Genomic DNA, 72,089 nt, shown 5'->3' with positions numbered 1-72,089 from the left:
GCGGAGTGAGGACGTACCTTCCGGAAGGGGGGGGGTCTGTCACACTATAACCCTGTTTGCACTTTGTTTGCCTGTCTTGTTCATTGACCTAGTTTCTGTTTCCCCGTGATTGCTTTAGTTAGTTCACCTGTGTCTAGAGAGCTTTTATTGCCAAGTATGCTTGCGCATACAAGGAATTAGTTTTAGTGTCATAAGCTTCCAGTTCACAGAGACAACAACGACACACAGACAATAAAAATAAGATGAGAATAAAAAATACACATATGTAAAAAAAAAAAAAAAAAAAAAGACAAATAAAAACAATTTGAAACATAAATGATTGTGTATACAGTTCTGCATATAACTGTTCATAAATTGGATTGCCTGGGGGAAGAAGCTGTTCTTGTGCCTGGCTGTCCTGGTAATTGGGGCTCTGTAGCACCGGCCAGATGGCAAAGGTTCAAAAAGGGGATGACTTGGATGTGAGGGATCCAGAGTGATTTTCGGAGCCCTTTTCCTCACTCTGGATGTATACAGTTCTTGAAGGGTGGACAGGGGGGCACCGATAATCCGTTCAGTAGTCCGAGTTAATTTAGTCATTAGCTCTTCTTCCCTTCCTTTAGTTCTCTGAGTGGTTGGTTATTGTTGCATGTTACCCTTGTGTGTGCATGTAATAAATGTCTCTTTGGAATTATCTTCTTCTTCGTGCGCTCCTCGTCCTTACTCCACACAGAAGCATGACATTATTATTGATATTTTTTACTGACTTATTATTACATACTGATCCCTCATATTATTTAGACAGTTTAAAAATTAATTTTTCAAGCTACAGGACTGTTTAGGCTAACTGCTACAAGGCAAAATATAGGCTATATGTAATATATATAAAAAAATATAAATGTTACCAGTTACATCACCTAAATGATCACTTCCCTTATACATACTATATCTAAAACCTTGTTAATGTTTTATTTGTTCCATTGTCTGAAAACTTTGAAGATCAGAAAGTGAGTTTTGTCAGTGTTCTGTAAAATAAACATTAATTAGGATATATTTCATATGATATTATGACATTTTATTAAGTTTGAGCTCTCTGGAATACTTGATTCTGATTGGTCATTTGAGAAATTCTGAGAACCTCGTTTTCGTTCCTGTCAACCTTGTAAACAATTAAATGTATAACTTACTTCATATAATGCGACTACATGCCCCGCTATTGGGGATAAATGAACAATATATTTATTAAATTAATAGGCCTAGATTTTATAGCCAAAATTGTAAGAAGCCTACGTGCACACCATGTTGTCTAGATATTCTTTACTGATTACTGAAAATATTGTAATGTAATGATAAGAACCCCAAAATCAACAAGACGATGTATGTTTATTATTAAAGCAGTTTTGCTTCCATATTCCATGTATTGGCTCATCTCATTTCCCAGTGCCAACGTCATTTGAACAGACCAATGAAACGTCTCCTTTCGCAGCTGAAAACAAGTTCCACTAAGAGGCTCGAAGAACACTGGACCCTCGCGAATCTAGTGGGTTAGTCAGCTGAAGCAGCAGACACAACTTTTACCAGGGTTGTGTTTATTTACGCGAGCTGTAAAGTTACACTCCAGAATTCAGCACCGGAGCTGTCCAGCCTCCGCGCCCTCAGCTCGCGCCTCAAAACAACGCTGTTTGCTCGGCTGCGGAATATTTGTTTGACGGTGTTACACACTGACCGCCGCGATTACACACGCATAACCTTCACTGACGAAAGCAAACCTTGAGATGACTGCTGGCGGCGCGTGAGAGGAGCAGAAGAAATCGAGTCCCAAGTATCGGAGCACCATCCCATTTCCTTCAGGTTAGTCTTAGTTCTCTTCTAACTGTAGGTACTAACTAAATCAAGACAGTTGTGATTTTTACGATCCACATTTAGTAAAGCTTGCAGGACGTGCATTGAATACAACATAGGACATGCATTCAAATTGCTGGCCATAAACGCACGCAACTTGCATGGACGTAAATTTCACGAAACGGATCATTCATGCATCAGTTTTGTGTGGGTGTAGAAAATACCCGGTCTGTAACAGCCGATCTAGGTCAGTGCTGTTTTGGCGGTTGTGGATGAGAGCCATGCATTATATTGCATCATTTTCCACTGTGAAATGTAATGAGGCAGGGGTTTGATAGCCAGCTGCCAGACTTTAAGCAGTAACTTTTGTTACACTGACGCTTAATGTTGCACGTGACGTATTTATAATGTTGGATATGCAGTCAAATGTTTCATACGATAACTTGTGCATGGCGAAGTGTACACGCTCCTTTGAGCAGCACTGCAGAGGTAAGTTTTTCTGGATCAATTGCAGTCTCTTTGTGAGACCCTTGTGCATCACTTCTGACGTCACAGTCCAGGAGCTAGCAGGGTCTCATGTAGTCATTGAGGAGAGGAAGTCAGGTTCCTGCGTTCAGAAAAGTCGCACATTTGGGGAAAGTCATGTAGCTGTAGAATTTTACAGAACATCAGTTAGAAACATTTCTATTGATTCTACAGAATTTAAACTGGCAAATTTATTTATTTATTTAGATAATATTTTAATCATTAATATTAATGATAAATAATATTATTTTTATTACTAAAATATTGTAAGTAATACTATTTCAGATTTGAAGAGCATTTCTATGGTATTACTGCCTGCATAATAATAAATAATAATAATTGCATCATCATCAAAAATAACAACAACAACAAACATCATTTTATATTACCAAATGTAACATTGTTTTATAAATACTGTAAGTGATATTATTTCAGATTTAAATAGCAATATAAATATTAACAGTTCTATACTATCAACAACAACAACAACAACAATTATTATTATTAATTATTATTAATTTCCTATGATTATTATTAATTTCCTTAACAAGCTATTTCTACTTGATATAACCCATAAAAATATGAAGAGTTCAGATGCAAAGTGCCGTTTGAAATTTTCTTTTAAAATTAGCATTTTTCTCAGGCTCCTATGTTTATGTTTAGTTATTTCACTTTAATGGCAATGAAAAGAACCTATTTATTGTCATTAAAGTGAAATTACTGAACCTACACATAGGAGTCTGTTAAAACTGCTCATTTGAGATGGAGATTTCAAACGGCACTTAGAGGCTTTTGCATCTGAACTCTTCATATGATTTGATGGTATCAGTTCATGTATTTAAGTTGATTCAGTGATGTTAATATTTTTTTGACTATCTTGGCTGAATATCATTCATAATAATAAATTGTTATATGAATATAAGGCTGATTTAACCAGAGCTTGATGATAGTGAGGATGATAATAATGATTTGTTTTTGTTTTTTTCATAAAAAAACTGCATTATTGATAATGCCAATAATGCTAATGGTAATAATGCTAATGCTAATAATGCTAATGCTAATAATAATAATAATAATAAAAGAGAACATAAATAAAGTAAGCCTGATCTAATCCAAGCAGTACTTCTCAAGTGAACTCCGGTCCAGATCCGGACCCAGAGGGAATTAAATCCAGACCCGCCTCCATTTCTTATTTCAAAAGCACTAATTGTATTTTATACTTTGATAAACTCATGTTAAAATTGTAAATCATTTGTTTAGTTTTTAAAAAAAAGTCTTTTTGGAGATGTTCTGAAATGAAAGCAAAGGCGAGATATTTAAAGTTTTCCTTTATAAAACGGATAGAAGCTGTAGACATATATAGACATATATATGTCTACAGCTATTCGACCGCTCCAGGCACGTAGATGCGGCCGCCATCTTGGAACGGTATTTTTGATGTCATTCACCATACTGTAGGTTCGCTCAGAGCCGTTGAGCCGTTCTGTGCATGATTGTGGCATCTTTCGAATACTCGGTGATTACTATGATGAATGATGTCAAGTTTACCGCTGCAATATGACGGATGGCTTACGTATAGCGGCCCATAGAAACAGTCGCTAATGAGACATCTACGTATATATATCTATGGTTGTAAATTACTCTACAAACATACACCTTTGTTTACATTTGTGTGTTGCTCGGCAACCACTTTGTTGGAACCGCAACGTTTCTGAGGAACTGCATTTGTTTTATTTTGTGAAACCTTACTACGTATACTTGACAACCCTGAACACACCTCTTTTTCTGTTATATAAAATTTCATATATTTCATCATATTCTATTCTTGGCCTTTTCTAGTACCGTATGAGTTTGCTATTCATTATAGTTCAATATTAGTATTGCTTCAGTCAATTTATTTGACATGAACCTCCGCTATTAGCCCTGTCCAACTTCTTCAGGACTCTCCTCCACATTTAGATGCTCGCTTCTCTGCTGTCTGCCCTCCTACCCACAATGCACCATGAGTGTCAGCTCTGGAACCCAGCAGACACTCCAGGTTCCCTCGTCTCTCTCACAGCGCTCATTGTCACCTCCTCTCAGAAGAGTGCCTGGCACAGACTCAGTGGCTGACAGGAACTGAATGCCAACGTGGGGGCTCCTCTCTCTAGAGGCATTTACATTCAAATTCCTCCACATTGCGACGCCTCCATGCCCATAGGCCAGCGTGCGAGAGGAATCTCAACTCCCCGCACTCATAGTTTGGCCAGCGCACTTACTTTGCTTTTGGGCCACTGAGCGTCCAAGGTCAGGCATTATGGGATGCGATGCATATATGCGTTCATAAATGTCCCCAAAGCGCACAAGCCCACATTTCACAGATTATGTGTTTTATCACGTTGTTGCTCATTAGCGTATACAGAGAGCGTTGGTGATTTTATTTTTGAAGTTTGGCTGCTTTTTTTTCCTCGGTGGGTGTTTGTGATTCCAATCACTGGCAGAAGGTGGCCTTAGTGAACTCGTTAGTGTGATTAGTTCCAGGCTTTTGGGGATGGGATATTCACATCAATGGGAAGCATTCCCATGGAAAAAAAGAATGCTTTGTCGCTGTCCTATTCACAGAATGGTTCCCCACAGGAGCACTGCATGAAAGACAGGGTTTGTTGGGATTCAAGTCAGCGACAGCTTGACAGTGCGAAGCCGATTTGTGAAACATGGTATTACAATAATATTAGAGGAAAAAACAAAGGCTTGTGAACATGTAGGTGCAATGCATCTGAAACATTAGGATACAGAAGGATAAAACACATTTTAATATATGAGGGAGAGTGAATATTTTAGGTGAGTAAGTTTGATTATTGCCTCAGTTAAGGGAGAAAAATAATTATGCAAAAAAATGTAATTTAATTGAACACTTAGAAGAAGAAATGGTTACCTTTATATGAAGTAAATGCACTAAAGCATATTCTGCTGAACATCTGTGCAGACAGATGCCTCACACAGAATGATAATTAGACGCCACAGTGTCCCCGGTGTCCTCACATAAATTGCCTATAAACTCCAATCCACAGCTTCACTTTATGAGACACGATTTCACACGGTTCACATATATGTCAACCTGATAATAAAAACAAGCACAGATAATAACCAGCGCTTCTCAGGATGAATGTGATTTAATTATCATAAAGGATCCATCCATCCATCCATCCATCCAAGTAAAACTAACACATTTCTCCTTTGTGAAACATTATATAAAAATATGAAAAGACTATATATATTTTTTTAAATTGTTAATATATAGGTAAACTCAACTATTAATTTACACAAACTATTGACACAAATTTCTGCTTAAGTTCAGGACCATGTGATCGGCAGCACTGAGTCTGTGTCAAAAGCCAAGAAGAGAGACACAGAGACAGTAGAGCCATGTACATGTTTTCGTACATGTCTCCCCTCCGCCCCAACTTCATTTCTTTTTCAAGAGAGTCATCTAAATTTTTCAGGGAAATATAGCTGGCCTGTTAGTGAGCTGTTTTGGTGAGACAGCCGTTGCCCAAAATACACTGCATCCTTTGAGTTCATGCATGGAAAAGATATTCTACTCTGTGAGATTATTTCTGTGAGATTGCTGCCTTGGTGCACCCTTTAGTGCAAATCTCCAAATCTAAACACTCACAGGGACCTCGATTTTCCCCTGAGCAATAAAAATATTCAGCCTTGTGAATAAATTCGTGTCAGTGAATATTGTATTTGCTTGGGTAGGGGTTTTAATAAAGAATAATTTATTTGTTTTCCTTGAGGTGTCTACCTATAAGACTTTTTACTCAGGAGATAATTTTCACATCTTTAACGTTTAAGTCAGTTTAATAAAATCCACTCGGTAAATCACATACCTTGAGAAGCTGATCTGTTACTGAAAAAGCACTTCCTCACGTGTCAGTCATCACAGATCTCCACCTCCATACTCAAATGAGCGATCAACCAGTATGGGTTTTTCAGTGGCTGATTCTCTAATTATTACATTTAGTCCTCAATTCTGACTAAGTGGTTACAGCTTTTGTGCCAAACTCACTACAAAATAGAACATTAGCAAATCTTTCTTTTAAAATTCACAAGTGTGGCTCAGAATACAAATGGTGTTCTTTCTATTTCCAGAGGCAAGATCCTTGCAGAGATTTAAAGTGATAGTTCACCCAAAAATGAAAATTACCTCATGATTTACTCACCCACAAGCCATCCTAGGTGTATATGACTTTTTTCTTTCAGATGAATACAATCGTAGTCATATTAAAAAAGTCCTGTCTGGCTCTTCCAAGCTTTATAATGGCAGTGATTGTTAGTTGAGATTTTGAAGCCCAAATAAACAGCATCCATCTATTAAGAAGGTCATATACACCTATAGGTCAGTGGTTCTCAACCACATTCCTGGAGGACCCCCAACACTGCACATTTTGCATGTCTCCATTGTCTGACACACTCATTTCAAGTCTGTGAGTCTTTACTAATGAGCAGGTGACCTGAATCAGGTTTGTTTGATTAAGGAGACATGCAAAATGTGCAGTGTTGGGGTCCTCCAGGAATGTGGTTGAGAACCACTGACCTATAGGATGGCTTGAGGGAGAGTAAATCATGGGGTAATTTTCATTTTTGGGCAATCGATCCCTTTAAGAAGAGAAAATTGTCTGAATCTGATTGTTTGTTGGAGATTTTGCTCCCAAAACCATTTTATTTTTGGGTGCTCTATCCCTTTAAGAAGAGAAAATAGTCAGAATCACATTTTGCATCCAAAACCATTTTACTTTTGTAATCTGATGTTTTTTTTTGTCATAATACACACATTTACTGATGTCATAATACACACATTTAACACTCACAATTTGTTTCTTTTACTATGGCTATAGGCAACTTTTTTTATAGCATACACAATAGTAAATGGAAGTTACATTGGCATTATAAAGAGAGAGGAGAAACATTTAAAAATACATAATAGATTTTAAAATAATTTATGAACAAAAAAAAAAACAAAAAAGATAAAAAGCCTAGTTCTCAGTCTTGTCAATTATTTTCATTGAGTAATTTCACTGTTCGGCAGTAATTGCTTCCCCTGCGTCTGAAAGCATCGCCCGTCACTCGAATGAAGATGTTGTAATCTGTGCTGAGAGTTGGGATGCAGTGGGATTTCTAGCCAGAAGTCATTTTCATAAGGGTTTCACAAAGGGATTGACTCAGACGTTATTACAGGGGGTGAGATTCTCATCTTTTATTCTCCTCGAGGCGACCTGCGATGACCTCTCGCTCTTTCTCTGCCTCCTGCCTCTGAGGACTCTTCATCCATCACTGTATAGTCACAGTTGTACGTCTGTGTCACAGTTTTAGTTCTAGAATCAGTCTGTTCATGCACGGTCTGATGAATATTGCTAGCTGAAATCACCAGTTCTGTGAACTGATTGTCTGGCTTCTATGCATTTTCCGCCTGTTGGGTTTGCAGGTCTGCCGGGAAACAAAATTGCCTTCACACTTTCCCAGGCTGATGCAAAGAGCTCTTCCAAGGAGGAACGCATGATTTCAGATTCACCTGTGAGCATCACCAAAAATAACCTGTGGTCAGTATTGTTGCATAAGCTGGCAAAGTGGACCAGGCTTCATGCAGTGTAATGAGACTATTTGTACTTGTAACATTGTAACATTTTTGTAATGTCAAACATGGATATTTTGGTAACATTATTTGAACACATAGACCTTTCTAAAACACCCACATATGAAGCTTTGTGAAGTCTGATTCTAGTCAATGGTCTAGTTCAGTTTATTTAAATGAACCAGCTATAAATAAATCAGCTATCAAACATAACTAAAAATAAAGAAATCAATTTCTAAATAAATAAATTAAATATAATTAATTATCAAATAAAACACTTAAAGATGATTACATGAGACAAATAAGATTATTGTATTTCTGTGTTTCATTTAATGCAGTAATTTTACAAGACAACATTTTAATAATTTAAATGCAACTAAAAATGCTGTTTCATTCTGTCATCATAAATTGCAATATTATTTGTGTGACAAGCTTAAATTTTAAAGGATTTAATCCTCTTGGGTTGATTGGATTGTGGAAAGTGGATATTTATGTTAGTATAAAACCTGGTTTCCTCCACGGAATAAAAATAAAAATGTTTCATATTTTTTTATCTCACAATTCTGACTTCTGACTTCTCAGAATTGTGCATACATATATTGAAATTGTGAGTTAACATCTCGTGACTTTTATTTCTCAGAATTGAGAGTTTATATCTTGTAATTGTGAGTAATTTAAGAAGAAAAGTCTGAATTTTGATATATAAACTCACAATAGCAAGAAAAAAGTTTGTTAATTTTTTTTGTTTTTACTCTGTGACGAAATAAAAAGAATTTGCGAAATATGTGAAAACACAGGCCGAGTGCCGTAGGTATTCATAGCGTGCTGATGTACAGCCATATCTCATGTCTACGTCTACTCGTATGATATTGTGTTGATACAACAGTTAGACAGCATGAGTGTGTAAATGCATAAAAAAAAGGTTTTATGAGAGACAGCTTGAATGAGCGATCGTGATTACCTGCATCTGATAGAGCATTCATTCCTTAATCACATATTCAAAATTAGCATGAATGTCCGATAGGCTTGTACTAACCTTTCATACAAGCTTTTTGAAAGAAAAAATAACTTCCTTGCTCAAAACTGCACTTTAGTATTTTTCAATTTAATGTCTTTACTGCTGACTCAAAAAACAGCCTCTCTCATCATCTAATGGTGGAACAATGTAACTAAAATCACCATCACGAACACACAGACAATAATAATATATAATAATATTTAATAAACAAGAACAACAGCCATCATAAAAGTTGCTAGGCAATTCGGTCAAAGGCAGCGTACTGATATACAGTATTGAAGTTACATAAACATGATGAGATTTTTCCAAGTATTTGCTCTGGAGCAATAATAGATTAATGAGACCAAAGACTGCCTGTTAGATTTACCCAAAACTAAATATATCTCATGTTTAACCACTATAGAGACATCAGAGCCAGCGGTAAATTCCAGAAGATCTGGCCGAGGTGAGGTGCTCTCTCCGCGGGTTCATGAGCGGGTGAACTACCACTGACGCTCTAGAGCTTACGTTTCCAAAAATGTCAAAGCAAATTTTCAAATAGACGTTATCTTTATTAACAACCTGCATATCTGAAGTCCAAATAAGTATATTCCTGCCTAAAATCCTCTTAAACTACACTCCCTGTTACAAAACAGTATTATTTTTCAAATGATAGTGGATTTGGGCATCCACCATTACTCTCGCCGTGAGAAATACGGCAACCTCAGCAAGCGGAGCGATACAAAAGGTGAAACGGCTGTTGGCCAATCAGACCAGAAAGAACTGTTGTTTAAATATATATAAGATACACATACATAATTCAATTTTGAAAATTGACTGATTCATTTGTCACTGATCCATTACATGATATTTAATAATACGATATTTAATACATTTATTTTTATAAAACAACATTAAAATGAGTCAAATTCCAGCTATATCACTGTTAGTTTTACTGGTGGTATCTGATGTAAATAAATATGTTAAAATGTTGTTTTATTCTGTCATCCTAATTGGGAATCCTGCCTGTTTTCTGAACGGTTGTAATTTAGCTACTTTAAAATCATTTGTTTTACAAGCTACACTTTTAAAGTAGCTTTCCCAGATAGATTGTAATTTCTTTTTAAGAGAGAAATAATGTTATTATCAGACAGTAATATATGCAGTTTGTTGCCGGCTTTGAGATTGTGCCTAAAAGATACACATTAATTAATTCGGCGACAAGACATTAAACCACACCTCCCTCAGCCAGCTGATGTGACATCTATCAGAACACGCTGAGCTGTAACAGGGTAAAATACATCATACAGCCATGGGCAATTACTGCAAAAATCTCTGTGTCACTCCCAGGCCTTTGATGAGATGGGGCTCAGCACCACCTCCTTGATTTTCCTCATAATTAAAGTTCATTCTCAGACACTGCCTATAGGGACAAAAGCGATATTACAGTGTGGCTTGTTTAGGTGGGTGCACAGAGAGAAAAATGTGATGGGTCAGAGCTTGGGTTGATAGTTAAGAATAAATGGGGGAAGGAAATATCCATTGAAATTCAGAAGCATGCTGTGCTTTGCGTTTAGAAGGCGAGAGAATGCCAACTGAAGCAGTTTCACACCATTACCCTGATTAAAGACTGAATGGATGGAGGAAGCATTCAAGATTATCTGATGTCTGGACGAGCTAAATCACAGTTCATGACCACCTCAAGAATGGAATGGACCGAGCGAAATGCTTCATATTCATTTTTTAGTGCACGTTCAGTTCATGTGTTATAAACAGGTTGGAAAAAGTACTGAATTTGATTATTTTGCAATTCCCTTGCAATCATTGAGTGCAATCAATGACAGTTGAACTGGAATGACAGAAAAAAGGAATTTAAATTATAGTAAAGTATATACATTCTATCTATCTATCTATCTATCTATCTATCTATCTATCTATCTATCTATCTATCTATCTATCTATCTATCTATCTATCTATCTATCTATCTATCTATCTATCTATCTATCTATCTATCTATTGTTCTAGCGTTCCAGCACTCTATCTATCTGTTATTCTATCATTCTTTTGTTTTCTCTCTCTCTCTCTCTCTCTCTCTCTCTCTCTCTCTCTCTCTCTCTCTATGTACATATATATATATATATATATATATTAGTGCTTTCAAAATTAGTGCATTAATGCATGCGATTAATTTTTTTCCAGATTAACGGCATTAAAAATATTTAATGCAGTGAACGCAGGGGCAGAGCTAGCTGTATTATTTCATATTAAAGCACGAATGAAAGATCTGTGTCACATTCAGCAGCGGCAGCTCTTAAAGTAATAGCAGCCAAATAACCTAATAATCCAGCTGCTGTGATGTCTGTTAATCAATAAAAAAGAGGAAATCAATAACTTTTATAGCTTTATGGATTCTTCTATAGGCTATTTAATTTTGAGTTTAGTGTTCTTTTTTTAATGTTCAATTTCTGTATATTTCCTACTTGTTGAAGGACAGTGAAGGGTTTTTGTGAAGATTGTTTTATGTTCACTTAAATTAGAAGGTGTTATTATTTAGTCTATAAGTCTAATAAATGTTAAAAATGATAGCTCTCAGTTATACTGTAATGTTATTATAGTCAGTATTACATAATCAATGGTAAGATGCCAAATATTAAACAAATAGTGATTAATGATATGATATTATAATTAATGTAAAATTTTAAGAAATAAAGGCCATATGTTCTCTAACAACATTTTTATGGTTAATTAATACTGAAAATTATTTTTATTAATAAAAATTACCATTATGGCTATTATATGAATTTATTTGAATGTTCAATTCTGCTTTCTTAAAATCTAATTATTATTCTTTGTTCCTTAGGAATTTATTTAAAAATTCTAAAATGCTTCAGCGATTAAATTGGAATTCAAGTTCTGAACGGCCAACACCCCTGATCATGAATCACAAAATCTTGCAATCGAACAGCTCTGCATTGGGTTTGCTCTCCGTTCACTCTGCAATCACAAGTCACTATATGTTGCCATTAGTTAAGATTGATGGTCTGTGATGGCAGCAGACCAATACGAGACACACCAAGCCTTGCAGTGATCAATCATATCAGAGATCTGTGTGAAGAAAACACTAGCGAAGTGGTTTGCAACACATTTGCTGTAGTTTACAAAATCTGCTTGATCCAGCATGTGGGCGTATTTTGCCAGAGCAATGATTTAGAGACAAAGTCGACAGAACATGTCTTGTTTTCAACCTTAATATTTGTTATGCAACAGGGTGCTAACACCAACGCACAAGCATGAGAACTTTCTCTCTTTGCTATTTTAATATAATGTAGCATTTGAAGCTTAACCTTCTGAAAACAACAGCATTGGCATAGCCTGATATGAATCAATAATGTCTTATTGTAATAATAGCTTTTGTTGTGTTACTATATTGCAGCCATGGGTGTGCTGATGTCCAAGAAACAGCAGGTGGAGAAGGTGCAAAAGTGCAGCGTGGTGGTGACAGCATTTAAAGACGGTCTGAAGGACCGGGCGGCCCCAGTGGCTGTGACCCCAACTGAAGAGGTAATAGCTGAGAACGGGGACGGATCAGCTGATGGATCCCACCAGGCGAACAAGGAGCATACTGAACAAAATGACAAGGACAGCAAACCAGGGTCATTACCAAATCAGCAGGCCTCAGCTCCGTCCAGAGAGGAGCATAAGGCCAATCAGGAGGCTTGGGGGCGGCTCCGTGATGGGAAGGGGGTGGAGCCTGAGGATCTTAAGAAGGCACATCAGCACACTCCTCCTGCGTTCGTGCGGCCAAAGAGAGAGGTCAATGATGACCAACCGGTAGATGTGCCACTTGGGCAAAGAGAGCAGGTAATATGGATGAAATATTTTTTTTTCTTTTTAAATGTTTTTGTAAACATTCCTGCTCATCTGTCTAAGTGGGTTTACTGTAGAAGTATTCTCTATTTATGCACATTATTAAATGTTTTATAAATATATTTTATTTTATTACATCCCCTCAACCCTACATACAGTAAGACAAGCGATTTGTAAAATTTTCTTAAATATATTTATAATGGTAACTGACAGCATAATTTATTGTTATAATTTCTGAATTATTTATTTATTTATTTTATTAAATAGACAATTTTCTAAATGTATTTTGCATTAACCATTTTTTGTCTAGTTTTATAGTTTTTCGGGGGAGTATAGTAACAATTATCATTATTATTTTTTTAATTAAATATTTTATACATTTATTTGATTTTATATGATCCCCTTAACCATACATTGGAAAAGCGGTTTAGATAAATATATAAAATATATTTATAATGGTAATTACCAGCATAACTTATTATTATAATTCTATTTTTATTATTTATATTTGTTTATTTCTTATTAAATAGACAATTTTTTACATTTATTTTGCATTAACCATTTTTTTTTAGTTTTATATTTATTTGAGGGAATAGATATTAACAAGTATCACTTTTTTATTAAATAATATATAAATTAATTTAATTTGATTATATCCCTTTAACCATACATTGGACAAGCGGTTTGGAAAATTATATAAAATATATTTTATAACAATTGACAATCGGCATCAATTATTGTTATAATTCTAATAAATATTTAAATTTATTTACTGTTTTAATTAAATAAAAAATATTTTTAACAAAATTTTTTTTTTTTGGGGGGGGGGGGGGGGGGCGCTAAATAGTTATACCCCAGGCCTCAAAAATTATGGCGCTTTTCCACTGCGTGGTACGACTCGGCTCGGCACGGCTCAGTACGGCACGGCTTGGTTTGCGTTTCCACTGCCATTTAGTACCGCTTTCGAATGGGCGGGATTATTCACATGTCATTATAGTTGCGCCGCCTCCACTGCCGTGACTCCTGAAAACATTTTTGATTCCGCATCGCTCCATCAAGCTCTCGCTGGATCTGCTCCTCGGCTATCAATGAAAAGAACGTCTGTACTTCCTCAACAGATAACGAAACAGCCATTTTTGGTTGTTAAAAGAAAGGTGCGCTCATTCAAAACAGTTGCGTTCGATCCTTCGCTGACTGTGCTTATTTAAATCTAGCAGGTCTGTTGTGTCCTGTGTCGCAAGTTCAATGATGCAGGCAGTGACAATTTTCTCCGGCCAATCAGTGATCAGCAAAGTTTACACATCACGTTTTGGTAACGGTACGGTTAATTTGGAACCTCAACCGAGGTGGTACTAAAAAAAGGACGAGGTACTGTACCCAGTGGAAACCCCCCCAAAAGTGAACTGTACCGACCTGTACCGTGCCGTACCATGCAGTGGAAAAGTGCGATTAGACATTATAGCAACAATCATAGACTCCACACCTCTAGATCAACCTCTCTTAACCTTCATATCTGGTTATTTAAACAAAAATTCCAGGCCTACAACTGCATGAGATTGAATAACTCACCTAAAATACATACAAACTAGTCTGGCTTTCCTTTCATCTGAAAGTATAGAGGGGATCTGTTGGAGGTTATTCTTTCATTCGGAGCTGAATCCCGCTCTGACACACATATGTGAGAAAATGTCAAGACTGTGAGTAAGGGAAGCTGATCCCAGCTCAGCCTAAATGGCAGCTCAGGTTTGTTGACAGTGCGTGGGCAGCGGGTACTGTGCTGGAAAAACCTGGCTGGGTGAGCTGCGCTGGCGCCTGGGATCAGTCTGAAATTAATTGGGGTCACTGAAGCTTGCGGCGATGGGGCCAGGCCTCATAGTGAGCCAGAGAAGAGCCACTCCACACAACTCCACTCAACAGACTACTTTTGTTTACCTGCGGTCTCTCTCTCAGGAGATATAAAAGACATAAGAGCAGGCAGAATGAGATGCAATTTGGCTCGTCTTGGTGAGTTACGTCTATAGATGTATTTGGCGATGTTGAAATAAGGTTCAGGAAAATGAATAAACAAACAGGCAGCACTGACATAAATGAAAAATTTAACAGCTGGTGGATATAATTGTGAGAAAGAAAAAAAGTTTACTTTTGCTGTGGCAAAGGGGAATAAACTTATTTTATCATGCGTCAAGAGTAACCAGCCAAATAAGGGCAAACAGGAACTAAACTGAAACCAACACGTGACTGTTACACTAAAATAAGTGAAATTACCTTGTAATTTATTAAAAATGCTTTTTATATCACAATAAATATTAAGGTTTTTTGAAGAGAATATTCCTTTTTATTATATATATTTGTAATAGGGCTGGGCAAGTTAACACGTTATTGTCGCGTTAATGCATTAATTAATTAACGCCAACAATTATTTTATCGTGCATTAACGCAGTTTTTTAAATTATTATTATTATTTTGAAAGTCCGTTGCTCACTGGCTCTGAATACACATACAGACAAACCATGGGTGATGGGTCACAGGAGGGGTAGGATGTTGATCAGTACTGGCTTGGGATGGGTGTCATTACGTGTCTCAACCAATGAGAGCATTTGGGGTGGGCCTAAGTCTGAAAAGACTAAGACTAAGAAAATTAGTGCATTAATACTTCAATACTGACCCTGGATGAGAAAAAATTCAGCTCAATTAGAAAAAGGCTGAACGTGATGAAGGTGATGAAGTGTGTACAATAAAACAGTATTAGCATGGCTTTGTCAAGTCAAAATAATAAGGCAATTCATATAATAAATATATGCCCATAAAATGCCAATTTTATGGGCAATCAAAATGTCAATGCTATTTTTATCATCCACAGACAGTAGGGGTCCACTACCATTCCAGCAATTAAATACCAATGGCTCGTTATGATGCAGAGCTTGAGTCAGTTTCAGAGGCTCAGTGGCAAGGTGACATCCGTTGGCTCTTCTGATCGCCCAGCTTCTAAATACAGCACCTCTCTCCCCCGCGCTCATATCACAATCCTCACCCTCCTCAGAGACACATGTCACAATCTGAAGAGCAAAGACTGAGTGTGTCTGGTGCCTACGCCAGAATAGTGTGAATTATTCAACTGGAATATCTGACAAGTATTTGATCCCTTGTTTCCTAGTGCCACGATCCTTAAAAAAGGTGTGTAAAGCTCCTATTTAAACGCAAATTAACAAGTTACTTGAAGTTGATTAGTTAGTAGTGGTTCTGGAGCTAAAGCTAATTTTAATGCTTGGTTTCCATGTTCCATGTCCTTCCCCTGCGGGTCTCTTTTGACATTGTAATATTTAGCTGTGATTGTAAGTTTGCGTCACCGACTCTAGAAGAAGTAGCAGCAGTTGTGCTGTAACTGACCATGAGTCATCACAGCTCTCAAACCGTCCCGACTCCTGTGGAGACGCTTGGGTCTGCACCAAAAGTCCTTGAATGATCTAAACTTTGAACTACAGTTTTGTCTCTGCACGTTTCCAAGGTTTTAAAATGTCTGACCCTAAGTTGCATTAATGTGACAGGTTGTCAATAGTTATGCTCAGTCTCAACGGTCTGTCTATATCGGGCGATGCTGGAGAGAGGAAGAGCTGCATGAAATGAGATGAGTTCAAAGTTAAAACTGGCTACAAATTACTTTAGTTACTTTAATATTATTTGTATAATACTGTTACTTTAGTATTATTTATATACTATTATAGTATTCATTAATATTTTGAGTTAGCTTTTATTTTTATATTTTAAGTTTTCATTTTATATTTAGTTTAGTCATTTTGTTATGTGATATTATAATTTAGTTTTAAAAAATATTTCTATTTAATTTTTTATTAATGTTTATATGAGTTTTTGGTTTTAGCGATTTTAGTTTAGTTGCCAAGGCAAAATTTTTTATTTAATTTAATTTAATTTCAGGTAAAAATTTTGATTTTTCCCTTTGAATTATTTGATTTTATTTAATTTATTTTTTTGTATTTATTTTATTTTAGTCATCAATTTGTCTTCCCCTAATTTTCTTTTTTCTAATAATCTAATCTATTTTATTTTATTTTAACAATAAAACAAGTCATCAATTTGACTTGTCCTGTGGAATCATATATTTGAGATATTTGATCGATTTGAATGATTGCTGTTCATTAATGTTTATAAATCATGGTTTATTTTATTTTCTATTTGCTGTAAATTCATTTTAAATGTAGTGCTGCTGCCACTTTAAATTAAATTGTTAATTTATTCACAAACTCTAGTGTTTTTGTATTGTAAAATATGCCTTTGTAAGAATTATATAGTCATATATTTCAAAATATTCCTAAGTAGCTTCAATGTAGCCTACCTTTTGTTAGTAGATTGTGTCTAATGGTCCAAAAGGAAGTGAATGAATGAATGAATGAATACATACAGTCATGGCCAAAAATATCGACATCCTTGGTATATATGATCAAAGAAGGCTGTGAAAATTAATCTGCATTGTTAATGCATTATTAATGTTAAACAAAAATATAACCTTTCATTGGATAATGAGAATTTAAAATGGGGGGAAATATCATTATGAAATAAATGTTTTTCTCAAATACATGTTGGACACAATTATTGGCACCCCTCGAAATTCTTATGAGTAAAATATCTCTGAAGTATATTCCAATTTATATTCACAATTTTGAGCACTCCAGGGTGATTATGAACATGAAATTATCCAGCCATGGCTTCCTGTTTCACAGAAATATAAATAGGAGGGAAAACAAAGCCAAAATTCCCTTAATCATCCATCACAATGAGAAAAACCAAAGAATATGTTTCTGATGTGCAGCAAAAGATAACTGAGCTTCGCAAATTAGTGAAGTGGCTTTAAGAAAAGAGCTAGAGCAGTGAAAATTCCCATTTCCACCATCAGGGCAATAATTAAGAATTTACAATCAGCAAAAAATGTTATGAATCTGCCTGGAAGAGGACGTGTGTCTATATCGTCCTAATGCACGGTGAGAAGGAGAGTTTGAGTGGCTAAAGACTCTTCAAGGATCACAGCTGGAGAATTGCAGAAAATAGTTGAGTCTCGGGGTCAGAAAACCTAAAAAAAAAAAAAGAAGTCAAGCACCTACATCACCACATGTTGTTTGGGAGGGTTTAAGAAAAATTCTCCTAGCTCATCCAAAAACAAACTCCAGCATATTCAGTTATCAGACACGACTGAAACTTCAAATGGGACTGGCTTCTGTGGTCAGATGAAACTAAAAAAATGTGCTTTTTAGCAGCAAACATTCAAGATGGGTTTGGTGAACACGGGGATAAAAAGTACCCCATGTGTACAATGAAATATACTGCTGTATTTTTGATGTTGTGGGCCTATATATCTGCTGGAGGTCCTGGACATCTTGTTTAGACACGTGGCATCATGGATTCTATCAAATACCAACAGATGAAAAATCAATAATTGACTGACTCTGTTAGAAATATTATAATGCGCCATGTTTGGATCTTCCAACCGTACAATAATCCAAACACAAACCTCAAAAACAACACAAAAATGGGTCACTGAGCTCAAAATCAAGCTTCTGCTATGGCCATTCCAGTCTTCTGACCTGAACCCTGTAGAAAATGAGTGAGATGAACTGAAGAGAAGAAGCACCAACATGGAGCTGTGAATCTGAAGGATCTGGAGTGATTCTGGATGAAGGAATGGTCTCTGATCTCTTGTCAGGTGTTTTCTAACCTCACGAGGCATTATTGGAGAAAATTTAGAGCTGATAAACTGGCAAATGGAGGTTTCAAAAAGTATTGAATAAAAGGGTGCCGTTAATTGTGGCCAATGTGTATTAGAGAAAAACATTTATTTCATAATGATATTTCCCCCCATTTTAAAGTTAGATTTTTGTGAATATTTTAAATAAAAGATCAAAAGGATTAACAATGCAGATTAATTTTCACAGCCTTTGATCATATTTACCAAGGGTGCCAATATTTTTGCCTATGACTATACATACATACATACAAACAAACAAACAGGTAGATGTCCATACTGTTTACACAGTTTGATTCTATCACAGTTTAGTATTAATAAAACTTTAAATAAATTTCCCTCCTGGGATCAGTAAAACCTTTTCTTTTGCTGCATTCATCAAAGCAGCATGATGTCCACATATCATGACATGAAAGTAAACCACATGCAGATTCAGCTGCACCACCATTGAAGACTTTAAATGAGCAGGGAATGTCAAGTGAGATTATTTCTATATTTGGTGACCTTTAATGGAAAGCAGCTAATGGAGGGAGGTATAGAAGTTTGATTGTAGAGGTGTTGAGTCACCACACTTCCTGTCACATGTAATTATGCATTTTTAGTGCGCTGTATTGCCTTTTTTCAGTGAATCAATAAGAGTCTCGATGCTAAATTAGGATGATTTATCTGTGTTCGCTCCCACTGTTCTGCGATCAGCCCGTAAACGATGAGATGTGCGAGGTGTGTGAGGTTTGGACGGCAGACGATCTGTTCCCCTGCCGGACGTGCACGCGTGTCTTCCACGATGGCTGTCTGCAGGAGATGGGTTACCTGAGCACTGAAGCCCTGCAGGAAATGAGAGAGACGGCCCACACCACCACTGGCTGGAGCTGCTATTATTGCGTGAGTTGCCTCTTCATGAATACATACACACTCTGTCACATACAGACATATTTAGAAGCACATTTCCAGTCACTGGCTGTGTGTAGTTGTTTCCTAATTATTACAGTAAATGTCTTTCAGTCTGTAGCAAGGATCCGTTCTGCAGGAATTATATATATTTATCTGTGAGGCTGTCTTAAATTAACAGTTTAGTCAGAAATTCCAATGACCTGATTGTCATAGATGTAGTCAGAGTCTCAGAGAAATTCATTAATATATAATGACCTCATATGAGGACACAGGGTCTCAGGGGGCTATTAGTTAGAAAAAATAAAAAGTAAATTTTTCCAGGTAATATTTTACAATTTTAATGTATTCAATATTTTAATATTTTATCTTCTTTTGACTTTACTACAATTACAATATGTATTGTTGCAATACAACTATTGCAATTCGATATTACAATTTATTTTGGTTTTTGTTTGCTTATTAAAGACTACTAGGCAATTGAAAATACTTGATTATAGCCTTAAAAGAGACTGTATATGATGAGTCATATTAACAAAAACAATGTGTCACATCTTTCTGAAGTTTTATTTCAGGAGCATACACATTTAAAATACCTTGAACCATGAAACTTTCAAGTACCAAAACCCTGAACTTGCACATATAGTAGTCAAATGTTCAACAAAATGAGCAGAAAAAATACTTAATCAAAGTGCTATGTTACTTTGCATACCGTTTTAGTCATGTTTTCCCAGCAGTGTGTAAAATCCAAAATGTTTCACACTTGGGATTCAAAATGTGACGGTGCAGAAAGAATTCTGGAAGAGATTTGATCCTCTGCCTCCGTCATGGTTTTGCTTTCTCACACTGGCTTGAAATGTATACGACGTCATCTGACGCAGCGGTACTGCGCATGCAGACCAATCGTTACATGACAACAAAACACAGAGAAAGCTACAGAGAACAGATGGCTCCGCATGCTTAGACAGTAATGCAACTGACATGTTCAAGACTCAGAAAGTTAGTAAGGACATTATTAAAATAGTCAATGTGACATCAGTGGTTCAACCGTAATGTAATGAAGCTACGAGAATACTTTTATTGTGCAAAGAAACAAAAATAACGACTTTATTCAACAATATCTTCTCTTCCGTATTAGCTTTCAATGTGTGTTCACAAGAGTAACATGACGAAAGTGCTTCTAAGACTGACACGGAGGAAATTAAATTGTTGAATAAAGTTGTTTTTTCCCCCCTGCACAAATAGTATTTTTGTAGATTCAAAACATTATGGTTGAACCACTGATGTCACATGGACTATTTTAATGATGTTGTTACTACCTTTCTGGGTCTTGAACGTGTCAGTTGCGTTGCTGTCTATGAAGGGTCAGAAAGCGCTTAGATTTCATCCAAAATATCTTAATTTGTGTTCTGAAGATGAATGGAGGTCTTATGGAATGACTTTGGAATGACATGAAAGTGAGTAATTAATGACAGAATTTTCGTTTTTTTGGTGGGCTAATCCTTTAAGGTGTGGTCACATCGGTGAAATTTCAGCAAAAGATTTGTGGACAAAAAATGTAGTGACGTATGAAGCACAACTTCAGCTTCAATCAGTTTTATGTCGGTTAAGGCGGTGAATTGGTGTGACCAACTTGAACCCGTTGCGAAAAACTACATGGGGAAATGCTTTGGTCATCGTTTCTTAACCATATAGCATCCATGCCAATCCGGCCCAGCGGCTATGGATATTTTTAAATTTTTCACTGTTGGGCTGAAAACAGAGCTTGTAATATGAATATGTCAGTCATTGCCTCTCAGAATTCTGGGCCAAGACATTTGTAATCACGCCATGCTGAACCAAACTCAAATGAAACACTTGGAACCATTCCTTACCGTTCTTAGAACCACTAGAACCACACAGCCTGAGAGTGGAAAAGTGCCTGAGAATTCCTGCTAAAAAGAAAGGACTTTACATATTATGAAAATTCTCCCAATACCCTGCCTATAAATAAATTTCAGAGACACAATGAGACCAAGAACATTTAACTGAATATAGCCAAGTTTTCCTCTTCTTTTAATATCCAGCAAAGTTTTTCCTCTTCTTTTAATATCCAGCAAAAGAATGGTATTAAAATGCATGGTATTTCCTTATCCAGCAAAAGCATGGTCGTAGCCAGGGTTTGAAAATGAGTGAGGTCCAGGGCAGGGTGTTAAAGAACTGTGCTATAATAACCCCTACAAATACAACAGATTGTATACACTATAAACACTTTAAAAGAGACAGACATGTAGATGTTTGTGAAATATGTTTTCTCTGTTTTAGAGAGATGATCATTTTTAAATCATATTTATTGCATCAGAATTTTATTATTCAAGTTAACGGTTCTATTTTTGTTATTATTCAAGTTAGCAGTTCTAAATTCATGTTAAACCACAGCTTCATTGGTTTTTTGCTCTATTTTATGTTTGGTTTTGTGCTAGTTATCGTATTGGTATATTTTGCATGCGATCTATATACTAGTTTTCATCTTGAGACAGCGAGGAATAAAATGTGCGTCGCGTTGATGTGATTGGTTATTTAATTTTGTGACGTAGCAAAAAAAGGGCTGTTTCAAACGGCATTTCTGGTACAGCCTTCGGTAAACTACAGTTTGAAGGGCAAAATACTCAGCAATGGTGTTGATTAATGGATTGGCACATAGTTTGTCAATCAACACCACATAAACAGCATAAAAAGCTTGATTTTCACTACAGGGGAACTTTACTATTTAGGGGTGGATTTTATCAGCTGTTTATCATGCAACAATACATATTACTGTTATAGTTTTTATTAATAACATTGTCTAGTGCTCTCATGAATGTTTTTAGCATGATTTGTGAAACTACTATACTGAATGACATAGCATAGACTTCTTCATGGCTAGTGTTTGTGTTTACCTTGCATTTACAATGTACAATTTCATTTCATTCTATAACCTAAATGCTACTGTTTTCACAGCATGGATAACATTTCCGACAGATAATATAATTATATTTTTTATCCTGTCAGCAATAACCTGTCCATTTGATTACTGTCAGTTTAAGTGCCAACGATACATTGTTGCCAGATATTGCCATTAAAACAAACAAAAAACGATAAATAAATAAAAATAAACCAAAATTATTTAATTTTTTTTGCAATTAAGATAATATAACGATATCGCTGACTCTAAACTGCAATGTCCTACTTTATTAACTTTCTAAAGTGTCAAATTAAATGAAAAAGACAAGTCCAAAAACGCTTATAATAGCTGGATCTGGCTTTGTGCCGTGCCCTCACTCGCAACTCTCTCAAGTCTCGTTCACTCCGCAGAGTCTCACAGCAATCATTTTCATTCCACAGATGCTAAACATTCCTGCAAACCGTCTAAACTGAAATATACATGTCCTGAAGACATTCATATGTTTAACTGCAAAGGAATCATTCAGAGAACAAAATTTATTTTTGAACATGAAAAATTTACTGAGGTCCGGACCTCATAGCTGGCTACGGGCCTGAGCAAAAGTGCTGACAGAGTGATCAGATTTATAGACCACCTGTTGGCTAGCTTATATCCACAGATCCTTACCCCACAGAACTCCTCCCAAAGGTCAGCGTGAAGATGAGCATGTCAAGATGATTGTGTTATGCTGGAGAGTCTGGGCTCTGTTCAAAGTGCTTTTTCTCCCGGCGTCAGAGAAGTCTGGGACAAAAATTACAGAGTGGGCTGTCAAAGCGTACGAGCGTCCTTCAAAGTGAAGTAGAGCGCTTATCTCAGTCATGCAGGCTGCTGATGCTTAATTCATTTGTTGAGAGTTTAAGACATTTTCGAGGCTATACGCACTCCAGATGCACTCGCTGGTTTCCAGCTAGACTCACACCCTCAAATGGGTTGCATCCCATGCTGCATTGCAAACATTAACAGCTGTGGACACATCCCTCGAAACAATATGTGAAGCGCCCGGTTGTTGTCGAAATGTCTGGCGTTTATTTCCTTGGAGGGTTAATTCACAGCTTATGTGTCTGATTTTCTCACTCTGCCCTCGCTACAACCTAATCCCCATGTGTGCGTAAGCATGAGTATGTCGAGCACTAGAGATGTTCAGACTGGGGATAACACTGTAGAATATTGCTTTCAAAGGACACAGATGTTTTGTTTCATGTAATACCATTCAATATCTTCAAGTGTATTTCAGTGCATTGGGACAAACTAAGGTTTAATGGGAAATTATAGCAGCGTGGAGAACTGTAAGCATGAAATTTAGCATCAGTAAGTGTTAGCGAGAAGACCGTGGTGGAAAATTAATTAAGAGACCAGGCGAGGTTGTCAAATTTTGGCACTTGGCGTCAAATGTGGGCTTCACCATTCAATAGAATCAGCACTGTGATTAGCAATGTGACAATTTAGATAATTACAGCCCTTACTCATCCAAAAACAACAATAAAAGAGCTCAAACTGATATGACATGCACCTGGTGTGGAGATACACTCATAAAGATGATGCCATGGATGATGGGGAACGTCAACAATAAAAACTGTGAGCTGAAGCAACATAGATACAGCCAATAGGGATAAGCTGTGTATCTGTACTATTTGTGTGAACATAATTAGGTGATTTTCTCTCTGTCTTGTTCTGACATCTTTCAAGGTTTCTGGTTTGAAAATGTCACCCAGCAGTGAAGCATTGTGCAGAATCTGCGGTGTTGTTTTTTTCTGTCTGGTCTCTAGCTTGTACAACTGTGCTTGTGTTCTTTACGCTGGTTTCATCTTTTGGATTTCCTATGAAATTCGAATCTCTTGGAGTTTCAGCAAACATGAAGGCTTAAAGAGATTCCAACCAAAACAGAAAGTTCTGTCAACATTTAGTTATCCTCATGATGTTCCAAACCCATATGATACAAAATGAGAAGACTAGTACAATTTTAAGACCCAAAACATATTTATATGACAGCTTCTAGCTACACAAGCTTGAACTTGTGAACTTTTGTTTTGTTTTGATATGTGTGCATTCTAATAGAAAAACGTATTTAACTACCACTTGTAGTACACTTGAGTGTACTAGTGAATGAAAGATGGGTTCAAGTGTACTACAAGTGGTAAATAAATACATTTTTTAAATACAAAGATAGCATGTTAAAAGCGCATTTTAGTTCATATTCATGGTGTCTCAAAATAGCACAGTTGAGTACACTTAGATGATCTTAAGTTTTTCTTAAGAAGTACTAAAGGATCATTTTTAGTATATACAAAATTAGCACCCGAAAATAGAGCACTTTAAGTACATTATGGAAGTGCACTTGTTTTTCACCTGGGTTGATTTTATGTCAATATTCAACTAAGAGGGCAAGGTTTTGCTATTTAGCATTGCCAGTTTGCCCCAGCTGGTAGATGCTATAACTGCACCATTTTGTGGGCAAATAGCATGCTTCTCCATCTATGGTCATATAGCCATGTACTGGAATCACTGCAAGCAACTTATGAATCTGAAATGTTTCATTTTCATTTCATGACGTGGGACTGGACGTTGTTGTGGTGCCATCAGCCAATCTGTGTTGACATGATGTAACTTTCCTGCGGCTACATGGTCACATGGTGTTTACTGGCTCCAAGAAAAAGTGCCCATAACCTAGCAAAGATAACAGATTTCAAATCAAATCCTTCCAGGGGATCAGAGAAACTACCACTGAGATGTGGGGGCCAGACATTCGCATCTGTGTACCTGCAGAATATGTTTGTGGCCTCAGAGACTACAATGAATCCCACCTCTCGCTAGGCATTGTTTATAACATCTGTTACTCATTTTGGGGTCTCTGACCGATGTCTGTTGAGAATGGCTGGTGGATAAAACAATGGACATGATATCCACTCTCATTTCGATGATCATCCTCAGAAGGGGAGTGTATCCCACAGTCACCGCTGACAGGAAATGGAGGTACCTCTGAGACATACCCTTCCCATCTGCTGGTGGCTCTAGTGTCATTGTTCAGATGAGTTCTCATCAGGCTGGGGAAAGCCACTCCCAATGCTGCTGGGCTCTGACAGCGTTCGTTTGAAGGCAGAGCTTGAGCCAGGAAAGAAATCTCACTCTGAATTTGAAATGAAAGGACAAGCCATCATTTGACCTGAGAGCTTCTTCCTGCACCTCTTACACCTCAGACTCATTAGGTTTCCTTAAAAGCCGAGTTAGTCAGGTCGTTCATTAGCCTTGGTTCAGATTGTTAGCCTTTTTAGAAAGATAAAGGGGGGAGAGAGAGACTGAAACACCTGCTGCTGGAGATAATTAATGTAACTGTTTTCAAGGCTCAGTCTTAAGGGCCCTGAGGCTTTGTGCAGGATGTTTATCTCATTAAGCCTGTTTTCTTACATCTTTTTATTAGGGTTGTCAGCTTAATGTGTTAATTTAGAAAAATGATAAAGAAATAGACAACATTTTGTTATGACGTTTTTCCATGATTTATTAATCTGGATAATGGTTTTTTTTTATTATTATTATTGGGGGCTTTTCTCTGCAAATGTGATTGGGAATGGGATTATTAATCAGTAAATATTGTGAATAGTGGTCATTGAAAATTTGATCAGTTGATTCTACTTTAATTGAACATTAACATTTTTGAGATTTATTCAATCTGAACAGTTTTTAGTTTAAATCATAAATTTTGATGCTGGATAATAGTGATCTGTGATTTTATTTGTATATGCTGAATATTAAAGTTGATTAATTTGCTAATGGGGGATTATTGTTAAAAATATATATATATTTTTGAAATAAATTAGTTTAAGTCAGACCTGTGTGATAAAGTGACCCTCTCAGAATTGGGGCAGAAGGTATCCAGTGGCATGTTGTTATTTTTTTAAAATGAGACATTATTATATTTAATAGATTTTTTTTAATAATTCCATGGAATATATGTACATTATAATCATTTTCATTACTCATAATAACCTGCAGACCAAATAAGCACAATCATTCAGTCCGAATTCAAAGTCTATTGCTAATTGCGTTTCTTCAATTTAAAATATAGGCCTGCATATAAGTATATCAAGATTGTTATAAAAGTAGCCTATGTAATTCAAAAGTGTTTCTCTTTATCTCTTTAATTTAATATGTCCATCATTAATTAACTAAAATGTACTAAAATTCATAAATATTAGAATCCATTAAAATACTAAATATTTCATTTAGGTTGTACAATCGATGAACGAATGAACAAACAAACAAACAAACAACAAACAAACAAATAAGCCAGCTGGGATAGGTAGATGGCTTCTAACCTTTTCACGATTTTCAGTTTTGTATCATCATCCTGTTCATGCTAAACTCATTTATAAATATCTTACATTTGAGTTAATTCACAATGCATACTTGCTGTTATTTTACTAATATTGAAAATGAATTTCCTGTTGATACGGTTTCAACAGTTAGTCCACAAGCAAGGAAGCAGTATAATCGAATATTCTCTTTAAAGTGAAGTGTCTGTTTTACCAGAACCGAAAGACTCTTCCTCTTCCTCCCTCAGGATAATGTGAACCTGCTGCTTACTGAAGAAGAGATGTACAGTCTGATGGAAACCTTCAAGCAGTGCAAGATCATTCCAGGTGTTTCTCTCAGTCCCATTTTAACAACCTCTTCTGGTTTAAATATGTCTTTGTGCAGTAAATTAAGGAAGCTAATTAAAGGTTTACTAATTTATCACGTCAGTACTGTAATTAGGCCTGACCTGTTTCCATTGATTGATGATGCAGTAAGTCTCCTCTCACCTACCTTCTGCTCAGAGTCGTGCCTGGTGTCAGATGAACTCCTGCAGTACAGGCACTTTGTGACCAAGCAGCTCTTTGAGAGAGACTTAACCGATGAGGAGGAGGAGGAGGTTCTGGCCCAGTTTGCAGCTCTGGATCCAGACAAGAAGGGTCAGATTGAGTGGTCTGACTTCCTCTACCACGAGTCACTTTCAGTGTTGCAGAAGTTCCGAACCGAGGTAATGTGGCACATGGACAAATTTAGTTTGTGTTTTTGAAAAAAGTGCAATGATTACTTATTAAGCCATCTTATGTTTGTCAATGAGGAAAAAGCACACACTAAAAGACTCAAACCGTTGCTGTGTGCACATTTAAAGACTTTACACAACTAATTATGCAACAATTATAAGATCGTTCTCATCCCCATCTGAAGAGATTGAATTAGACATCTTTTGTAACATTATAAATGTCTGTCCTGTCACTTTTGATCAATTGTAGGTGTTCTTGCTGAATAAAAGTAATTTCTTCTTTTTTTTGTTTTGTTTAACCATATGTTAACATCCACATTTATGATTAATATAAATGCACAACCCTTCTATCTATCGAGTAATATAGCTCATTATCCTAACCGGCTGAATGGCAGTTTATGTTTGGTAAATGTTTAATAAAAAAACACAGAAACACTTTCAAAATGCTAAATTATAATGTATATTCAACCATTCAACTAAAATCATTGTGTAAATGATTCTGTTTTTCCTCAATCCAGAATTCACTGGTGAGAATCCTCACAGCGAAGGAGAAGGATCGAGCACGGGCCGTATTTCAGAGTATAGACCAGGACAAAGATGGGATCATTACTGCTGGAGAAGCCAGAAAAGCCCAAACCTCCTGGTTCCACAAGGTTAACAAAGAATCACAGTCCTGCAATGTCAGGTGAGCTGAATATATGAGAGTCATTGAGGCTAATCATATTTTGCGTGCACATTTCTGAATGATTCACTTACATAATCAACAATAAACTTCAGACACTTCAAACGCTTGAAAATCATTTCAGAGACTCGTCCAATTTGCCTGGCCTCTGGGAGCAACAAATCGGATCAAGCTTGGCAGTTTTTATAGCCATGTCAAGCTGCCAATGCCTCCACGAGCTGCTAGCTAATGCTAACCGCCATCACTTTATTAGCATGCATCCCTCATCTCTTCTCATGAATTACGGGCTAACTTTGCATTCAGGAACTCTGCCGAGAGAGTATGAATCATTTAAGCAGTGCATTTGCGGACAGTTTTGACTCTGGGATTAATGCATAACATAAATGAGATGATTTAAGTGGTGGGGTAAGTCATCTGTGGTAGAGAAGAGGAAAGTTTCTCAATGACAGGCTAAAATCAGGGACAGGGACTTTGACAAAGCGGTCTTTGCCAGTCATATCATAATTCAAATCCTCGCTCTGAGAGCCCAAAAGTCAGAATGATGCATTTTTTGCAGTGATTTGTGGGGTAAAATGGAGCCAGGTAACTCGAATGGATCATTTGTCCTTCTGAATCCTTCATTCCTCAAGCACCATCACCCAGAAAGAAATATCACAAATGTGATGGCTTTAATATCTCAAATCTTTCTCCTGGTTAGGTTAAATGGGGACGTTATGTTAAATCGCTTATTTATATTTTTTTATATTTAATTTTAGCATTAACATATGTTTATATTTACCTAAATTCATAATTATATAATTAGAAATATTATCTATATATACTGGTATAGTATGTCAACAATTGCCTTATTTGTGTCTATTTTCCTGATGAATTTAGGAAATTTAGAGATAAAGTTGATACTTCAATTTATAAATTCTCATTTATGTTTCTTTTAAATTCATGAGCTATAACAAACAATTTCTGGGAAATATACCGGTAAATTTAAAAGTAAACACACACACATATATGTAAACATGAATGTGATTAATTGTGATTAATCATTTGACAGCACTAATTATTTTATCTTTACTGTCACATTTTAATGAATTCAATGCAATATAATTTCAATATAATTTTAATGTAATTTCTTTCAAAAAAATCTTACTAACCCCAAACCTTTAAATGGTAATGTATACAGTATATATATATATATATATATATATATTTATGTAACATATTTAGCTTGAATTTTGATTGTCTTATCAACATATTTGTGAATTCAGTACTTGGACAGTCTTTCTTGACATCATCCTCCATGCTATTGTTTTTTTTGTTTTTTTTTTTACCAATCATCCCATCGTTTGCACCACTGCTGAATGTCCATTTGCCCTGCAGACTCATGGGATTGTGTTCCCCTTTGTTCAGTATGGGGTAAGTCACTCGATCTGCATGAGCCTCCCCTGGAAACATCTTACACCGTTCCCTGCCATCATCATCATTAAACTCATTATCACCTCAATTGCTAAATATTCTATAATGGAGGCCAAGGAATCAGTGGCTAAAAATATCAAAGCTAAATTGGGTAATTTTGGACTGTAATGGCCGTTCTCTCAGCCTCTATGGCTGTATTAAATGAGATCTTGCCCTCCCATCATCAAGATCAAAAAGAGGGGCTTTTGTTCCCCTCAGAGAAGCCCTTAAGGATATTTTTCATCAGTTTTAAGGAGCACAGCAGGTTAAATGAGCGGCTGAGTGTGCGGGTGCATGGGGTTGTGGGTGTTTGTGTGTATGTTTGGCGCGTTTATGGCATGACTAAGCTTGCATCCTAATTTACGCTCATTAAAATCAACTGAAGGCTTGAGATCAAAGCAAACAGTCTCGACTCTGAGTGGTCCCAGTTCTGGACAAGATGTTTGGGTCACCGTTTAACGCTCTGGTCATAGTCGCACTCAGTTTTGCTTCACACATCATTGAACTTAATTACAGGAAGTTCTTGTTTCAAATTAATTTATTTCAGTCAATGAAGTTTGTCAGATCATTTCAGTGTACAGAATGGCATGCAATGTTTGTCAGACAACTGTATATCCTGTACAAGGGCCATTCAGAATTGAATTGAGAATGTATTTTGAATTCCAATTCAAGTCCTGAATGCATGTTTCTGCTCATGAGTGAACTAGTTTTGTCTTGCCGGTGCTTGGGTATCGTCTCTCTCAGGGCTCTGAGGTGTCATGAGAACATCGAATTAGAGTTTGAAAACCCACAGACTGTAGAAGTGCCGCCTGCTGTGCTCTGTCCGGTAGTGTGTGTGTCTGTCTGGGAGAGACTGAATGAAACAGTGTGTGTTTCAGCTTGCTTTCTTCATCTGTAGTATCAGCCATGTTGGTCCAATATCTGAGAGCAGTCCTGGCAGTTCCAGCAGCGAGAGAAGCAGAGATAAAGCCTTGGAGAATGACAACAGGTCGGTGTATGTGTGCTTGCAAACTACAGATGTGTTGCACAGCCATACTAAAATGCTCCCATTACAATCAGCTCCTATTATTATGATTTTTAGATGATGGAGAATAATAATTATGTAGAAAAAAACCATACAATAAAGAAGGGATCTGAGCCATGTAGGCACATCCTATTTACCGCCTAACAACACCCTAGCAATCACCAAGAAATTCCCTAGCAACAACCAAGTACACACTCAACAGCAGTATATAAACCACCCAGAAAACCCTAGCAATCACCTGGGACATTCTATAGGCACCACTTAGAAACATCTGAACAACCATCACACCATCAGCTGCTTAGCTAGCAAATAGTAACAGCATAGAAACCACCCAAGACACCAGCAAACACAAAATACAGGTCCTTCTCAAAAAATTAGCATATTGTGATAAAGTTCATTATTTTCTGTAATGTACTGATAAACATTAGACTTTCATATATTTTAGATTCATTACAACACAACTGAAGTAGTTCAAGCCTTTTATTGTTTTAATATTGATGATTTTGGCATACAGCTCATGAAAACCCAAAATTCCTATCTCAAAAAATTTGCATATTTCATCCGACCAATAAAAGAAAAGTGTTTTTAATACAAAAAAAGTCAACCTTCAAATAATTATGTTCAGTTATGCACTCAATACTTGGTCGGGAATCCTTTTGCAGAAATGACTGCTTCAATGCGGCGTGGCATGGAGGCAATCAGCCTGTGGCAGTGCTGAGGTGTTATGGAGGCCCAGGATGCTTCGATAGCGGCCTTAAGCTCATCCAGAGTGTTGGGTCTTGCGTCTCTCAACTTTCTCTTCACAATATCCCACAGATTCTCTATGGGGTTCAGGTCAGGAGAGTTGGCAGGCCAATTGAGCACAGTAATACCATGGTCAGTAAACCATTTACCAGTGGTTTTGGCACTGTGAGCAGGTGCCAGGTCGTGCTGAAAAATGAAATCTTCATCTCCATAAAGCTTTTCAGCAGATGGAAGCATGAAGTGCTCCAAAATCTCCTGATAGCTAGCTGCATTGACCCTGCCCTTGATAAAACACAGTGGACCAACACCAGCATCACTGACTGTGGGTACTTGACACTGGACTTCAGGCATTTTGGCATTTCCCTCTCCCCAGTCTTCCTCCAGACTCTGGCACCTTGATTTCCGAATGACATGCAAAATTTGCTTTCATCCGAAAAAAGTACTTTGGACCACTGAGCAACAGTCCAGTGCTGCTTCTGTAGCCCAGGTCAGGCACTTCTGCCGCTGTTTCTGGTTCAAAAGTGGCTTGACCTGGGGAATGCGGCACCTGTAGCCCATTTCCTGCACACGCCTGTACACGGTGGCTCTGGATGTTTCTACTCCAGACTCAGTCCACTGCTTCCGCAGGTCCCCCAAGGTCTGGAATCGGTCCTTCTCCACAATCTTCCTCAGGGTCCGGTCACCTCTTCTCGTTGTGCTGCGTTTTCTGCCACACTTTTTCCTTCCCACAGACTTCCCACTGAGGTGCCTTGATACAGCACTCTGGGAACAGCCTATTCGTTCAGAAATTTCTTTCTGTGTCTTACCCTCTTGCTTGAGGGTGTCAATGATGGCCTTCTGGACAGCAGTCAGGTCGGCAGTCTTACCCATGATTGCGGTTTTGAGTAATGAACCAGGCTGGGAGTTTTTAAAAGCCTCAGGAATCTTTTGCAGGTGTTTAGAGTTAATTAGTTGATTCAGATGATTAGGTTAATAGCTCGTTTAGAGAACCTTTTCATGATATGCTAATTTTTTGAGATAGGAATTTTGGGTTTTCATGAGCTGTATGCCAAAATCATCAATATTAAAACAATAAAAGGCTTGAACTACTTCAGTTGTGTTGTAATGAATCTAAAATATATGAAAGTCTAATGTTTATCAGTACATTACAGAAAATACTTTAAAACTTTAAAAATACTTTAAAAAATAAAAACTTTATCACAATATGCTAATTTTTTGAAAAGGACCTGTAATGCCTTGTAAATCAACTAGAACTCTGTAGCTATTAACTAGCAATGCCTTAGTATCCACCTAGCATACCATAGGCATCACCTAGAAACAAGGTGATGCCTATGGTATGATTTGAAGTAAGCTGCATTTACGTAATGTCGTAATTATCGTAATTTCGAGACACAGTGACGTTCTACTCAGAACTGTCCTCAGACCCATATACGTTTCTGTGGCAAAACTATCAACATCACATCTTCGTGATTCCCAGAACTCTGGGAATCTTCTGAAAGCTAAAGCTGCATTAACGGCATGTCATAATTACCATAATTTTGAGATAACAACACGTGGCATTCTACGCAGCGACCTAAAGTTGCTTTCACGCCATATCATAATAACTGTAATTACGAGATACCAACTTATAAAAAGCATTCACGTCCTCGTAGAACTCCTAATTACAACTTGTGAACTGGGAGTTTTCTGAGAGCTACGGCTTGTACCACGTGTTCATACTGTTATTATTTTGTTGTTGTTTATATAGGTTAGCAATATTTATCGCCTTTGTGAATAACAAACAAACAAACAAATGGATTGGAATTATTTTTTTACCCGACAATTACTTTTAGATTACTCAAAAGTAATCTAAAAGTAGTCTGATTATATTACATAAATTGTGTAATATAATGGATTACGCTACTAACTACAATTTTTGTCATGAGACGGACTACAATTTCAAAGTAATCTACCCAGCTCTGTCTGAGTCTGAGGAAAGTTCAAGTAGAATGTCACGTATTGTTATCTCCAGTGTTAGGGGTAATGCATTACAAGTTACGTAATACAAGTTACCAGTTATGTAATCAGATTACTTTTTTTAAGTAACTAGTAAAGTAGCACATTACTTTTTAATTTAGAGGGAAATATCTGAGTTACTTTTTCAAATAAGGAACTCTAGTTACTTTGTTTCCTATGTATTGACTGACAGCTCTCATGTTGCCATGTTGAGAGAAACCGGGAGTACATGCAGAGGCGTTGTGTGCACTTTGATGTTACTGTAGTTCTAGACTAAACATGTATTTACTCATCTCACCTGCACAAAACCAGATTCAGTATACCTTAAAATAAACAACAGTCAAATGCAAACTCAGAATATTATACAAACCTGCAATAATTAAAAATGTTAAATAATAAAAATACAATTTATGTATTTAATCCCATTTTATTAACCAATGTCTTTGCTACTGACCTTCAATGATCCAATTCAACCATACTAAGCAAAAATTACACATTTGTGTTTCATTTTTGTTATTGCTGAATAGCGTTGAACTAGCCCTGTCCAGATTTAAAAAGAAATTCAAAAGTAGCGTAACACATTACTTTCCATAAAAAGTAACTATGTAACGTAATTAGTTAATTTTTAAGGGAGTAACACAATATTGTAATGCATTAACTTTAAAAATGACTTTCGCCAACACTGGTTATCTCAAAATTACAGTAATTACGACATAGTGTTAATGCAGCTTGAGCTCTCAGAAGATTCCCAGCTTACAAATTGTAATTACGAGTTCTACAAGGATGTGACATTAATAGTGTTGCCATACAAATGCATAATTCCGAGGCAGTTCCAAGTAAAATGTCACATGTTGTCATTTTGAAATTGGTAATTACGACGTGGCGTAAAACAGTAGCTATAGGTAAATAAATATTTTAATTATTATAATTATTAAGTGTCTTTTGGCTTTCATAAGTTGTGGGTTAATTGAGTTAACTCTATTTTACCGTTACATTTTCCAGACCCGTTACCTGGGAAAACTTCCTGATGGAGAGCGCCATCTACATCCTGGCTGCCAGGCCCAACAGCTCAGCCATGCACATTCGTTTGCCACTCTAACCACGGCCACATAGCCTGAGACTTCCAGAGGGGCTTCCCGGGTCCGGATTCACGAGATAGCAGTGCTGAGGACTAAACCGAGAGTTACGCGAGAGTCAAACGCAAAAGAGTACGCCACCACATGCTAAGACTGTACAAGCCATCGACGGATTCTTCCTCTAACGACACAATCTAATAGCGACACACTGACAAATTCAACGCTACTGAACAATAGCACCTCTGTCACCTCTTCTTGAGCTTTTACGAGCTTGTGTGGTTTCGTTTTTTTGTGACCAAGTAACTGTTTCGATCAGAGAACCTGCTGCACTGTCACACATTAGCAAAATTACAGCACCACAGTGTTTGCATAGTGTTTTTGATGTTAATGTGTTGTATAATTTTTGAGTTGCGGCTCTAGCCGGAAGAGTTGCGATCGATGGATCGATGTGAGAGCAGTGGTTGAATCATTGCTGATCTAATTTCAGTCACCACAAAATATGAATATAATATAGTGGGCAGCAGCGGTGCCACACAGGAATCAAAGTGAGATGCCATGAGATACTATATACAGTCTATACATATATATATATATATATATATATAATATATAAAATATTGTAGGTGTATTTATTCCCATACCTTCAGGGATGGATTATGGACCGGGCCAAGGAGCTTCCAGACTGCCAGGGGCTTAAAGTTGAGACATGGAAAAAAAAAGAAAATTTAAAGTTGTTGACAGACAAATGCTACTGTAATTAAGATACTATAATAAAAAGGTTGGCATCAATTCGAGTTTTCAGTCACTTGGCAAAGTGCATTTGGGAGTCAGAATTACGAGAAACTATAATTCTTTTATTGTATTTATGAGTGAAACATGATATGTAATGAAAAAAATGGGGTGGAATTTAATTTTACCTGTTACTGGATTGTGAAATATGATCTTCTTTTCTAAAACCTAGTGAGCTGCCAACTTAGGCAGTATTTCAAGGCAATATAGGCATGTTACTGAAACAAAATCTGCTCTAAAATGTACAGGGCAGCATATATTAGCAAATCAATAGTGAAAATCTAATTAAAAATATTTTAATTTAATTTTAAAAACGTGATTTTACCCAATATTAGTTTTTTGTATATTTATGACTATTAGATTATTGATTTGTTAGCTAGCAAATGCTAATTCCAAATTCTATTGAAATTAATTGAGTCAAGTCATAATTCTGATACTTTTTAAGATACCTTATTTTGACTAACAATACTCTAAAATCTAATTAAATATTTAATTTAAATTGATTATTTTACCCAATATTTGTGTTTTCTGTGTTTTAAGGTTTTAGAGTGCTGTGTCATTATCTTAGCAACCTGCTAATTCCAAACTCTTATGCTTCTAAGATAGCTATTCATTTTGACTTTCAAGTTTGAACATTTCAATAGTGATATAATAGTGATATCTGAGAAATAATAAAATAGTAACGATCTCTGATCTATTTTGCCCAGATATTTGTTGTATACTTTTAAAACCTGTAAGAGTGTTGTTAGCATAGCATCATGCTAAAGCCAGACTCTGAAATCAATTGAGTAACGTATATTCTGTGTGCTTCATTGAAAAATCACAGTTTCTACAAAAATCAATTCAGATTGGTCACTTTTAAGGTTTCATGTCAGGATTCTGTCTTAAAGGAGCTCACTAGGCTGATATTAAATCTCAATTATGACAAATAATTTTAAGTAGCAATTGTGTAATGTAAAGCCACAATTACAATTGATAAGATCTCATTTTGAATTATTATTTTTAATCCCTGGGGAAAAGGTAACAAAGTGGGGCCTAGTAGGTCCATAATCCTTCCTTGCATACCTTGTGTCATGACCTGTTGTTTTATTTTTGATTGAACGCTTCTTTTAACTTGCTAGTTTCAGAGTTATAACACTTTACTGGGGCTGTAAAAAAATGTAACACCTGTAGAAGTGACATTACTCAGTGTTTAGCTAAAACAGCTGATGCAAACATACAATCTTCCAAAATACTCATTGAAATGCTAATTTAAAGGCAAGAGCCCTCAAAATGTTGATAATCATGTTTAGAACTTACTAAACAAAACTGACTCCGAGATCTTCCTTCCTTGTTTATTCATGTTGAATTTGTTCTTAGATCTGGTGCAGGTAAAAACACTTTCTAATATTTAAAACATTTTTTATTTGTAGACTTAAATCATGCACACTTCTGTAAAATGACACCTGGCTTTACACTCATTATATCAAACTGTATGAGGGTATGAAACATATCCGCTCTTGTTTATATATGGTCATATCCAAAGTATTTGCTTATAGATTTGTGTTGGAATGCTCAAGGCAGTTATTTGAAGGGACTGTGCAATACTCAGAGTTTTGCTGGTAGTACTGGAAATAAATGCATGATGTTAACTTCACTCAAGTCGTGTGGGATCTGAATTATTTACTGAGAATAATTTTATCTATCTATCTATCTATCTATCTATCTATCTATCTATCTATCTATCTATCTGTCTGTCTGTCTGTCTGTCTGTCTGTCTGTCTGTCTGTCTGTCTGTCTGTCTGTCTGTCTGTCTGTCTGTCTGTCTATCTATCTATCTATCTATCTATCTATCTAAACCACTCATAGCACCCTAAACAGCCTCACACCCTAGACTGAACGATTGGGACTCAAATTGCTCATCTAATTTCCCTTCCATCTGTATGCTCTTTACTACAGGGAATTCAAAACACATTCACAATTTCGATCATGTGAAATGCCATTAAAAGCTGTGATGTGCGATGCCGTCCCTCCTGATGTGCAGAGTATTTGTTAGAATGGAACAGCTGGAGATGGTGATGGCCCTAATAGAACTAATAAAAGTTCAGCTCAGAGCAGAAAGAGAAGTTGCTGTAGCAGGTGTGACAGACATGGCCCCTGGCAGGGAGCTGTGAATGCACAGCGCCACTGCCTACGCATGGCCCCATGGGACCTGTCCCGCATCCGACGCTCTCTTGGAAACATCAGACTGCCATTTGGAATGGTATGTTGAAGAACTCCAAATAAACACTTTGAGTTTACTGTGTTTTACGTTTTTTTTTCATTTGCATTACCCTGTATGAAACTTAACGTCTGTCGTGAAGTCAATCTGCTCGAATGGAGCACTGCTGTGTCTGGATATTTCGATTTTTCATATTGAGGATTGTAAACTTAGCACCATGTTGACATCAGTCTGGAATCTGGCACCTGACAGCACCTTTCTTTGATTCTGTGGGAGGTTGTGTCATGAGTGGTGATCCATTGAGGTGAAGACGAATCACTCAGCTGCTCAGACGTTGAGAAGGACAGTCTGGCAGGATGCTGAGCCTAATCACTCTGTAAGGTCGTACTCATGGAATGTCAGTGGGGTGAATTAGATTCAAGAGCGGAAGTCAATTTGTTATTAGTGTAAATCCTAGTAAAGAGAGGAAAGATGTGAGCAGCTGTACACTTGTCATGCTTATTTTCGAAGGATTCTAGTGAAGATATAAATAAAGCATGAACTTTCAACATAACAACATCAACTGCAAAAGACCAAAAGAGTTCATTTAAAGTAAAAAAACAACAGCACATCTGGGTTACAAATCAACATAAAAACATACATTTTGCATATACTTTCTAAGGACGTTTAATTTGTCAATTATGATTATTTTGCCCATATTTTTCATGACTTAAAAAAAAGATACAAAAATACCCCAGTGGAAACATAACAATATAAAATATTATCAGGAAATACAAATACTTACAGTATTTGTACAAAAAAATACTTTTGTGTAGGCCTACTTCATATCAAGATACAAAATACTGTATTTGTATAAATACACTATATATATATAATTTAAAGACAACTCTGTGGTGCTGAATTCACATATATATATATATATATATATGTGAATTCAGCACCACAGAGTTGTCTTTAAATTCGTTCTTTAGACAGAAGCATTCAACACCTATTTCATATTATCGATTTTATCTTAACAGAGTGCATTAAATAATTTACCATCCAAAACAAAAAATCTCATCAATTGCTATCGTATGGAGAAAACAAAGAGAAGTAATCAGTAGGCCTATATACTGAGGTACACCTTGGTTATCATCATAAATAATATATATGTAGGCTACTGCAGATCCAGTAGTGCACGTCTATGGAAGTCAGACATAGAGAGTCTGCATTTTCAATAGCAAAAATCTGCTTTTGCTATCAGGCAACATTAAGAAATAAAGTTGTTGTGCTCATGGAGATTGTCACTGAAGATTAATATGAAACGAAACTCTTGATTTCCTAACTTTGAAGTGGATTTGATTGCTCCCATCTACTTGTTTCCCACTCTTTTCCCCAGGTATTTTTGCTATTTATTTATTAATTTTTTCTTCTGGTGCATGCGTGTATGGATACAAGCAAAACTGTGTGCTGTCTAATAGGATGAACTTGAAGGGGATCACAAATGCAAATTCTGATATTCAAATGTTGCCTTGTCAGATTGTAAGGCAGCAGCTCAACATAAAAGCACAGAGAAAGCTTGCAAAGCAGACGATGTTATACATTCTTGTTTTTGCACTGCGGTGTTCCTTTTTAATGCACTCAAAACACATTTTTATCACTGAATGGGTGAAGTGGGTGGGTGAGAAAGAGGAGAAAGAATGAGTGTGTGTTTGAGGTGGTTGGTCAGTAACACTGGCTATGACAGAGGGAAAACCAGTGGGGGAGTAATTGCACGTTGCATGACACACATAATAAATCTGATGACACACTGTGACTGAGGAAAAGCATTAACAGAGACAAACTCTGATCCATGCAGCCTATGCACGCACACTCTACTTGAAATTATTGTTAATAAATGTACAAACACACAACAGTATCTTTGGGATCTCAAATAATATCAATTAAAAAGAGCACAGGGCCCATTTAATTCCCGAGACCACCATCTCTTCTAAGCTTTTGTTTGGGAAATGTGGCGGTGGAGTGACAGATAAATGCCGCCATCCAGTGGCGGTTAATAGACATTACACATATTCACATCCTCACATGCTTCAAATGCCGTGAAAACAAACATAAATACCATACTCGGAGAACTAAAAGTGATAATTGCTGCACAGTTATGAACTTACCGTTTCATGGGTGTTCTTTTACAGCCTGACATCGCTTTATAATGCTTTCGAAAACCAGCGGTGTCCAATATCAGTGTGTCCCCCTAGCGTTTGTTTTGTGTAAAAGCAGCAGTTTGTCTGCCCCTAGCGGGCGTAGTTGCAGACGCGCATGCGCAGTGGATTTACAGTGGGCGGGGTGGATGCGAGGATGTTGAGTTTGTGGCGATAAGCAGAGTGAATGAAAAAAAAAAAAAAAATAGACGAAATAACTGTGATCTGGGACAAGTGGCGGTCGCGAATTCATACGGCACTGCGCAAAAGGCCATGTAAGTTTTGTCACATTAAGACAACGTACAACCGAAAATAAATGATTTCAAACATGCCAAAATAGTAAGAATCTTGCAGCAGATAAGACTGCTCTCTGCGGCTAACTGAATAGCACTAAGTTAACGTTATACAGTGTGTTGTTGCAGGCTGGCGCGGCAGCATAAGGTTGTTTGCAATTTTATAATAACGGTCCTGCATTGGTGCACAGTCAAAACGATTGCAACATTTTCACATCATAGTGAAGATGTTTATTAAAACTGAGATGACGTCTGATGTCACTAAAAACAACAGATATGCGTTTAATATCAGAACGATCTCCTTGAAGCTGTTATGGATGTCCGCTATCTTTTCTTGTCAGGCGTCCTTTGAAATCTCGTGACCTTGCAGTGGAGTAAGGTTTCTAAAGCCATGTGGAAAAATACAGCTGTGCCTTGAGGTTACTGAGGTCTCAGTCTTTTGCAGTGAAATACGCAGTTAAATTAACGGAGCTTCCAAAATATTATTTTGTTGAGTACCTGTAAAATAGACTTGCATTGAATTTGCATTCATAAGCATACACAAAATGTTTATAAAATACAATCAGGCCTGTCCAAATGTTCTCTTCCCAAATTTACAAACATCGCCTTTGATAAATAACTTTAGCAAAGCAGTGTTGCCAACTAAGCAACTTTATGCTAAATTTAGCAACTTTTCAGACACCTTTAGTGAAAAAATAAATGAACGAGTGACAAATCTAGCACCTTCTTGGACAAACCTTATCTAGTTTTCAGAGACGCATCTAGCAGCAACATTTAGCAAGCAGGCTTTAGCTACTTTTCATTGAAGGTAGTTGGCAACAGTGTTAGCAAGTAGCAAATCATAGTTTTAAAAAGCAATACACCCAGATTTTTTTTTTTTTAACTCTGTCAAACCATTTAATGAGGCCAGACTGATTGGAGTCTGGAGTTGAATTAACTACAAAAGAAAATAAAGAGTGAGTTCAAAATCATCAAGTCAACACAGCTTATGTTATCCACACATTAAGATCACAATGTTTCTTCCACTATTGTGGTGTTTGTTTTGTTTTACAGATCATTTTAAGTTCAGCCAGCTGGCCGCTCACCCTGTGTGACCTCTGGAAAGGCTTGTTAGGAGCACTATGGGGAACACAAGCAGTGAGAGGGCCGGCATAGGCCAGGAAAAGGCCCACAGGAGGGATAGTCGAGGAACCAAGGAAGGAGACCGTCCTAAAATCCTGATGGACAGCCCAGAGGATGCTGATATTTTTCACGGGGAGGGCATCAAAGTGTGTGTTGGCTCACATTGAATGTTCATTTATGAAGAATATGATTGATGGTAATGTGTTCTGTCCTTTATCTTCTATTAGGCGCCGTTAGAAAAAGAGGAGTTCATTGATTGGAGATCAGACCTGGAGACCAGTGGAAAGGTTCCCGCTTTAGATCGACCCACTGTATTTCGGTGGACAGGAGCTGGAAAGGAAGTCTATATTTCTGGCTCTTTTAATAATTGGACCAATAAGATACCTTTGATAAGGAGGTACGTAAGAGTTAACATTAACTGAAACTATTAAAATAATTTTCTTAATTGAAATGTAGTCAAATATAAAAAATTGAAGAAAAACTTGAAAAGAATGAAAATTTGAAATGTTGTTTTGGTAACAGTTGAAGCACTAAAATGACTAACTGCATATGAATCAAAAATCTAAATTACCTAAACTATTACATTTTTAAAATCTAAAAATTAATTACATGATGTGCCAATTAATTAATCATATTAATCGTAAATTAATCACACATCTGTTTGGGTTGAGAAATGAACCCCCAAAGAAAACTTAAAATCATTATTGTGTTAAATGAGAAAAGCATTGGATTCATTAAATATGTTAATAATTTTAATACGTTATTTCCATAAATAATCACACCTAATTAATGTGTTAAACTGACAGCCCTACTAAATAGGAATACAAATAAATTAATATAAAATTACTAAAATTTAACTAAAATTAAAATAAATACTGGTAATATAAAACAGAAGTTAACTCAAAATATTGATAGAAATATTATAGTATATGAGTAATTCTAATATATCACTACTACATAAGTCTTCTGCTGAAATTATTCCGCTGATATCTTTAAGATAAACCTCAAATCCAGTTAATTTAACATTAATTTTTACTTGTCTCTTCAATAGTCAAAACAACTTTGTGGCGATTGTGGACTTGCCTGAGGGTGAGCACCAGTATAAATTCTTTGTGGATGGACAGTGGACTCATGACCCAACAGAGGTGACGGAGACATCAATCATCGCCATCCTCCATTATTACTGTAAAACCATCATAACACTGACCTTTTCTTCTCTTTAGCCGGTGGTGACCAACCAGCTCGGCACGGTCAACAACATCATCCAGGTGAAGAAGACAGACTTTGAGGTGTTCGATGCGCTCATGGTGGATTCACAGAAATGCTCTGACATGTCAGGTGTGAACGCAACCAACCATCTCATCTTTTCTGCAGCCATTTATAAGCCATTTTCATAAGCTGAAAATTATTTGTTACCTAACTTATGATTACGCAGAAGTGGTTTTAACAGTCAGTTATGGGTTGTTGTGACATGTTGTTTTGATTGATTATAGACCTGTCCAGCTCTCCTCCTGGGCCGTACCACCAGGACGCTTATCTACCCAAACAGGAGGAGAAGTTCAAATCTCCACCCATTCTGCCCCCTCATCTTCTACAGGTCATCCTCAATAAGGACACAGGCATCTCAGTGAGTATCTACTGAAGACATTGCATTCGGCTATAAATGTGACGGGTTTGATTATCATTTTATGAAATTATTTGATTCCATATGGCACCCTATGATTTCCCTAATGCAGAAAATGCAGATGGAATTGTGGAATTCAGTTATAAAGATGGAACGTCACAAAATTTATATATCAAAAGTAAGTCTGTAGAATTAATAAAAAAATTCAAAGCATTATATTTGGACTAGTGTCTGAGATTATAAAAAGTCTGCCATCTCACAATATGAGGAAATTCCACATGAATTTTATCTCAAGAACTGAAATTCCAATAAAATTAAATTTTGGAGAAAAAAAAAATCTAGTTGTATTTCATAGGGCCCTAGAAATATCAGAGGATGCTTGAAAAAAACGAATAAATAAACACTATTGTACTTTACTTTAGAATCTATACAACATTAAAATCTATACTGTTATGAACTCTGCTTTGCTCTAAAATGTGTGACCCTGGACCACAAAACCAGTCATAAGGGTAAATTTTATTGAAATTGAGATTGATGCATCATCTGAAAGCTGAATAAAACTTTCCATTGATGTATGGTTTGTTAGGATAGGACAATATTTGGCTGAGATACAACTATTTGAAAATCTGGAGTCTGAGAGTGCAGAAAAAAAAAATCTAAATATTGAGAAAATCACCTTTAAAGTTGTCTAAATGAAGTTGTTAGCAATGCATATTACTAATCAAAAATTAAGTTTTGATATATTTACGGTAGAAAATTTACAGATATCGTCATAAAACATGATCTTTACTTAATATCCTAATGATTTTTGGCGTTAAAGAAAAATCGATAATTTTGACCCATACTATGTATTGTTGGCTATTGCTACAAATATACCCGTGGTTTTGTGGTCCAGGGTCACATATATCATCTATTACATGTTACAATAACAATAGCTGATATTGTAATCTATTGTTATATATTGCTCTAGTTAATAATATTATAGAGTAAAACTTTCTTGCAAGGAATAGTGATGCCTGATCTGTGAATGAGTCATTCTTTTGAGTGTTTTCCTTTTTTTTCCTTTTTTTTTTTTTTTTGAATTGGTCAAGTGAATTGGTCAGTTGGTTTCTAATTGATCACGATCAAATGCTACTGAATTGATTTGAATTTTAATAATTGAAAAAGTCATGGAATATTTCTATGAAAAATCATAAAGTTTAACTTGCCACAAATAAAAATCCCTTAGTAAACTATCATTTTAAATGAGTATAAATGAAAATATATAAAATAAAGAGACACTCAGAATTTGAGCTTTGATCTACATCGAATAATTATTTTATTTTTTACATTTTATTACACTCTTGTTTCCTCACAGTGTGATCCAGCTTTGCTCCCTGAACCCAATCACGTCATGCTTAATCACCTGTACGCTCTGTCCATTAAGGTAAGAAACCAACTTTGAGCTCTGTGAGATGAACCGCTATTGATTTCAAGTCTGTTCTGATGACTGTATCTCCTTTGGCTCTCTGACAGGATGGCGTTATGGTCCTGAGTGCCACACATCGGTACAAGAAGAAATATGTCACAACCCTGCTGTACAAGCCAATCTGAGAAACATGGTCATTTCAACACTCAACAACACGACCTCTGTCTAGTTTGGCTGTTTTATATAGTGTGTGTTACTGTAAATAGAAATGTACAGAGGTGCACTTTAGAAGTAAATCCCACCTTAATGGGTAATCCCAACTCTTCAGTGGGACTGGGTCAAATGGACTAAATCAAAACCAGTGCAGAGGTGTGTTCTTCAATAGTGTAAATAAAGCGTGAAATGTTCAGTAGTTTGTTTAATTTTGTGTTTAAATAATGTGTGTAGATAAATATTAATATATTTTAGAAAGCATAATGACATTTCAGCTATTTATTGGTCAGAAAAAGGCCAGTTGTTTGGGGCCAAATATAAAAAGGGTACACTGCGTTTTACTTGAGAAACTAATTCCACTTTTTTAATTTTGTGAAAAAAGTAGAGCTTTTAAATCCATTGTTTTTATTATTTAAATGTGTTATCTTCTGCATTTTTATTAGAACAGCGCTAACTACATATTGCAAATGTCTTAATCTCTATTATGCTCTTTGAAATTAAATATCACTTTGAATAAATGATTCACCAAATTTTAGTTTTGTGTTTAGTTTTGTTCCTTATTCTGGGTAAGTAGCATATTAAAAATATCCGGGCCTTCAAAAAAATTGGAAAAACATCTTGATATTTTGAAATCATCAGGATATTATGTGTAAGTAGACCATTATATCATCCTGGATTATTTAAATAGTGGCATATAATGGGTATAATGAATCTGTCATTGTTTAAACCATATGAGCATTTCTTTTGACTTAATGAATTTCAACTGAATCATATGTGAAAGATGGGACAGAAAGATAAAACATTAAAGTATTTGCACACTTCTGAACTACACCTGGAGAAACAGACATGTATTCACTAAAAATGACCTTAAAATCAGTTAACTAAAATTTATTTCTGTTCAGAAAAGTGAAGTTCTGATAAAGCATCAGTTGTTCCCAGATGCCATTATATTTTATATCTAATACTGAAATGAATGCATTTTAACTGGTCGAGGTGTGTGAAATACCTCTGGGCGGCTGTATATAATCTCTGTCCATGACGATTTTGACGATTTCTAAATTTTTTGTTGTATAAATTATATATAGTTCTAAATTATATGTTGTATTTTGTGTTTTTTTTTAAAACAGTGTGCTAATGGACTAATAAGCAAGCTAACAGTTTATCATGTTTCTTCAAAGATGTGGTCAAGTTTATCACAATGTTATGAAATTCATAAATGATTGTCCATCCAAGACCATCCATACAACATGTCCTGCAAGCCAAGAAAGAATGTGCAGTAGGTAACATGTCTTGGCCTACTTACAGCAGTACGTTGCTAGATTGCAGATAATGTTAAAACAATTTATGTTATTACTCAGTAGTTGCTCATGTAATTACATAGTCATAGGCTTAAGAAAATGACAACCGTAAAGTGTTCTGGAACATTAGCACAGGAGATGGATATAAAATACTCATACTTAGTTATGCAGTACAGACAGGTCTGTCTACAATATAGGTGTATCAAAAATGAAAATTACGGCTTAAAAAGCGTGCTAATGGTTTTATGATCAGTGGTGCCAATGCAAAACATCCAATCAGGTCACGTGAATGTTGCATTGTTCATTCTAAGTTATGTTTGGTATCTTTAACTGTTGTGTGGTTTAAAAAAATAATAACAATAATAAGAATGACATTTTGTCAATAAATAGAATCATAATCCTAAAAAAAACAATGCATGACTTCTATGCAAGAAATAAAAAATAAATATGGTTTCATTTACATTCCATACACGTTTGATGCATTTATTAATCTTAATTTAAACATCTACGTCAACATTATTAAAATCATAATTGACCTGATCTAACACGAACTAGCAATTAACAATTGTGTTTTTATTAACTTTTGTTAACAAAGATGAATAAATATTTAGCAAATGTAATGCTATGCTAACTAATTTTGTTACCAAAGATGTATTACAATAAATTAATACAAAATATATTAAGCAATTTAAATCTAAAAAAGGTTGTGTATGTTGCAAAATATATATTATAATATTTATCTAAAATATATATATATATTTAGCTTCAAGCATACGAGCATAGCAGTTTATCAAAAGGTTGTACAAATAAGGAGAAATCCTGTTAAATTTTGTCAGATGTATCCAAACCTTTGACTGGTAGTGTGTCATTAATGCCTTTTGATTCATTGATTCATATGCTGTTATGTATTTCTTTAGCAAGCAATCAATACTTTGTGCTCATGGTTTAAAAATGCATTTCTCGCTGGATTTGTTGTTTCACTTTTATTATCTGATGAATCTTTTTTGTTTTTTTTTGTGGATATTTCAAATATTGTTCAAAATGTTGTTTCTTGCCACTACACAGGATTAATACACAACATTTTCGTCCCGTCACCTGCTTGAACAGCACATAAAATGACCTGATTAAATATGTCCTTGCCCCTCTATTTTCGGAGAACCTAAGACAAAGGACAAACTATAGCCCTAATTATTCAATAAAGAATGATTGAGGTTTAATGGCTCATCTGGACACATTGTAACAAATTATAATCCATTTATACACAATGACACAAAGGCATGCAGTTATTCAGGCTCTGTAGAGAAGAAAGAACTACAAACGTCAAAGATCAGCAGGAATGTTTGGATTCCTGAACATTCAAACTTTCTTGCAATGCTGTATTGCAGGTCAATTTTACAGAAAAAAAGTGTTTGCCAGGGACATATTGTACTTGTAGACATTTATGAGTCCTTTATAATTGGTATAGTTTGAGGTCTCACTTGAGGATTTTTTCTATTTTCCCGAGTTAAACAGGTTAGCAGGTCAGCGGATGAACTTGGAAACTTGGTACAATTCGTGTTTAGATTTTTCTTGCTGCCTTAGAAAGACATTTCTTCAGATATATTTATATTACTTTTGTGTGTGTGTGTGTGTGTGCGTGTGCGTGTGTGTGAACAAGGTTAACAAGCTCTCACTTTTCAGGTTAAATATTCTCATTTAAAAGTTCACCACTAGAAGACGCTATAATCAACTTTATCCATATGTTTTAAGGAAGGTTATAATCTGATGCAATATTTAGGCCTACATTGAAGAAAATAATGCACTGTATGTAGTTATTTCATTTAATCAAAGTTATGATTAATGCAAGCAAACATTCAATTAAAGGTCTGATTTAATTGTTTATACTTGCAAAAACAAGTATAATGACAATATATGCTTTTAAATGAAACAAAATTCAAAACTACACTAGATTATGTGTACATTTAAATTGTGAGGAAGACAGCAACAGACTGATTACTGATTGATATTTAAAATAGACCTGAGGCTGTTTTTGTAATTGAGTGAAGATTGTTGAGATTTTGGAGGGAAGTATTTGAGTTCATACATCATGTTGACAGTAAGATATCATGAACCTTTGTTTGGAGTTATTCTCCCATAAGACATCCGCTTACAAAAGCAACAGGAATTCTTCTGTCCAGAGGGGAAAATATCTCCAAACAGCTGACAGACTGTGGTATATTTTAGTTATATACCTAATATATTACTGCAAGATGTTGCAAAAATATTAGGTTCAACAATCAAATATGTATACTTTAACCTCAAAAACAGTTTGAAATGATGTACTCTGTTAGTATTTTCTGCTTTATTGACATTATAAACTTGGTTTGAGTATGCAAGCTTGCATACTAGCATCAACCCGATTTTAGCATGCATTAGCATACTGTCCAGAAGTAAATGTCCTGACCTTAAAAAGAATTTGAATTTATGAATAACCTTTCTAACTGCGTCAGTGGCATTCCAAATCAGGGTGAATGTATGAGTTTGTAATATAAAAGGTGGAGAAGAGGCCGTTCTCTGACAACAGACAGAAAATAGAATTGATACCATCCCATAACAAAAGGAGAAGGTGAGGCAAATATTTCAGAGAGGAAAAATGCATATCAACCGTCTCTGACTCATGTGACTCTCCTTCAGTTTGGCCACGGGCAAGTATGACAAAGTCCTTGCTTTTTAAAAGTAATATGTATTGATCAATTTAATTCATCCTTGCAGAATAAAAGTATTACTGAAAACATATTTTCAAAAATGTTTTATAAATAATTTTTAATGTAATTTTGATCTCTATATAAAATAAATGTATACACTGCACATATGTGACCCTTATCCACAAAACCAGTTATAAGGGTCAATTTTTCAAAATTGAGATTTATACATCATCTTAAAGTTGAATAAATAATCTTTCCATTGATGTATGGTTTGTTAGGATCGGACAATATTTGGCTGAGATACAACTATTTGGAAATCTGGAAACTGAGGCTGCAAAAGAATCTAAATATTGAGAAAATCAAATGAAGTTCTTAGCAATGCATATTAATAATCAACAAATTAAGTTTATTTGCAGTAATTTACAAAATATCTTCATGGAACATGATCTTTACTTAATGTCCTAATTTTAACCCATACAATGTATTTTTTGGGTATTGCTACAAATATACCCGTGCTACTTAAGACTGGTTTTGTGGTCCAGGTTCACATATGCTGTATATATATTTAAATACATTTTTAAAAGTTCTAATACATTATAATTACAATATATGTAGAAATCATATTGCTTTTTTATTCATATCTACCACCAATTTTTCACACACACACACACACACACACACACACACGCACGCACGCACGCACGCACGCACGCACGCACGCACGCACTCACACACACACACACACACACACACACACACACACGTGTATATTGTGTATTGTGTAATAATATTAAATAAAAATGTATAAATAAAAATATAAATGTTATTGCACTGAGTATGTGTAGATACACACATACATATACTTAAATATTTAAAAAATATATAAATTATAATTACTACAATGTATAGTAATTATTAATGTGTAGTAATTATAATATAAAAAGTAAATATAATATAAAAATAGTAAATATAAAAAGTTAATGTAAAAATATAAAACTTAAAATAGTAATTGTGTGTGTGTGTGTGTGTGTATTCAGTGGGGAAAAAATAATTTGATCCCCTGCTGAATTTGTACGTTTGCCCACTGACAAAGAAATGATCAGTCAGTTAATGGTAGGTTTATTTGAACAGCGAGAGACAAAATAACAAAAAAAAAAAAAAAATGCATTTCAGAAAAGTTATAAATTGATTTGCATTTTAATTAGTCAAATAAACATTTGACCCGTTCACAAAACATGACTTAGTACTTGGTGGCAAAAGCCTTGTTGGCATTCACAGAGGTCAAATGTTTCTTGTAGTTGGCCACCAGGTTTGCACACATCTCAGGAGGGATTTTGTCCCACTCCTCTTTGCAGATCCTCTCCAAGTCATTAAGGTTTTGAGGCTAATGTTTAGCAACACGAACCTTCGGTTACACTTTATTTCGATAGTCCACTTTAGACATTCTACTAACTATAAGTAACTTTGTAACTACATGTCAACTACATGTCAACTAATTCTCATTAATTTGCAACTACATATCTACTAACTCTCAGAGTAGACTGTTAGGGTAGGTTTAGGGTTAGTAGAATAAATTGACATATACTTGCAAAGTTTCTAATACTCAGTATATTGTATGTTGTGGACCTATCAAAATAAAGCGTTTGAAGTTATTAAGCAGACAGTCTACTAATACTCTAATGACTGCTAGTTGACGTAGTTGAAAAGTTACTTACTGTTAGTAGAATGTCTAAAGTGGACTATCGAAATAAAGTGTTACCGAACCTTCAGCTCCCTCCACAGATTTTCTATGGGATTAAGGTCTGGAGACTGGCTAGGCCACTCTAGGACCTTAATGTTCTTCTTCTTGAGCCACTCCTTTGTTGCCTTGGCTGTGTGTTTTGGGTCATTGGCATGCTGGAATTCCCATCCACGACCCATTTAGCAGAAAAACACCCCAAAGCATAATGTTTCCACCTCCATGTTTGACGCTGGGGATGGTGTTCTTGGGGTCATAGGCAGCAATCCTCCTCCTCCAAACACGGCGAGTTGAGTTGATGCCAAAGAGTTCGATTTTGGTCTCATCTGACCACAACACTTTCACCCAGTTCTCCTCTGAATCACTGGCAAACTTCAGACAGGCCTGTACATGTGCTTTCTTGAGCAGGGGATCTTGCGGGAGCTGCAGGATTTCAGAGAGTGAAACTCTCTTCCCGTTAAGAGAGTGTTCCTAATCTCAGCTCCTTACCTGTATAAAAGACACCTGGGAGGCAGAAATATTGTTGATTGATAGGGGATCAAATATTTATTTGACTCATTAAAATACAAATCAATTTATAACTTTTTTGAAATGTGTTTTTCTGGATTTTTTGTTGTAATTCTCTCTCTCACTGTTCTTTGTCAGTGCACGTACAAAATCACCAGAGGATCAAATCATTTTTTTCCTCACTATATGTGTATATATATATATATATATATATATATATATATATATATATATGTGTGTGTGTGTGTGTGTGTTGTGTGTGTATGCTAAAAAATATACGTTTAGATATTTTCACAATTTTTTATTTTAGAATTATTTTATGCCATCCTTTTAATTTATAAATTAATAATTTAATTTGTTATTCATATGGAGACTGAAAGTTTACAAAAATTCAAATAAATTATATATTTGTTAATTTGTGTGAGATTACAGGGTGTGTTTAAGTAACGCATTGACAATTCTTGGCATGCATTGACAACTGCATGCTTGCTTGGTTCAGTCACTGGCGTTTCAATAATTCCTCAACTTCTAGGTCTTTAAACATGACACATTTTATGTTATAAGGTCATATAATACAGTACCTCCTGCGTTAAAGAACATGTGTAGCCTACAGGACATACTAACAAAAACAGCTTGCTTTCACTGTTCCTTTTCCCGGCCCCTCTCCTTTCCTGTTTGCGCCTGTGACAACAAAGCCCCCGATTCCCCTGTGCTATCAACTTACTGCACCAAAAACGTGAGAGTGTCTCTTCTTTTCGTAGAAATTCTTAAAGCACAGAGAAGCCTCATTCAGGCAATCACGTGTGCCAAGAACAAAAGATCTGGCACTCGGCCAGAAACCTTTGGGGTATTCAACTAAACCTAGGGAACATTGACATCCCAGCATGTACCCATGAACACACCTGAGGATCATCAGCAATATTTCCTCTCTCTAGAACACATAACGTAATAATACACATAAATCACTTCAGATGACAAGGGAGAGAAACAGTATGTATGACACACTCTCACACAAGGACATTCCAGTCTGTTGCTTCATTCACTAGACAAAGTAAATCACCAAAACTTGTGGTTAAATCAGAGTTTAGGGAGGTGGAGGAATGAGAGAGACATACCTGCTGTACCCTGAGACTGAATAAATAAAATTATTGTTTTACAAAAGACACTGAATGTAATGGATGAATGAGAAATTTGTATGTGCCCATGTCTTACAGATGGTAAGCACATATTTCCCATTCTTACAGTTCATCTGTTTGCTTACAGTACAGTGCTTACAGTACTGTACTGTACAAGTGCCACCACACAGTAGTCCCTGCTGAGGGAAGACATGACGCATCTCACATTTCATCAGGTCTGATGATGGCTGATGCCCGTCAAAGCAGATGAGATGTTTGTAGGTAGGAATGCTCTCTGTTCCCAGTCATGAGGCCAGCTGCTGCACAGATATCATCATGTGAATCATATCATTCTCAGAGATATACAATGAGTGGATGAGGTTATAGCGAGTGATAACAGATAGGGTTTGGTTTCCCGCCAAAATCCACATCTTTGTTCAGTGATGAGCAGTCTTATTAAAGTTATTTAATGTCTCTTGCCAAGGCTGCATTGATTTGATAAACAATACAGAAGAAAACAGTAATACTGTGAAATATTATTACTATTTCAAATAACTAATTTCTATTTGCATGTGTTTTAAAATGCAATTTATTCCTTTGATGTAAAACGTAATTTTGAGCATCATTACTCTTCAATCTTCCAGTCTTCAGTGTCACATGATCCTTCAAAAATCATTCTATGTATGCTGATTTGATGTTCAATAAACATGTGTTATTATCATAGCTGAAAACAGATGTGCTGCTTAATATGTTTTTGTGGAAACTGTGATACAAATTTTTCAGAATAGAATAGAACAGTATTTATTTAGAATTGAACACATCCTTTAAAAAAAACAATAAAAAAAAATCAAATGGTATTGTATGTCCAATGAGATTATTATTATTATTATTTAAATTAATACTTTTTTTCTTTGAAAATCACATTAGAAATTTTATTTTACATTACTGAAAACTGAAACTTACTAACTCTATTTTGCAATTATTTTGAATGTTTTATAATCTTTATAGTTCCTGACCCAGTTTTCAATCTTAAAATATCGAAATCTATTATAAATATATATATATATATATATAATTATTATTATTATTATTATTATTTTTAATTATGACAATATAAACAATGAGTGAAATAAGCTGGATCAATTTCTGTATTTCTTTTTTGTGTAAAATTGATTTATATTATCGTTTACACAGATTTTGCACATATTGTTTATGTCTGCTTTTTTTTTCCCACACCAGTTTGTCAAAAATGAGTGTACTTGTTTGCCAAGGAGACACCATTATTAAAGAGCTTGAAACAAGAAGACATGAAAAAAATGATAAGAATATACAAATATTTTTAATTGAGAGTTATTTACAATCAAGCTGTACAGTAATTTAATTAAATTACACAAATTAATTGTGAAAATATTAATCAGTTGTATGTATTTAGGATCTGGAAAATGCTACATCCTTAAAAAAGTAATTTCTAATTCAGAATCAAAATCAGAATCAAAATCACACCGTCAGAATCAAACCCAATATGTTAACCAAATATAAACCAATTATGTAGTTGTGGAAATTGTAATAACATTCTTCCGTAAACTATCAGACATTGTTTGTGGACAAATTAAAGGTGCCATAGAATGAAAAACTGTCTTTACCCTGGCATATTTAAATAATAACAGTTCTGTACATGGAAATGACATACAGTGAGCCTCAAACACCATAGTTTTCTCCTTCATATGTAAATCTCGTGATTAAAAAAGTCCACTGAAAAACAGGCGAATCAGAACATAACACCGACTGTGACACAACAGTCGGGATCACTACGCCCCCAACATTTGCATAAACCCGCCCTTGTTCTAAGCCGGCCGAACCATCAGAAGCTCTGCAGGTATTGTAAATAAACAAGCGCGGACAACAGCGAAAATAACAAAATACATTTTATGTTCCAGGCCGTGCAGGGGGTGTGAAGTGCAGGGATGGGTTGGTGTCTGTATTCAGAAAGGCACAGAAAGCAAATAACGCGAGCCACTAAAGGGACATGGTTAGCTCCTTGCTAGCGGTAGCCTGTTACAGTACATAAGATTTCACTCTCAGTAAGGAGAGATGAGGATGATGGCGAATGACTTACAGATCCTGAGCACCACTGACAAGCATCTGATCTTGTGAAATGTGTGGTAAGTACTGTTGCTCCATAATGTAAACATAGTTTGTGTGATCGCGTCTCTTGAAAGTGAAACTATAACGCGATCGATGGATCGTTCAAAAGCAGTTTCAATGCCTCGCATATTAATAACGGCTCCCTGATGCCCGCGTTTTATATACAGTATAATTACCCGACAATATAACTGCGAGAGAAAGTATTTAAATATATATTTTCCTCCCTGTGCTTCCTTCTTGCTGATGAGCCGTACTGTGAAACAGCCAATCAGAGCAGAGCTCATTATTATTCATTATTATTCCAAATAAGCCAATAACAGACCGTTTCATTCTAGGGAGAAATCCTAGGGTTGTAAATGGACATGTAAAATCGTTTCTGGAGATTTTTTGCCCTTACTTAAGCCACATACCTTCTGTGTAGATATCAGAGAACAATTTAAAATACTGTATCAATGCATTCTATGGCACCTTTAAACTAGTGAGATTGTAAGGTGCATCCATAAAAATTCAAAATAGGTTGGTTATTGGCATCCATGGTTCCATGAAGAAACTTTAACATTCATGTAACCTTCCCATTGCACAAACAATGCTTTGTAATTTAAAAAGGTTCTTTTTCAAGAAAAAATGGTTCTTGTAACTCACTGAAAGCTTCTTTAAGGAACCAAAAAGGGTTCTTCTCTGAAACTCCCTTTAGGAAGCTTTATTTGTGCCCATAGCTGAAGACACCCATATAAAGACTTGCACATGAGTTCGGGAGCAGAATGAGGAGGCTGTGGATGCAGGTGGCTTGGAAGGAGAACAGGTTTGTTTCTGACATCATTACAAACATAAACTGGAACAGCAACAACCAATGAACATGACAAGGGAGAGGGACAAACTCCCTCAGATACAAAGACATTCCAGTGTGTTGGCCTCACTGCACAGCTGAACCAATCAGAGTACTTCGTCATGAAAGCACTGCTGGAATCGTGGGAGGCTTTCCATGCCTTGTACTCACTGTAACTCGATTCACGTCATCCAGGCACGAAATCTTTACTCCAATGACTACGGTATCTATTTACGCAATATAGCTTTAGTCCGGGTGGGATGTCCTCACAATAATTGCACTGTCCCTGTTCTTGAGTGTGTACTCATGTGAAAGCCATTTTCAGCTTCTCAGTTTCTACTGATGTAGATGGTCCATATTGTTACAGCAGATACTTACTTCTATAGGGAAAATGAAGTGAATTTGATCAGCTTTTAATATCAATGAAACTTCAAAAAGTGTGTTTTTTTTGTTATATGATAAGAAGCAAGTGTGGAACTGCATGTGATATGTATGCTTTCAAGTCATGATTTTTTATTTCTTAAATTAAAGTGCAAAAGTCACAAATTTTGCTTTTTTTTTTTAATATTCAGATCTATTGGATACTTTTCTCCAGCTTCTCCATTATATATGGGTAAATAAATGGTAACTATGGTGACCAACATTTGTTTAGTCCCATGCTGAAACACATTCCCAGTGCATGACATGTTGTCCTTTCTACAAACTGTCTGCGAACATATAATGGGAGGTGACTGCTGTAGATAGAAATGCTAGTTTTGCCATCAGTCATGAAGCGGGAGCTGAGCAAAACCTATAATTTCTCTAATGAGCCACATCCTTTAATGAATTACAATCGAAAGTGAGATTACTATGTTCTACTCATAAAAAAAAAGCTAAATTACTCATTATTTTCAAATCCTTAAAATCTCACCCTCAGGTTTCAATCAGATTTATTTATTTATTTATTTATTTACTTAATTACTTATTTATTTTTATTATAGCAAAAAAGAATTTGATTGGCAATGAACCATAAACAATTATTGCACATGCACTTGTGGAACAGTTCTTAAGACACTTACAGTTTAAAGGCATAAGGAATTAAGCTCTCAAAATAACTTGCAATAACAGTAACTATATAACTATAACTATATATATATATATATATATATATAGAGAGAGAGAGAGAGAGAGAGAGAGAGAGTTAATTTGCAAAAACCTTTCTCTCCATTATTTCTCTACATTCATTCATTCATTATCTACAGTATGCTGTGAGTATAAAACACTGGTACATGTGTTCAGGGGTGAGATGAGGTTGTTCACAGATAGAACAGGTTAGCTTCTTACATCATTAAACGTGTGAACTGGCTTTTGGAGGAGACACTCTGAGCTGCAAGGGCCAGGTTTGCATAACAGACTCTCACTCCTACGGCATTCCAGTGTGTTCCTCTCACTCTTCTGGGCTGTACAAACCACGATAAACTCAAACTCACGTAATCAAGGCTGCAGTTGAGGTGGAGAACAGAGAGGGGTGTTCACCTCCTTACACTCGTGTCAGTCAGTGCATGAAACCTCTAATTCCAGTGCCTGTGAAATTATTCTCAGTATTGCCTCAGCTCAGAACATGTAGGAGAGGAAAGAATGTGAATGAGGGAAGACTCATGGCAGAGGTATTCTCAGGACAGCATTGCTTTATCTTTTTTTCCTGAGTGTACAAAATAAATAAATAAATACAAATAAAATAATGGCGCTTCATACAAATGGATTCTCAACAAAATATCAAAAATGAACATTTTATTTATGATTTTATTTATTTGTCCAGTTATATTTGGGCCCCTGAAAATGGGGGGGGGGGGGGGGGGGGGGGGGGTTATATTGTTGAATCCGCAATAAAATGTAATTCCTAAGCATTTTGGCTCGGTTTCATAGACAGGGTTTAGCCTAAACCAGGATTAGGCCGTAGTTTAATTAGGACATATAGGCCCGGTTTCACAAACGGGGCTTAGCTTAAGCCAGGACTAGCCCTTAGTTGAATTAAGATATTTAAGCAACTTTTACAAAAATGCCATAGAAGAACACATTAAGGTGTGCATCTTGACACAGAACAATGACACTGACATATTTTAAGATATGTCAGAGCAAGATATTTTCAGTTGAGACAGCTCAAACATGCATTTTAGTCTGGGACTAGCTTAAGCCTCGTCTGTGAAACCGGGGGTTAAGTTATTTTTATAAACATGGTTTATTTCAGTTAGTCTGACTTATTGTCACTTGATTTGATTCAAAATAAGCCAGACTAACTGAAATAAGCCTGGCTTATTTGGTAAACTTGTTTTTTGAAACAGTCCCCTGGTGTGCATCCAAAGACAAAACAAAGGCACTGACATGTTTTAAGATCAGTCAGTGCAAGTTTCTTTCAGTTGAAACAGCTCAGATTTACATTTTAGGTTTAAGCCTTGTCTGTGAAACTGAGGGGTTTATGTTATATTTTTGTCCAGCCGCTTGAATTAAAGCTTAATGTCTGCACTTCAATTTCATCTTGATTGTTTATGTGTACATTTACAGTAAAATTATGCTTTTTGTAAGTAAAAAGTATGAGATACTCTTTGAAAATTAAAAAAATTATGTTCCTTGCATGATGTATCACGTTTCATTATCTATGACTGAATTGACATTTATTGTTTTTTCTTTTTTAAAACCAGTTTTTCCTCATATCGGTGCTTTGTGGTACGTTATTTTGTTTAGTTAATGTTTAATGCATCAAAGTCATTGCACACTGAGTCCGAATTTTTTGCGTGTGTTTTTCCGTTTTTTCGTATTTCCCATCCTTTCTTCTCAAAATACATGCTACGGATGCGAAAACGCAGAAAATCGAACCTGATCCGAATTTTCTTTGACGGACGAAAGTTGACACAAACCTGATTGACACAACGTGAGGTCGTATTTATTTTTTAACATACGAAACTTTTGGACTCAGTGTGCAGAGACCTTTATTGTTGTGTTTTATGTTACTAGTATGGCATTTTGTGTTTGGGTGGGTAATGCTGCATACATTGTTGATGAGTTAAAAGTTCAAAAGGATTTCCATTTCTCCACTTGTGGTTTACATTACTGTGGTTATTTTAAGGTAAACGAGAGATTCTTTATTCTTTATTTTAAAAGCACTTTATGCTGCATTCTCGTGCTCTCGGAATTATGTAAATATGAGCTTCCTAGTCGGAAATTGATCATGAATGGCCTTAGAGAGGCCTCATATGGCCAATTTCTGACTAGGAAACACGTATTTACGATAATTTCCGAAGTCCATCATGTAAATGTGCCAGATTTAGCCATACAGGCTAATTTTCCATCTGCAGCCCCTGGCAGGTTGATGGTAAAAACTATAAGTACATAAAACATAAGACGAATAATTCAGGTAGGCTGGTTTGAGTAAAATCGTACAGTTAATATACATGGCTAAATGTAAAATATACAGGCACTAACATCCTTGTCACCATATTTTCATGTGATTTTGTTTTGGTAATGACATTTGCCAAGATTACTGTTAAACATGATTTATTTTTTCTTTTCTTTTTCTACCCCCAAACAACATTCGTTCAACTTTAAACCTACTATAAACTCTTACCTCATCCCTAAGGCAATGAATGCATGAGAATGTTATTCCAGAAACAACAAAGATGTTGATCCAGCAGTATGTTTCACGGCTAATTAAACGGCATTAAATTTGTCAAAACTCTCACAAACTAATCTTGAATCAGTGTAACAATTATGTATCAGTGTATGAATCAATCAGAGTGGTTACTGAATAAACATTTAGCTCATAGCTCACTGACTGAATATGTATGTATGCATATATATATATATATATATATATTCTGGAATAATAGATGCTGTAAATATAAATTACATTAATAGAAAACAGTTTTTAAAAAATTGTAATAGTATTTCACATTACTATTTTTAATTTTATATATTACTATATTATTATCGAACTTAGATTTTTCAGCACTCATATTTGGAAAATAAAGTCACTTGAGTAAAAATAAAGTCACTTGAGTAAAATGTAAAAAAAAGTTCATTGTTGTTGACATTCTCAGAAGCTGTAGGTATGAAATGTTCTTTTCTATTTGAACATCTGGACCATTATTGCTCACTAATTGTTTTGCTTGTTGCTAGGTGTGGGTTGAGTTAGATAATAGACCTGAGGAGTGCCTCGATATAATACATTAAGTTATGAGACCAGTTCAGGCATGAAAAAGCCTCAGGCATGTACTAACTTACACCCAACGCTTGCTTCAATGCTTAAACTTGACAGAGTGACAGTTCCTGCAGTGCAAGACTCATAAATCATACAATGGTTCAAGGAAAGCAGTTTCTTTTTAATGAAAGAGTTCAAAATAAATACGTAATCATATATACATCTATACAAAGGACTCATTTACACCACTTTTACAAGTCAGTTTAGCTCTTCAGATACAGGGAAAGTGAGCCAGTTTCCCATTAACATTATTTTAGCTGTAGAAGGAATGTACAATGTGCAAATAAATTAAATCCAACTAAAATATATTTATATGTACATATCAAAATAAACATTCACATTTCACTGCTTCAGCAGCATGTGCAAACCAGCAAGCATTGTGTCCGTTCAAGTGTAATGAATAAACTGGTGCATAAAATCACTTCATTTATGTACATTGTTGAATCCGCAATTAAATCAAGTACTGTAGAAATGTCGACCGCTCTAGTGCCTCAGTCCCATCTTAACATAACGGAGGAACATTGGCCATTCTTCCCCAGGTCTTGTTTAACAGCTGGTCCTTGTAGGGCAGGCCTTTGCATGCCAGGTGTCTCATCCTATGTAGTTCATGACCTCTGACCCCGGGCCATGCAGAATAACGCTGAGGACTTGGTGTAACGAAGTTTCGCCTGCTTGTTGTCACCAGCCGAGGTTCCGGCACCACGTTTTCCACAAGAATGTGGTAGTTTTTCCCTTTGTTGTTGTCCACGTGCGGAGATTTGCTATTGCCGGGTCGGAACACCACTACAAACTCCAGGCGCTCCTTTGGGTCCAGATCGGACGGTAGTGACACATTAAAAGAATACAAGTCAGTCTCCAAAGCTGCATTTGGTTGCCTCACATATGTGCATGCAATGTCTTTATGGCTTCGCCATGAGTCAAAAGTAATGCGGACAAAGACAGTCTTGTCGAATTTTATGTTGCAGACCCGTACTGTCCCGCTCAATGCCTTTTCGCTCAGGCTACAGCTCTCCAACTGCACTGAGGTTTCCTTCAAGCTTGCACGGTCTGCAACAGGCTGTGGAAAACCAAGCTTGAGTCGCAGTCTCACACTGTGAATGGGCGCTCTAGGCTTCACATGTTCCTCAGGCTGAGGGGCGTCTTCCATTTCCAACTCCGAAGGGTCAGTGGTGAAGATGCGCACAGATGTGAGAGCGAGACCTTTAGCATCAGCGAACATGACTCTCTTCTTCTTGCGCAACGTGCCAGTGCCAGGAGAGTATGAGGACACGGAGCTGGCAGAGCCGGATGAGGATAGTGAAGATGTGGGTGAAGGGGGTGAAAGTCTGCCTCGTTGAAGCTCTGGAGAGTACAAGTTGGGTGAAGAAGCCCTGAGAGCAGACATGCCAAGGAGCTGAGACACCTGTGAGCTAATCTGTGCATGCATGGCCAGATCCACAGGCATCACACGATCACGGAAAGAGTAGAAGCCGAATCCAAAGCTTCTGTGAAAACACATGGAGGAAAAGCTATATTAGACAATTTGGAAAATATAGAGACATGCAATTGGGTCCAAAAGTGAGATCACACTTTTTCTCAAAATCTAATTGAGAGTCACATCTAATTATTTTACTATGAACAACAATAAAAATGTCATGTTAAATTAATTAAAATTTCAATTATTAAATACAAAATAAAGCATTTTTATTTGTGGTCTCAGACAATGTAGACTTGTGACAATGTTTTGTAATCAATTATCCCAAAATACATTTTAACTCATACTATATAACTAAAAACAAAAAGTTAACTTTCTGTAATATCACATGCATTATTTTGCAGAAAACTACTGAACGTACTTTGTGTTGCTCATTTTTGGTTAACGGATGAACGTCAGATGAAGATGACTGCAGATGAAATGTCTGTTGGAAAAAAAAAGATTAAATAAATGAGGTACAAAAATATTATACCTGTGACTGAATATATTTACTGAAATGGTCTTCTTCAGTGTTAAAACATGCAGAATTAGGCTATTAAAACTCCTTCACTCACCTGTGTCAACAAAAGATGCGCTGAAATTGATTTTCCTTGAACTTTAAATACAGAAGTGCCGTCAATGCCAAAGGAACACACTACAGAAGTAGTTATGAAAAGTAAACATCACTTTTTGCCATCCAACAAACGTTCACTCGCAGCCTCACTCAAGCTCAAGCGCGTGTTCTGGCGCGGTGCTGTTTCTCAGGCGTTTTAAGCGCACTTGAAAGCCCGGGCGTGGCGGGGCATATTCAAGGAACAATATGTTCTGCCTGAATGACGTGTTGTTTAATCTCATGAAAGTAGACTCCTGGAGAAATCATGATCCCATGAATTCATCCATTAGCCCTGATTAATGGTTTTCCATTGAATGAGTAACAAGAGGGAATAAGCAACAAAACAAAACAAAGCAGTTAGCCATGACACTTTTGCTTGTTTATCTGTTTTAAGTGACTACTTAAAAAAAATCAATAAAAAAAATTCAATAGTGAACACGAATTCACTTCACAAATTTTTATGAAATTCATGATCACCTGGAAATGTGATTTTCATAAAATGTTGGAACTAAATTACAAATGATAAAATGTATTCCTTGAATGCATAGTAAGTTACTAAAAGCTAAAAAAACCCTGTCAAAACAGTTATTTTTTCCCTTTCTTTTTATATGAACTAGGGTTTTACCAAGGTGTATGTATAAGCCCATCACAAGGATGGTTTACCTGGTATTGCAGAAGACACTGAGAATAGCTCAGTGAAAATATACCACAGAAAAATTATTCATGTGAGTATCACTTCATATTACAAATATTATTGTGGCATCTGTAAACTGGGAGATTACATCTTGTGACATTTTATCAGTGAAATAAAAATAACTCAACTTTGTTTGTCATTATGCACATGACAGAGAAATGCAAAGAGGTGTGCACATCCAAAAGACCCCAAAACAGCATAACATTTTGACCATTTATTAAAAAAACAAACAAAAGGTTATGGAAATAACACCACATCTGTGCCAACTGCAGTTTGTAAATAACAATGTAATTTGCAGTCAGTCAAAAATGTACTGTAAAAAGGTTTTAAAATGTTCTACATAAATTCATTATCTACATAAAGGTTTCTTTATGTAGATAATGCATTTGAATAAAAATCAACCTCTCTGACATTAAAGTGGCTTAGTTAAAGAAACACCCATTGGTAACTCTTCCATATATGTACATAGTATGTGAAAGAATTCTTTAGCTATATTTAAAACAATGACTGCTCTTGAGATACACAATAGGCCTGCAATTTTACACACAATGCATGATTGCATAACATTTCCTAATTCGGATTAGCACAAACTAAATTATTAATATAAAATATATAGGTCCCATTTTGATTAGATAATTAGATTCTGATTATATGAGCTACATTTGAGGTCACAGTAAAATTCAGATAGGCAGTTACTTATTGTGTTTTGTAATATCAGTGTGGCTGCCCTTTTAGAATACATCAAGCCACTTGAGGTCCCAAATATGTTACCGTTTTCTTATAAATACTAAATTTACTGTATATCTCAAGCTTAACAAGGCCTGTTACATATTTGGACAATGAGATCATGTCAGTTTATTAACACGCAGGCCTAGTTGAGGTCATGAACTGGCAGGACGATTAGTGGCATGAAGTTACCTGCACAAGTAATTTCCTAAAGCAGACACACTAAATCTCCAAAAGCTCTGGAAAAACCCTCACCCTAATAGACTATGAATGTAGTGTGATGATCTAAACATTAAGAACTCTTCAAGTTTTCCACTGTGTATCTGCAGTTGTTGGAGACTGGTTATTAAGTTTTTATATAATAATTGCTATCAAGACTCATGCACAAATGCAATGAAAACAGTTCATACTAAATATAAGCAGCAAATCTTATGTTTGGACATTTCAAAAGCTCACAGAGTCTTTTTTAATTTGCATTTCATTTTACATTTTAAACATGAAATAGCAGGTAATCAAACAACTGGGCCCAGCTTGACTAAAATGTTAATGCAACCATCATGTGAATAGTTTTTGCAGAAGAGACTGAGAAAAGTTAAAAGTCGGTGTCACTTCATACTGTAAATATTATTACGGCATCTGTGAACTGTGTGAAATCAACCCAAATCATTGTGACACTGTATCAGTGAAATCAGTTGAATTGGGTGTGCTTGATATGGTGCATGTAGAGAGACAGACTGTATAATATGTGCAGTGCTGGGGTTAGTACAGAACCACAGTTGGAAATCACTTGTTGTAAAACACTCTTAGGATCTACAATGGGTTTCGCTGTAGGGTTCTTGACTCAACACATTCTCCTTGCCACTGTCAGATGTTAGGTTGCTGTATCACAAGTAAAGATATAAAACTGTTTTGGAAAAAATATATTGTGAAAAGTGCTATAAAAATACATTTAAACTGAATTAAAAACGTTACACTACCATTCAAAAGTCTGGGGTCGGTCAAATTTGTTCACCAAGGCTGAATTTTTTTGATAAAAAAAACAATATTGTGAAATACTGTATTATTACAATTTAAAATAACTGTTTTTCAGGATTCTTCAAAGAATAGAATTTCAAAAGAACAGCATTTATAAAAGTCTTTACTGCCACTTCTGATCAATTGCATCCTTGCAGAATATAAGTATTTAAAAACCTTTAGAACAGTGGTGAATGTCTATCATTACTATAGTAGTGGACAGAAACAAGATGCACAATCACTATATAAAAATACAATTCTACTATTTTTTTCACAGTTTAATATGAATTTTTCTTGCATTAGGCTGCAAAGTCCTTTTTTGGCTGTGACTTTTTCCTTTTTAGTAGTAAAGGTTCCAAAGGGGTTTCTTATGTGAAACTGCTCCTGTAAAAGTAAGGAATATCTAAGATCCAAAACTTTTGAACTGTTGAAGAAACAATTTGTATAAAATGCACAACTGCATACAGTACTACTGATTTTAAATTTAAATAGTTGAAAGCAGTTTTTCACACACTCACAATGAAAATGTCTGGCATAACTTGTCTTGAGTCAAGCCTTCACAACAAAACAAAAACGTCAACTTCAGTAGGGGTGTGTACATTTTTGTTTCATAGCATCACAATAAGGTGGATCTAGTATTCAGTTGTGCAACCAAGAGCACCAAGTTCTCCTTCAACAAGTTTCAGTCACTCCAAATGATTTCTGTCCTGATGATCCTATTAGCCTTCACATTTTGCACATAAAATAATGACATTTTGTAACCCTTTTGGAATGCAGATCACTTTCATTTCCCAATTGATATTATGTTGTGATACGATCTGGATGCTCCTTGGTTTGATATTTTAAGCTCAATGACATTGATACATTGCTAAGTGCGGTTTAAAGAAACTGTAAACCCAAAATTTAAATTAGCTTAAAATGTACTCACCCTCAGGCCAGGATGCAGATGAGTTTTTTAAGATTTGGGGAAATTTAGCATTGCATGACTTGCTTACCAGTGGATCATCAGTGAATGGGCGCTATCAGAATGAGAGTCCAAACAGCTGAGAAAAAACAGCACAAAAATCCTTATGAAGTGAACTAACTCACTAACTTATGAAGTGAAATCCTTCTTATTTTTAAAGGGGTCATCGGATGCAAAATTCCCTTTTCAAGTTGTTTGAACATAAATATGTGTGTACACATCCATCCTATTATTATAAAAATCCACCCAGTTTTATTTATTTAAATCCCTATTTTAAAATCCCCTTTCTCAATTCAGGCTGTTCTGAGATTCCTGTCAGAATGACGTAGTTCTGTACAGCCCCTTCTCACGATAGTTGATTGACAAGACCGTCTCATCTTAGATCGGCCCTGAGTGAGCTGAGAGCTTTCCGCCATTGAGTCGACTCCGGTGCAGGGGAAGACAAGATGTCTCCGATTAAGCAATTGAGGTGCTTTGTTGTTGGATTTAATAATGAATATAGCAGTCGTCATTTACTCCCTACATCTGAGCTGCTGAAGACGCAGAGGATTAACGTTACTTTCGATTTGAAGTGAATGTGCCAATCCCCGATCTGCCTAAATGCGTCTATGTTCACGCGAATCATTCGTGAAAAGAAAATGATCAGGGGCACAATTTCGCCTAGGGCACCAACAGAGCCTGGGCCGGCCCTGGTTTAAGTGGTTTGTATCAATCTTTGCAAATCGCCTTTCCTAATAATGTACTAGTTAGTCAGTATCACGGCTAAAGTAAACAGTACTGCTCTTCACCCCACGGAAGAGAGGGGGGCAGGGCCATCACACAACATTAGCATTTAAAGCACATGGACTAAAAAACGGCTTGCTGAAAACAGAGCAGAACAGATTTTGACAGAGTAAAAAGGTGTTTTTTACACTACCATTGAGAAATTTGAACCAAAGTATGTTCATTAAGACCCTAAATAATTATATGAACTTGTGCAAAATGGGCATCCGATGACCCCTTTAAGAAACAAATCCATCATTAAGATGTTTTCAACTTCAAACCATTGCTTCTGGCTAAAATAAAAGTCCTTTATCCATAATATCGCTCGTCTGAATCAGGAGAGAAATATAAACAGATCAAGCAGCATTTGCAAGCTAAAACAAAATGTTAATTGATGGACTGTGTTGGTGTGGATTACTTGTGGATTATTCTGATGTTTCACACACACACACACACACACACACACACACACACACACACACACACACACACACACACACACACACACACACACACACACATACAAACACACTCACACACACACACACACACACACACATACACACACACACACACACACATAAAAAGATTTATCTCAGGTCTGCATATGTGCCTTAACTTCCTGCAGCTCTCTCTGACAATAATTTAGTACAGACACACACACACACGCACGCACACACACACCAAATCGAAGTGGTAATTGGCTGTGTGGACTTCACTGAATCTATCATCTTAGTCTGTAAAACCAGTGCATGCGTGCTGATTAAACGAAATCAATAAGGATTGCCTCAGCAAACTCAGGTGATCAATTCTATTCAACAGGTAGACTGTTATCTGGGAATTCTCATTTATTGGAAAGGCAGCACTGGCAAAGCAAATGTCACCATCTCTGCTCTCCAATTCCTCTACTAATCTGTGCATTGATCTGTGCAGATGCTGGACCTTTGTGCACACTTTGATCGGTTTCAGTCTCCCAGTTAGACTGGAGAAAGAACATGGGAAGGTTAATGCTTTCCCTTGTGTTCATGTTGTGCACTGAAACATCAAGACATATTAGTGTCACATCAGTATTGTTCCATAATGTCCTGCACTTAAAACTTTCTTCTTCTGAAACTGAAACTTTTTTTTGCCATTATTTCTTGTAACAAGACCTGATATGCAGCTTAATGTACATAACTGAACAACTAGTTCTTGGTTTATTACTCCTGAATGCGGAATGTGGATGATTATGTCGAACAGGTTATCTAGGAAGGCGTTGTAGGTCAGATTATGCAATGTTTTTTTTCTTTCTTTTATATTTGCAACACAATATCTGTTACTATGGTCTGAGTTCATTGGGAAAAAATGAGAAAAGTACCACCCCTAGTGAGAAATAAAACACATTTTAGGCTTAATATTAAGAAATGTGCATTGTGCACAAGTAGTACTTCAACATTTAATTATAATTTTTATCTGTAATTCTCGAGCAATATGTCAGTAAATTTATGAAATAAAGGTATTTTAAATAATATATTACTTTTTTACTAGTGACAGTTTCTAAATTTTTACCAGTTGTCATCTAAGTGTGGTGAGTATAAAATGTGTCAATGAAATACCTGGAAAGTTTAGGCTAAAAGTTTGACCAAACTGGTTGTGTGCCCTCAAAATGTCCAAAAAGATTGATTTCTGGAAAACTGATTGTCGGAAATTAAACAAGCCACTTAGTCAGTTTGGGCTAAGCTAAAAAAAAAAATTAATTTGCCAAACTAATCAATGAATCAGAAGTCGCCTGACAGCCTTTTTTTTTTTTTTGGTTATACATGTTACATTTGCACCAAACTGGATCTTCAGTATGATTACATGAGACTGAATGTTTCTTTCATTTTGTCTGTCGCTCTCTTTCTTGTTTCCTCTTTTTTATATTTGCGACCCTGTACCACAAAACCAGTCATAAGGGTAAATTTTTCAAAATTGAGTTTTATACATCTGAAAGCTGAATAAATACACTTTCCACTGATGTATGGAAAATACATCAGCTGAGATACAGCTATTTGAAAATCTGGAATCTGAGGGTGCGAACAAATCTAAATATTGAGAAAACTGTCCAAATGAAGTCCTTAGCAATGCATATTACTAATCAAAAATTAAGTTTTGATAAACGTACAGTAGGAAATTTACAAAATATCTTCATGGAACATGATATTTACTTAATGTCCTAATGACTTTTGGCATAAAAAACTATAATTTTGACCCATACTATGTATTGTTGGCTATGCTACAAATATATATTCATAGCACAGAAAAATAAATGACATACAACAAGTTTCATACAAACTGTATCAACATCATTTGAAAACCAATAGATATTTTGAGGAATTAAGGTGAACTCAAGGTGGAGTTGAACTCTGCAAGTAGGTAGAGCTCTAGGAACAGGATTGGGCACATTGCTTTTTAGAAACAAGACCATAAATGTTTGCATTATAGTGACAACTAGTGTCAAATGGATGTCAGTTTACTTTAAATTCTCAGTGGGTCAGATTTGGGATCATTTCATTAAGTTTAATGTCTTTGAATTTTCATTGTTTCTGTTGCCCAGATACTTTAAGGAAATCTAAACATAAGGTCATCAAGACCTTCATTGCATGAACCAACAAAATGTTCTCACAACCAACAAATGACAATGTGTAACCACATGATGGCAGCAAAGCACCAGATGATGTTTAAGTGTACATATTCACTTTCAATCTGCAGTGCAGTACATGACGAACAATATAAACTGCCTTTAAAATACATGATCTTAATCAACGCCTAAATATGCTTGCTTACGCTTCTTTTCTGGCTTATTAAACTGAGGTTCCCTCACAAGAGGAAAATATATCAGTTGGATGAGTTGATTGATTGCAGCACCCTGTGAAAAGTGGATCAAATCTTTGTGGTTCAGCACAGATGTGTTTCACAGAAAGATCATGTGCTGAATTCAGACGTTCATAGCTGTGATATTATAAGCGCTAAGAGAGCCTGAAGAGCAAGACGTTATTGCCAACGGTCTTGGAAGATGCAGCTAGCCGTTTTCTCATTTAACACAAAGGCGGTTAGCTTGTGTTGTATCTATGCCTGATTAATGTCAAATGGAAAGTTTATGCTTTGTGGAATCAGATTTCATAATATATTGGATTAAAATAAGAAGCCATTGCAAACAGATGCCTGGCATTTTCCCAAGTGAGTCACATACCTGTGTGAACCTGACACACTTAAAGTGTCTGACGTCTTAACAAATGCTGATTAAAGCAGTTTTTTTACCTAATTAATTTGGCCTTAAAGATTTCTGGAGCCAACCATGACAGATTTGAACCTGATGAAATGCTGAAACAAAATCCCTTGCCTCTCATAGTCACAGCTGTGCTGCATCTAGACTGATTGTTTCCCAAAGATGAGACGTGTACTTATGCTACATTTGGTACACCAAACTCCAATATATATTTATGTACATTCTGCCATTTTTATTTTGAAACGATGCCTTCACAACAGCAGCACAATTAATGTTTGTGGTTTGCGTTTATTGCTAATGTACACCGAAAAGTTTGATTCACTGATTTATGCATTTAAAATATGTTTTTCTTCCTGGAAACAAACCAAAAATACTGATGAGTCATCTTGCACTTGTGGGTGTGTCCGCATATTGTCCAATCAAGTGCAAGTCTATGCCCCTCCCACTAATATAGCCTTCTTAACTAACAATGGTAAGTAGCAAATCCTGATTCAGTGTTGAGTTTAATCTATTGGCTAATTTAAAAAAAAGTGACACACCTTTCAATAAGTCCCGTCCCTACTTCCTGTTTTAAAAGGAAATATGTCAACGTACGAAAGACAACTGCTCTTTTTAGCTAGTCTTTAAAACAATTATAACCTACCCACACGGCCTTGTCGAAGGTCCCTCTGTGAAACATCTCCATTGTTTGCTCTTTGAGTTTGAAAACCACAGTGTTTTCTGTGCATGAAAAAAGACATGCCATTTGGAATTTGCCCTTCATTAGCATGTTAGCAGAGCACTCTGGGAAATCACAGCTCGTTTTGCACCCTCACTCTTTATGAAACTTTGCTGAGTGACTGCCATTGAGTTCTAACTGAGGGTTGTGTTCAAGGGCTGTGAATGAAATCGCGGCCGAGAGTTTCTGACTAAAGGTCCAAGTGAACCTTTGTAGGGGTCTTGAGTCTCCCGCACTCGTACAGGAGCTGAAAAGGCTGAGTGCAGAGGAGTATACGGATGAAATTGGTTGTGACTTGGATTTTTATTCTTGCTATGAAAAGACTTCCATCATTCTGCCAAAGCGTTTTTGTCTTTCCTGCATGTTGGCATTGAATTCTATTCTGTATGTCTGTGCTGGTCGTGTTCCTTTGAGCACATTTCAGTGACTCATTAGCAACATCTGCTAAAAAGCAAGACTTCTTAAACTATTTCACACTTAAAATTATATGAGTATGAACAAACTGGCGTTAAGATTCTTTCAAGGTCAGCTATGTACCAACCACCCTACTCTCATGCAGTAAATTACAATAAATTATCACTTAAAATGAATTACAAGTCAAAAATATATACAGAGATCACATTTAAATTAGGTTAGAATTAATACAAAATAAATAAATACAACAAAATAGCATTTAATATACTGTTTAGATAATCTAGTATTTTAATAAACCAAATGAATATAAAAAACAATTAAAAATCGAATATATATATAATATATATATATATATATATATATATATACATACATATATATATATATATATATATATATATATATATATATATATAATATAAATTATATTAAACAATAAATAAATAAATACCTTTTGTATATTGAAAATTAATTAGTCACTTGAACATTTTAAGTCAAAAACATTTTAATGTAAAAAAGATCACACTTAAATTTTATTCAAAACAAATGAATGAATCACAAAACAAATAAGCATTTAATGTAACATTTACTTGGTCTAGTTATTCGATAATTTTTATTACGCAAAATTAATATAAATGATCACATGAACATTTTATGTCATGGATATATAAAAAAAGTTCACACATAAATTATATTCCAAATAAATAAATAAATAAATCAGCATTAATATATTTGTTTAGTTGGTCCACTTTTACAATAAACCATACATAAATAACCACTTAAATAAAATCATAATTTAACATAGTGTTTATTTGCTGTTGTTTTTAATTAATTAATGTATTTTTAAATAATTGAGAGTAGCTCAGTTGGTTGGATTTTATTTTTCAATTATACCTGACCACTCTTGTACACTGCTACACATTAACATTCTCGTTAACATTCATTCCTCCTTCGCTTCTGACTTCTAGCAGGTGAGGAGACTTTTCTCATGGGCAGACAGATGAGAGGGGCTGCATAGCACAGGGAGATGCTCAGAATAAGTTATCCACGGCTCTAGGACACAATTTATTTTCAATGAGTGGGCACAATCCCTTAAAACGCCTTTCAACAATACTTGATAACAGGCTTCTGTAATGACATCCTTTGTGCACTGTCAGTTAATTTTTTTTCTGATGTTTTTTAAAGGGACAAGACGTAGCCTCAAATCATAAAAAAAAAACAACAACAACATCTTATTACACATTTCTTATGGGGACTTATACATTATATAACTGCTCCATGTTTTTTTTTTGTATCTGGGACAGTCAAACAAACTGCAATTCTTCCATTTAATCTGATTTGATGCAGATTTAAGATTTATTAATTGAATCTACACATTACTATAAAACAATGTATAGTTTCCAATCCAGATTACTACTATATAAGCCCATACACTCTCTGAAAAAAGAGGTACAGAAGCAATCACTGGGGCTTTACGCTTTCAAAAGATACCAAATTGCACCATTCAGGTACTAAAATGTAACATTTCAATAATAATATGTACCTAGTACCTTTAAGGTACTAATATGCACCCTCTAGGGATAAATATGATACAAAGGTACTGCCCCAGTGACAGCTTTTGTACCTTCTATGTCCCCTTGACAAGTTATTTGGTTTGTCCAAATGTAAAAGAAAAAGAAAAAGAAAGAACAGAAAGGATTGCAATAATGGGAGTTAAAATAATCAGGTTCAGTCAGGAACAAATTCATGGTGAGCAGGGACCTTATGTACCACTCTGTGGGAGTGGGCAGGTGTGGAATGAGATTCACAGTAGTTAAAACACACACATACCTTTCGGCTGCTGTGAAAAAGATTTAAATGGTCTGATAGAGACAACACTGTATTTTCACCAGAGTGAAAAATAATATCATAGACTTACTTAGCACTTCCCCCCTCTTTTCTATTTTCTAAGCCAGGGACTTAGTCAGATTGATTTGAATGCACATATTTTAAGTCATAATGTGGCTCCTTGTATGTTTTCTAGGGCCCCTTGGATGTGAACCAAAACGTATAGCTACTGTAGAACTGAATTACTCACACTGGACTGGCCAGACCAGCCCTTTATATGGGAGTGTATTAGATGGTGTCCTCATTACTGCAGGAACGTGACAAATGAAGAAGAATATCATCTACTTCCTACTATTTACAAAAGTTTGGCAATCAGGTCAGGGGGCAGGAGACAGTGAGAGAACAGCTACGTTGTGCTGTACTCAAGGGCCGAGAGAGGGAACAGGCCCTAAGTGATCTAAATGAGGAACTGCTACAGCACAGCTGTTGCTCCATTAAGAGTCTCCTAAAGGAGCTTCACAAGGGGCTCTTGCAGAAAACCAAAACAGGGAGCATGCCAGAGGACCTGTACGTTTTCCAAAGAAAATGGTTTGCTAGTAAATAAAGAAATATATCAGTGACAACAGCTCATGAAGTAAATATTATTCCCTGTCTGTGTTGCCAAGAGCAAAGTATGACGCAACATGATACTTTTATTAGCATAATATACACAGCACACAAACATGTTGGGTAAAACACCCATTTTAAATTATTTTTTATCAATATTTTTCAGTATCGAATGAACTACCTGCATGTTTAGTCCTCAAATCCTCAAATAAGAAAAGACAAAATGAAAATACAATAAAAATGAATTTTAATAACAAA

At 35.9% G+C, this 72,089-nt stretch overlaps 3 protein-coding genes across 6 annotated transcripts; 2 read left to right on the top strand and 1 right to left on the bottom strand.

Moving 5' to 3' along the window:
• Positions 1-12,393: 12,393 nt before the first annotated feature.
• On the top strand, positions 12,394-34,443 carry LOC306865952 (PHD finger protein 24-like; the record flags this gene model as incomplete). Its single annotated transcript, XM_079410824.1, has 8 exons — positions 12,394-12,819; positions 19,274-19,459; positions 26,983-27,061; positions 27,239-27,441; positions 27,969-28,135; positions 29,507-29,542; positions 30,480-30,569; positions 34,347-34,443. The coding sequence occupies 8 exons, from the start codon at positions 12,394-12,396 to the stop codon at positions 34,441-34,443; spliced, it is 1,284 nt and encodes a 427-aa protein (XP_079266950.1).
• Positions 34,444-39,708: 5,265 nt separating this feature from the next.
• On the top strand, positions 39,709-45,340 carry LOC306866079 (5'-AMP-activated protein kinase subunit beta-1-like). Of its 4 annotated transcripts, XM_079411080.1 has the most exons (9): positions 39,749-39,861; positions 40,221-40,835; positions 40,933-41,147; positions 41,229-41,398; positions 42,053-42,146; positions 42,225-42,339; positions 42,495-42,628; positions 43,983-44,051; positions 44,141-44,780. In XM_079411080.1, the coding sequence occupies exons 3-9, from the start codon at positions 41,001-41,003 to the stop codon at positions 44,216-44,218; spliced, it is 807 nt and encodes a 268-aa protein (XP_079267206.1). In that variant the 5' UTR covers positions 39,749-39,861; positions 40,221-40,835; positions 40,933-41,000; the 3' UTR covers positions 44,219-44,780. The 4 variants fall into 4 exon arrangements, with proteins under 4 accessions (XP_079267204.1, XP_079267205.1, XP_079267203.1 ...); XM_079411078.1 differs by lacking the exon at positions 40,221-40,835 and having other exon boundaries at positions 39,709-39,861; positions 44,141-45,340; XM_079411079.1 differs by having other exon boundaries at positions 39,709-40,835.
• Positions 45,341-58,895: 13,555 nt separating this feature from the next.
• On the bottom strand, positions 58,896-60,994 carry LOC306866078 (protein phosphatase 1 regulatory subunit 3C-like). The gene is made up of 3 exons (XM_079411076.1): positions 60,822-60,994; positions 60,629-60,691; positions 58,896-60,277 (listed from the first exon to the last, which is right to left on the bottom strand). The coding sequence occupies exons 2-3, from the start codon at positions 60,640-60,642 to the stop codon at positions 59,296-59,298; spliced, it is 996 nt and encodes a 331-aa protein (XP_079267202.1). The 5' UTR covers positions 60,643-60,691; positions 60,822-60,994; the 3' UTR covers positions 58,896-59,295.
• Between the last annotated feature and the right edge of the window lie 11,095 nt (positions 60,995-72,089).

This window comes from Barbus barbus, assembly GCF_936440315.1.
Source record: "Barbus barbus genome assembly, chromosome: 47".
Taxonomy (NCBI): Eukaryota; Metazoa; Chordata; class Actinopteri; order Cypriniformes; family Cyprinidae; genus Barbus; species Barbus barbus.
Note: the sequence above shows the minus strand (reverse complement) of the source record. Positions and strands in the feature narration are given on the sequence as shown.

Excerpts from the sequence above, each read along its gene's own strand:
- LOC306866079 (XM_079411077.1), top strand. Across the intron at positions 42,340-42,494 it reads GAAATGCTCTGACATGTCAG|ACCTGTCCAGCTCTCCTCCT; the intron begins GTGTGAACGCAA and ends GATTGATTATAG. Across the intron at positions 44,052-44,140 it reads TGTACGCTCTGTCCATTAAG|GATGGCGTTATGGTCCTGAG; the intron begins GTAAGAAACCAA and ends GCTCTCTGACAG.